Here is a 72,089-nt window from a genome sequence, read left to right on the forward strand (position 1 = left end):
GAGACCACAAGAACTGGATAGGTAGCCTCTGTTCCAAGTCCAAGTTTAAACTACTCTGAAAACATCTGGTTTAGCTTGACTCTTGCAGGTGGGAATGTCATTCCTAGTATTTTGTGAGGCTGCTAACGTCAAGTTTGAAATAATTTTAATGTTAGAAACACAAATAAACAACTCGTAGACTTTAATGCAGTATAAGCCACTCCAGTGCCTCCCATCTAGGTCAGTTTGTCAAGGGCACAATTATCAGAGCCATTCCCAGGGTGAATTTAATCATGGGACAAAAAACAACTGCAAACTCCATCTTTACAGGGACGAAGGCATCAGATTCGACACCGTGTCTGTTATGTAGCAATAGCGACAGCAGGGTCCAAAAGCTATTTTCCAAATGCTATTCCAGGGTTGCCTGCCCTTGGTATTGTTGTGTTCACCAAGTCAGCTGGATTTCAAGGGTGCTTGCCCTTTCTTACGGTCATAGTCTCCTGTGACTCGGCTAGACCTGAATGTGGGTCTCGGTGACCACAGAAAACAAAAAGTGATGCCTCTCTTGTGGTCATCACTCAGGCATGGGTTTATCCATGCATGTGCAGGAGAGCTGGCAGGGAAGGGGACAACCCTAAAACTTTCTCACATCAGCAGTGCTGCCTGGGTAGAAACCAGAAGTGTGATACAACTAAGATCAGCCACTTGCACCGGCTCTTCCAACAGGCCTGTGTGTTTCAAAGACTGCTCTTTGCCGATTTTGGATTTCTTATTTAGACGTCTTTCTTCCTCTGCCCCAAATTTTCTTAAGCAATCTAGAATATGTTCATTATTGTATCACATGCATCACCTGTAGTTGTAAAATGCTGGTAAAACACTGCAACAGGGACTGAAAAGGCTGCAGGAGAATGTCACTTAGAATTACAAATGAGTTGGACTGGGATGAGCTTCACGTATAACTGTTTTATCTCACTTCCCCCTCTCACGCTGTGAAGTTAATAGAGAGAAACCTGAGTTGCAGAGCTGGCTCCAGACAACATCTCCAAAATTCAGCTAGCTGGAAGCAGGGCTTTTGCCTCAGTTTTTGAACAGCTGATATAAATCAGTAGACATCCACTTATTTCAAAACTTCTGCTATTGGTTTATGCCAGCTGAACTCTGGCCCATTTTGTGTCTTGCCATCCCTCATCACAGTAGGTGGCAAGCGCACGAGGCACACACTTTTCTGTCGTAGCCACCCCCAAAAATGGGCCCAGTCCTTAAGGCAATCATGTGACTTTAGGCAATGTTTTTGGAATAGGAATTCATTTGGGAGAGGGAAATCATTCAATAAAAAGGGTGGGTGCACAGATAAAACTTCTCTCTGTTTGGGAGCAAGGTCCTTAGAAGCACGTCTCAGCCTAGCAGCCAGGACCATGACACTTATTCCATAAAAGCTGCCTAAATATTTCTGACTTCTGCTCAGCATTGTTACATTAAGGCTTATGAAAAATTAAGGAGATCTTTTAATTCTTGTTTTTAAATGACATGGAAAAGAGAATTACATTTTCTGACAATGGCAGAAGACTGATAAACGTGATTCAGTCTTTCCATTGAGTTGAAGAGTATTAACTGTTACAGTCACTTACTCAGCAAGGATTCCCTGTTACTTGAAAATATGTTGTATGTATTCAGTTTTCTGCACTTTTGAACAGTCGATTAGTTAAACCTTTTTTTCTTTTTTTCATGATCAGAGATACTGCCTTGTAATTTGCTCTGTTACTTCTGAGTAAAACAACTAGATTTTGGATATAGCTTGAACAATTCCCTGCAAAATCTTTCAAACGATGGAAACATATTTTCCACATAATTACCTTAGACATTTTCAGTTACAAGGTATTATTTTAACTGCAAGAGATCATATAGGAAATTAGTCACAGAGCAGAGTACTGAATGCATCATTATTTCCTAAATTTGTCTAGGAAAGAGTTTCCTTGTCCTGCTAGATTATATGATACTGCAGGCTATTTTTCTATCCCAAATCAGAATGAAAAGGCAAATACTTTTGTATATGAAGAACCCAAAATACATTCTGACCAGAGTCTGACCATTACTTTTAGTATAAATTCACATTTCAAAGTGAAAAGTTATTAGGGTCCAGAAAATAAACTTTTACTTAGGAAAACTTCAAAACAAAACTGTTGAAAGAATTGGAATCATAAGAAAAATAATAATAGTAGTTTCGAGATTCACAAATGTCTGGGTTTTCCTATTGGCAGCTTTGATTTTAATTGCCAGGCTTTTACCAATTGGCTGAAAAGTTTCCTGCAAAACATACACTTGATGCCTACTCTTGCATCAGTGATCTTTCCCCCTATTCCCATGATTATCCAGCCTCATGTTTCAGTTACAAAACTAATACAACTCTTTTTTCCCAGTTCTTTAGCAATACAAGCCCACTTTCCAAGTGATGTGTTGGATGCTTCAGTCATGTAACTCACACACTGATCTGGGCTGCTTGCACAAAGCGTGGCTGTGCAGGGACTTGCTCACTGAATGCATTTTAAGAGCATTTGCCATGAAGATGAAGGATTTGTAGTTCATTCATGAGGCAGCTGGTTTCAGTCTTTATTTCGATCACTTGTATTCATGTTAAAAACTCATCTCTTCTGTTGGACTTTCTTTATTTAATTAATTATTTTTTACATAGTCTATGCATATGTATATGTATTCATCATCTTCCATTTTCCCTGGCACAAAGCCAGTGCTAAAAGTTATCATACATTTTCTCTAAGCTCATAATAATCTTACTTAATGGTTATATTAACCCATATAAATATAAAGAATAAAAGAATTATTCCTCCCAGAATTTAGCAAAAAGGCCTAACTAAATAAAACATTTTCTGCAAAAATTGCATCTAACCCACACACCTAGCTGCAGATGTCTAGTTTCATAAGTCATCTGTTTTTCTAGTAATTTAACAATTCAGCATGGAGGGAGTTTCTCCGTTAGATGAATCCTCTGAGGTAAACGTGATATGAAAAGCAAAAAAAGGTAGATTATTTTTTGCAGAGCTGTAGCCTTGCAAGTGTTGGGCTCTTGTAGAGGAAACTCTACAGCGCTACAAAAAGAAGGTTACAGTCCTTTGTGGGGCTAGCTACACTTGTTTCAACAGATCTGCCCCAGGGATCTGCTTGGCTCACGAGTTATGCTTTCCTTGCAGATAGCATGAACCCTGCAGTTATTTTTGTCATCAATTCAGGTCATACCGGCACAAGATTTCAGCCTCATGAGAGAAGAGGAAAGGTTGCTGCTGAGCTGGAGACCCTTTTCAAGAAGTTACTAATTGGGTGGAAGGATCCATTGCTTTCAGGCAAGGTAGTGCTCTCCCAGGAAACAGCAAGGGTCTGGGCCTACAAATGCACTTTTTTCTCTCAAAAAGTCATTATTCACTGGTCTAATCACATTAAAATCAAGCCTGATGGAGGCTTTCACTTTAGAGTTCAAATTTTACCTTCGCTTCCCGCAGAAGATGTGTCGCCAAGTCCAGTCAGTCCATCTGGAAGCCTCAGTGTGTATCTCTGCCTCATCCATGCAGGGGAGCCACTGCAGGGACTGACCGATCATGACTTGTTTTAGGATTATCTAGATTATCAGAATCAAATGACTTTTAGTTGATTTATTGCCTACTTGAATCAATAGCTTCACTTACCACCCTGTACTGAAAGATCTGGGCACCTAAACAGTGTAAGTCACACTAGCCCACCTGCTAGCAGGGAGGTGGAGGGTAGCCAAAGCAGCCAGTAAGGAACATCAAGAAGAGATAAGTGCTCAGTCCCTAGCCCAGATAGAGTCAAGGATGAAAAAAACATGGCTGTTTCCAAGTGTGTTCCAAAGCAGGGCTTCTTTCCTGGGATCAGATACCTAAAGCACCCAAGTCTTTTCTTGCTAAAATTGAGGGGGAGAAGTATTGTCCGTATTTGCAGTAGCCAAGTACTTTGGAGTGCTCATCTGAGAAGTGACATATGAAGATGAAAACTCCACCTTTTGGTTGGTTGAAGTGGAGAAGGGAAAGTAGGTATTCAGCCTCCCAGGTCTTCCACACTGCTAGTTTAGTCACCAGGCAATAATTATTCTGAGCGAGGGTTTTCCCTGCATCCCTTGGATTCCTTGGATCCCTTGTTCTCCTTTGTACAAGTAATTGGATATTCTCTAGCCCAGCGAAGCCCACTCAACTCTTCTGTGTAAGTGACCTCACATAGTCTGTAATGCAAGTAAAAAGCTTACAAAAGACGGCAGCTTGCTTATGTTATGTTAATAATGAGGTATTTTACTATGGATTAAGAGGCACAAGGTAATCCAGCTGCAAATATGCTCCTGGGGAGTTAAAATCACAAAGTAGGTGACAAAGCCACACTAGTGCCATGTTGGGAACACCACTGTTTTGCATGCTGTGGGCTGGAGAAGCTGATGCCTCTTAATAATGAGTGAATTTTTTGGCCAAGGGGAGAAGAGTGCTCTATTTCCACCCTGAGAAGATCGAAGTGTTAAATCTCTCTGTTTCAAATGAAGAAACCAGGTCCATTGTGAGGAGATGGCTATAGTTCAAACCACTGTGAAGAAGTAATATCTGAGCCTAGAATAAGCAAATAGCAAGTTACAGAGTTCTTAAATTAGGTGTTTCAGTTTGAGTAGCCTTAGTGAACTTCATCCTAGAATACTTAAAGAATTGGCTGCAGCAATCTCAGAAGCATTAGCAGTTACTAAGAAGTAGTGGAGGACACACAAGGTACTGGAAGGCTAGAAAATGTCACACAATTTTTAAAAAACAAAGGGAAAGGATACATTATTTGGTTTAACTTACTTAAGTATCTAGGAAATACTGGAAATAATGAGCAGACATGTTTTTGCGGGATGAGTTGAATAACAAACAGTACAGACTCATCAGGAGCACAACAATCTAATTTCCCTCCACAGAATGGTAATAAACTTTTTGGACTGTGTAGTAACAGTAGGTACAGAAACTTATATCTTGACTGCAGCAAGACTTTTGTCACTGTGCTATGCACCAAGCAAGGGGCTACGAAAGCATAGCCTTGAGAGTATGTGGAAGCTGTTGAGATAAATCTTCCAAGAGACATAATTTTTCACTTTTCCATGGGAAGAATGAATGAAGAGGGGTTGCATGGGACTGTGACCCGGCCAGGCTCTATTCAGTGCTGTTGTAAGCAAGCTGGATGGTGGATAAAACAGAGTTACTCCATTTGTAGATGACATGATAATTAGAAAGACCATACATATGCTGGAGGCAGGAGTAAAATTCAAAAGGATATAGTGTAACTGGAGAAATGGTCTAAAATAGGATAACTCTATATGACAGCAATAAGCACAAGTACCAGTTTCTACACTTAGGTGGAAAAACAAGTTCATGGGGGGAACAATTGGCTAGATAGCTGATCTACAGGGGAAAAAAGAGGAGTTACAATGAATTGGAAACTGAACGTGCTTGCTGAAAAAATGTCAATGTCACACTGGGGGCTATAAACTTGAGTAGAGCCTAAAAGTGATGTGATATGATCCTTCAATTCCATTCAGGTTTGAAAGGCCTTTGCTGGAGTCCAGTCTACAGTTTTGCTCCAAGGAGGATGTGGACCTACAGGAGAGTGTTCAGAAAGCAGCAGCTTGAATGTCCTGAAAGGAATGGGTCTTTTTTTACTTCCTGAGTGGAAGAAGGTGCTTCCAAGACAAATATCCATGGCAAAGGTGTGAGTGGGGGGGGGGCGGTCCAGAGCCTCTTTAACTTTAAGTCTTCAGACAAATATCTGCTAGGAATTATGTAGTTTGTATAGTTTGTTTCTGACATGGAGTAGAAGAGTAGAATATATGATTTTTTGGGGTCCCTTGAAGAGGACCTTTAGATTTTACCATGATCTTACGATTAAGCTTACTCCATGTAAAACTAAGGTCTGTGTTAACAGAGAGGCCAGTGGGACTGCTTGACCACAATGTTGAATGTTATGTTTAATTATTAATACCAAACAAGAAAAGAATAGGAACTCTGACTTCTCCTGGTGATGTGACTGATTTTACTGAAGAAGCTAGCAGAATTAGAAGCAGCTACATGTCTGCACTTCCCCGGTGGAGGAGATGCAGGTACACAGAGAACTAGTCAATTCGCTCATCAGGCCCCATTGACCAAACAAGGTTGGTTCTGCCGCATATAGTTCAAATTTACAGGAATGGCAGCAAACTAAAATATCAACTGATTTTAATAGCACAGCTCAGTGATTTGAAGAATGTATCCCAACTGGTAGAGGTAGACAGCCATTTCAGCCATGTGCAATCTGCAAAGTTCATCATGAACTTATGGACGTTCATCACTTCCAGAAACAATCAGCAAGGATTGGTGCATATGGAAAGCCATTTATGAAGATTACACAAATCCATCAAACAGAACCTAGACTTTAAAAGTATTTGTTCGCTGTTCAGGATAAGTGAAGAGACATGGGCTGTATGTAACCTGGAGGGAGGCACTGAGGGGAATGAACACAGGAGGAGGGATTTTTTACAGTCACCAATTTAGCAACACTAAGCAGGACCATTAGAAGAGATAGGCTAACTTTCTATATATTATAATTGTGTGTATGGTGTTGTTTTTAACCTGTTAACCCTGTATAAAATCTAATAACATGCTTGACTGAAGAAATAGTCTTTATTTGAAGGTATTAAGAGATGGAAACCCCACCACTTCTTTTGTAATTTTCTCTAATGGTTTAACATTCTCCAGCCTGGAGAGGGATAAAACCCAACCCAACCCAACTGAGCCCAACTAAAAACTACCTCCCTTCCCCCCATTCTGCATTATATCCAGTCTGAATTTTTGTGGATTTAATTTTCAGCTCTTCTTTAGTTTCTCAGTAGATTAGAGAGTCCTTGAGTGACCAACTTTTTTTTTTTTTTCCAAAGTGTTGATAAATTATTCTGTTTTTCTCCTTGATAAGTAAACAGACAAATTCTTACTGGCAAACCTAATCCCAGTCTTTCTGGTGGCTCTTTTTTGTATTCTCTCCAAGTTCTTGACACCTTCTTAAAACTACAGTTACCAGAAGTGGATATGATGCTGTAGTATCTTTCTCCCAGTGCTGAATACAAAAGTTAATTTACCTCTCAACTCCTACTCACTGATTGCCTATTTATTCAGCCATGAACTGCAGAGGGATGAAGTGACCTCTTGCATCATGAGTCTGGTTCCCTGCTATTTGAATTGCCTAACCATTTATAAGAACTAGAACCGCTGCACTGAGTCTAGCCAAAAGTCCATGAAGGCCAGTACCACATCTCTGACAGTAGCTAGCCACAGCGACTTAAGGAAAAACGGAACAAACCTACAATGATCTTTTTTCCCAGTATATTTCACAGTTTTCAGCAGTTTGCTATTTAAAGACTTCTTAAATAGAAAGCTGCACCTTTGTGTTTAATAATTCTTGATAGTTTTTTTTCCATGAATTTATCTAACCTGATACTTGCTAGTCCTTGGACTGTGAAAAATCATTCACCGTTTGTCTTCTCCATACTGTTCATGACATTTTATTTCTCTATCATAGATCCCTTTAGGTTTCTCTTTTCCAAGAAGGATACTCCTAGTCTGTCTCACTCTATAGAAGTCATTGCCTGATTTTGCACATTGTTGTCATTTCTGACATACTTTTCTCTTTCTACTCTTTTATTTTGGAAATGGGGAAAAAGCACTGTACATAGGATCCAAGATGCAAGTTCTATTTTCAATTTGTTTGACCTGGTAAGAGAGCTCTGCAAAAGGACTCAGCACCAAGACTCGGTTACCTAAATTAGGTATTTAAATTGACTGGCCAGATTTCCAGGACTGTTGAGTACCCACTGCCTTCCACTGAGGTAGTGGAAACTGTGGTTTGCTTCTCTGAATATCTGAACCCTGCTGTGGACATTGAGCACTTTGGAACTAACCTTTATAATATAAATATATCTTGGAAACAGCATGTTTGCCTGAACAGCAACAGAATGAAAAAATTCCTCTAACTCTCTCACATTTTTTAATGCTGAGGTTAAATATGCAATCATGAGTAGGCAGGAAGAGGGTGTGCAAACTCTCTGCAACTGTATCATTTCATCATTTTTATGAGCAGTGGGGATTATTTTTTTGCAAAGAACACTATGCATTATAAAAACATCTGATTTTTTGAAACACATTTCCTGGCGTCTTAGACTTCAGCAATATTTCTTCTTCTCTTCTTGTGTTTTAAAGTTTTTTTAGAGTTTTTTTTTTTCACAAACAATTTCTTGGGGAAATTATGACTAATTAGATCTAACTTAGGCTACATTTATATTGTCCTATGGAAGAAATGTTTATCTTTTACAACAACAGTTGGAATGCTGAACTGCTTTGCTAATGCTGGTGTATTCCCTTGTAGCAGATAGGGGCACAGTTTTAGGGTTTTTTAAACAGAAGGCTTTTTATTGGTACAACCCTTACTCTTTGCCACGGATCGTAACTTCACTGAAAAGCCCAAATGAAAAAAAAGGAACAAGTAATGAAGCAAAATTCATGAATTCGAGCACACCTGCCTCTTGTACTGGAAAAGTCCCACAGAAAAGTAATAGTATTGTTCTCCTCTATCATCAACCTGTCCCCTTTCATAAGCACTACACTTTTTTTTCTGAACATAATTAAAAAAGGAGAGCTAGTGTCCTGGGAATTTGTATGCTTCATTTACTAGCACCTGGTGTACTTCTTCCTCTCTCTTGCTTTTTCTCCCACCAAACATACATAGTAGATTATATAACACTGAAAAGGCAAGAAAGTCCACATGACTGCTTCTTTCTACAGAAACATGGCAATGTGGTTTTACTGCATTAAGAAATGCAGTCCTCCTTTGTCCTGCATTGGAGTTCTTCAAATATGAAAAAAACATCTGGTGATTGAAGTAAATGGCAATGTTGACTTTTTTGGCCTACAAAGGGTAACTAGGGACCTGCATTTCAGGGATTTCAGATCCTGAAGCAGTAGAGGAAGGTGGAGGTTGCTGACAGTGTTCTGACTAATAAATACCAAGTCTCTTTGGTGATCTCTACCAGAGCTTTCTCATAGCAAGAAAACTCTTCACCCTAAGGATGAAAAATGAAAGGTTGTCACTATTCCCAGGACTGCTTAGAGCAGGTTCTGCACACCTTGGTTTCTGGAGTAGAAATCATCTTTGCCAACCTTAGCAGTGCTCTGTTGGCCAAAGGGATTTCACCAAAGAGAATCTGTCTCAGTATCTTGCTACTTAAATTATGCCTACACAAGGACTTGTTATCAGAAGCAGAGCATTGCACAGAGTTAGCTGAAAACGTGTTTCTTGTCTAATTGCTGTTTAAAGCCTACAGCACAAGCCAGTGAAGATAAAGCCTATATTATGTAGTGGACATTTTAAAATTGCACTTTGTCCCCACTACAATAGAATACCTGCCTGAAGGACGGTCCTGCTAAATTATACAGTCATCTAATTCTGAGAGCTGTGCTTTGAATTTCCCTTCATAAGCAATAGTGTTTGAATAAAAGAGAATTTTCCTATCAGGACACAAGACACAGCATCATAGGTGCTGCCCAGAAAAATGAACGCTGTCTTGGGAATCGAGAGGCAGGAGCTATGGCCTCAGCCCTGCTCTTGGGTTCCTGACAAAACCTGAGAAAGTGATTACACTGCCTTATTTTTTAAAAATAAGGATAATTGCTCATCTCTAGAGCTGTAAATCTGGATCCATCTTAATGTCCGCCTTCTCACCTTCAGCGGCTGCAGATGTCCCCCTGTGCTCACACACTTCGCGCTGGCCTGTCTTCCCTCTCCTTGAGCAGCAGCGATGCCAGAGGAGATAATTGTGGCCTCAGACAAGGCAGCCTTTGCCTGGCATCACCTCAGAGCATGCCGATGCCATGCGTCCTTCTCAACCTGCACCTGCGGTGGCTTGGCTTGCACCCTCAGTCAACTACCTTAACATCTAACACTGCAAAGTACTGTAGAAGAGGCAGGTCTATGTTATCGTCATGGTCGGCAGCACCTTTGGTAAAGAAGTTATCATCTGAACAGTAGCTCTCAGAGCAACTGCCAAAGAAATTTTGGGGAAAAGCCTATATGCAAGAGCTAGCAGCCAGTCCCTCTGAAGCCGCTCCTGGGAGCCCAGCTGACCTGTGGTGGCCAGAAGCCCACTGGGAGCTGGCTGCGGGCAGGGGAGGGATCCCCCGGCTTTGGATCGGCCGCAGGTAAAGACATTACCGGCTTTAGTTTTGCTAAGCCTGGAGGAAAGTGAGAGCTGGCACTGAGAAGGTGTTAGGAAAAGCGGACAAGCTTCACACATCCTCAAATCTGCTGGACAAGGGCAGTAACATAAGGGTGTGACTGCAACCCTTGGGTCTGTTGTCTTTTGTTATTCTGGGCATGAAAAGTGGGTGAAAATTGTCTATCCATGGATTTGCCTTACAAAATCTGAGTTCCCTTCTCACCCTAGATACTGTTCAGTGCGATGGGGTGGGACGAGATGGGATGGGACAGGACGGAGATGAAGCAGAAAAACACAGTATCCTACTTACATGAAGTTAAATATTATGTGTTGATTAAGGAGAAATTATTAGATTCAGTTTCAATTTACCCGAGTCCAAAGAGACCAGTTTTGTGGTTTATCTCACTTACTGTCCCTTTTCCAAATGAAGATTGGAATTTCCCTGCGCTATCTCAGTGGAGCTGAACTGAGGAAACCTGCAGAAGATGCAGAGTGAAAAGTAGACTGGGTTTATTTTTATGCCATGCCTATTTTCAGATGTTTCAGATACTGAGGCAGGTAGAGCAAAGAAAGAGGTGTGAGATGAAGGTGTTAGTGTTACTACCTCATGTCTAACACAGGTTCTGCTATGCGAGGAGCTTATGGAGACCCAAATGACCTGTGAGGAAAGCAGAAGGGTGGTGGGAGAGAATGAGTAAGCCATGGTGGTTAATGATTTCCAGAGTGATGAGCGGTACCTGTGAAACCCATTTTTGGGTGTGGGTTTACAGTTTACTCCTCTGTTTGCTGAGGTAGAAATCTTTTTATTTCTTAATCAGAAGATATTACATTAAAAGAGGAGAAACTAATGAGGCTGGTGAGGTAGCTGGCAGTGAGAAGAGCCGTTTACTCTTACAAGGGTGCCTCCTCCTTCTAAATGATATATCTGATTTTAATTTCAGGGACTTGGGGACAAACATCCTACCTTACTGAAGTGAAAGCAAATTTTGCCCTGGGCTTCACCAACGCTGCAAATTTACCCTGATCCTTCTGTAGGCCAGCGAAACACACCCTGGGCACACAGTGAAGCAGTTGCACTGCGTGAGCCCACACCAGTAGTGCAGCAGCGCTCTGGCCCCCGGCAAGGGCTGACCTCTGAGCAAGCACCACGTTGCAGCCGCTCAGGGAGTCGCTGCACCACGGAACCCACATCAGGGTCAGCACAGAGGTGCAGAAGTGCGTCATATATAAAAGCCTTCTGTTCATTTTGAGGACCCGGGGGTGAATCTGCAACCCTCCTCACAGCTTGGGCCAAATCCAGAGCCCTCCCTGCAGCAGCTGGTCCCAGCGCTGGGTATTTCTCACAGCGAGCAGCTCAGCAGGTTCTGGCTGTGGTCAGAACGGCCCCACGTCCCCCTGAACAGAATTACTCCTATTGTTTGATGCAACATAAAAGTCACTTTTTATATTGTGTCACAGAATCTAACTTTGCATAGTACAAATAAATCGGCAATGGCACCTTATCTGATGCTAGTGCACTGCACTTCACATTCGGTGTTGCAAAACAGCCTGGCTGGGCTGTGACCATTTGCTTTTGTCAGACCTCCTGACTCAAGAAGAAATGGAAATAAGCTCACAGATTACTTAGTAATGAATAATAGTCCAGATGTTGTTAACCCCATCTTCTGTTGGACATCAGCAGAGGCAGTTGATGGGTGCAGCTATCATATATCTTTACTCTCAAAGGAAAAAAATAAAAGTTGGCTCTTGTCCTAAAAGGGGAAAAAAAAAGGAATCACATGAGTGACTTTACTAAAAGAGGCTCAAGAAATGTTCCCCCTTCAAATTAATCTTACTGAAATCTTAAAAATCAGAGAGGTGCCACAGGGTGTTAGGTTAGCAAGCCAGAAGCATTTGCTGTGAATTTCAACTCACCACAACTCAAGCCAAAAAACATCTCCGAGCAAGCAGATTTGTATTCTTAAGAGATTTATAACATGGGTGAAATGGTTATGTGTAACTTTTTTCTATGGAAAAAAAAAAAAAAAGAAAAGATTGCAGCTGCAATCAACCCAGAGATACTGAAGCAACAAAATGGAGCAAGAACTGCAGGAGAGAGGAGTTCTGTCAGAGCCCGAATGTGCTGTTGGAAAATGCCCAGTGAAGATACCCACATTCCTTCACAGAGAAAGGACAGATGCTGGTTAGGACTGGCAACCCACACCAGCCAAGTGGCTGGTTGTATTTTAAATTGTTATTATTTTTTCATTAAATAAACCAACTAAATGTCTCACCTCACTGAATAGCCATAAGAAACATTTAATTTATCATACAGCATGATAGTTCACCAATACAAACCCTGGTCAAGATAATCAATCAGCCAACACAGACACGCAATCCAAGTAGGAGAAAGGGACAAAGAAATACCTCCATACCTCCATCTACCTGCTGTTTTCTCCCCAGATGCCTGGGAAATTTGGTAGACCTTACCAGCATTCTGGGTTATGAATTCCAAGCAAACTCAAAAATCGGTTCCTCACATCAAAAACGTCCCATCAGCAGTTCCTTTGTTCTTCTCTTCCTGGAAGGCTGGGGCAGAGAGTGGCAGAGGCTGAAAAAAAGATGCAAGAATGTTCATGACAATTCTTAAATTGGAAAAGAAAATTATTATACTGCAGGAACCTGCCCCGCCCCCCCCCCCCCCCCCCCCGATTATAGTGGAAATAAGGTGCAGGAAAAATCTCAAACTTATTGGACCACCCAGCAAGTACCAAACGCAGTGCTTTCCTTCAAATGCTTCCTGGCTGCTATCCTGGATAGACGTGCCACAGGCAGCAGACTGAGACTCTAGCAGACGCTCTCCACCCTGCCTTCACGGTCAGCAGCTGATAACCAGCCAGACCCGATCTGACTCACATTGCAGCAGAGGCAATCGGAGGGTAACATTAAAGAGCCGCTTCACCTAGGGGAGCACAGCTATTTGAGTACGCAGAACTTTTTGTTACCTCCGCAGTGTAACCACAGAGAAGCATCTCTCATCCTACAGAGCAGGAGTCTCCCGCAGAAAGGAAAGAAAGTCTTTAACACCAGGAGACAAATATATGTTTATTCCATCGTGCCCAGAAGCAGAATTTCAGATATAATGGTTCCTCGCTTTGCTTTCTCCTGCGCTATCAGCAGCTGCCAGGCGCATAACGCATGCCTAGCTCCGAGGCAGCTATGCTGGCCTTCCGCACCTGAGCAAAAGCCATCCGAAGGCTGGATTTTTCCAGAGCACTAAGTCCTGGCTTGCTTCTGCTCTCACTGACGTCATCAGCATCATTGCCCTCCGTCTGAGGAAAGATGGATAAAATGATAGAAGCACCTGAAAACTCCGTTTAGAATCACCCTCTTGCCTACATTTAGAGGTCATTGTAAACACGTTCAATCCATATCTGTTGTTAAGATAGGTATGTTTTTCTTCTCTTCCTCACATTCTCTTTTCTATCAGCTATTGCCTGCATTAGGTGTAAAAAAAGACAAATATTTTTGAAACATTTATTCCTTTCCCCCTCTTTCATTGATTCGAACTCTAGGAAACAGGGTTATGAATTTTATTGAAAGAATGGAGACCAACATCATGGCTCCCTATATTATATATATAATAGAGTATTATAGTAGCGTATAGTACAATATATGCTATGTAGTGCATTACCACATTGTAGTTTAGATAGTATATGATAGATACTATAACACATTGTGTGTGTATATATAGCATATATAGAATGTATATATGCACTACCTGTATACATGCACATACATATATAATGCATATTTATATATAGAATACAAGAGTGCCTATTATATATACAATATATAATAAAGTATATATGATTAAAATGTGGCATTTATGTGCCACAGTATTTATGTGCACAGTATTCATGTGCAAGTTGCTCTGTGATGAACAATTAATGAGGCCGTATGGATTTATGTGGTATATCTTTCTGTGCACTTCCACCACAGTAACCTGAGATTACCTATGACTTCATACTTCTGCAATATATGCAGTTTTCTTCCATGCCACCTATTTTCCCATGCCTCTCTGTCTAATGGATTTTGGTTAGAGAAGCTGAAGTATGAGCTGTATCGGTTCCAATGCTGACTGGCCGGTCAATGTATGTGTCCTGACTGGCCAGCTGGCAGACCAAACCAAGTAGATAATTACTACTCTCACACTGCAGCTTCTTGTTTAGTCCTTAAACTGGGCTCACCTCCATTACCAAGCCACTGACTCCACCAAGTTTGTAGAAATGTAATTTTGCTTGAATCTTCTGTCCTTCAGTCAAATTTGGTTGGAGTTAACCAATAGTTGGCAGGAGGAATGACAGACACATATACAAACAAATGGAGAGAGGGACGGAATGCATATGACCCACTTTCTTAGGAGACAATGAAGGGATTAATATTCTTAGGCACTTCAGAGTTACGTGTCTAGTCTAAATTACTTGCCTTGGTCACTTCTACACTCTGTGAAGAAGACAGGCGTATCCAGCAGGCATTTGACCCAGTTTAGGATATGCAGAGGAGCATTTCTTGGATAAAATATTTACAGAACTATATAGCATGTGGGCATCTAGTGACTGAGGAAGGCTGTCTGTTGGTTTATCGCACCCGTTAGTTGAAGCAGAAGCTGGGCTCTTCAGCGACCCTGGCAACCAGCCCCCTGGAAGCAGGACACTCCTGAGGAGGAGCCGCAGCCAGATCTATCTGTCATTGTGCAGTTACACCCAGACCCGTGTTTCTACAGATGCATCCTCTTCTTACAGCCTGAATTTTATTCAGGAAGAAAATAATGACAACTTTGGACAAGTTTTTCATCCCTGGCAAAATTACCAGAGACGAGACAGTGCTGCTGGGTATACAAAAGACGTGGCAGGCTTATTGCACAGGCAGCCCTGCTCACCTGCCCATGGCACATTCGCTGCAGTTACGTGTAGAGGACAAGCGTAACTGGTCTGACACAGCCTGGGCACGTCAGGCTTTCTGTGTGTGCATCACACATTTCTCCGTCTGGGGAATCCCAAGGGAAACCCGTGTTACAGTTAGAAGTGTTACTGGAAAATGGTAAAAAGAGTATTTTTCAAATAGTGGTTTCAAAATGTGCAAAGTGTCACTGGAATAAAGTAAGACGGCACAGAGAATAGCATAGGTGCGGAGCATGAAAGAATTACTGGGTTTTCAAATATATAACTGAGCAAAGGCTTATTAGGAGAGTGCTGTAAGCTTCAGCAGGAAAGGGTGAAGTGTACAGACACACTCAGATCACACAAGACTTACCATTTTCAATACTAAAATCATGACCAGTCACAGCTAGTCTCTATGACTGTAAAGACAAGTTCTGAAAGCAATAGTTCTGATGTAATTTTCTTTTACATCCTGAAATACTGTATTTATGTTCCTTAATTTGGAGTGGTGCTAAATTTGGAAGTGTTCTAGAGCACTTATGAAGGTGATGCAAAATCTCCATATCCTCAATAAAGAGAAATGTAATCTATGACTGAGAAGCAAACAAGATGTAATCCCTAAAGACAAAATTAGCCCAGCTCTAGTTTCAGGAAGCCTCCCTCTTAAGTGGAGAGACAGAGAATTTCCTTCAGGCTGTGGTTCAGATTTTGATTCTTGCTCTAAGTTGCCATCTAGAAAAACTCTTGGCTGACTGATGACCTGAGGAACTATTCCCATCCCTTGGGCCTGTCTCAGCCCCCAGATTCCTGGAGTTGTTCTTTAGTACAAGCAAAAAGTATAAGCATGTCCACTGTTTCCATCACTGCTAGACTCTCCGCAAAACAGCAGCGGAGTCCTTCAACTCCCTCAAAACCTCACCTTTGTGGTGGTACCTGCAGTCTGCAGCGCAAGCGGACTAGGAAGGCCCACCTTTTGCTGTCCCTTATAATCTTCCCAGATGTATACTGTATTCACCTGTTGCCTCTCCCTGCAGACTAGGAGGTCCTTATAGCAGGAGCAACCTTTATTGTTCCTTAGTTGCATGTCCTGTAATTAGCATGATGGTTGTATCGTGCTGCAATCCTTGACTGTAGCTACAAGGAAATGCCTCAAAACGCAGGTCTAGCTCTAGGCAGAAGCTCACTTTGCCTAGGGACTCTCAGGAGAGAGAAACAAGCTGTAGCCAAGCCTACTTCACCCATGACAAAGCCTTAAAAGCAGGTTAGCAGCTGCTGCTGAAAGAGGGGCAGCAATGTGTGTGGTGGCAGCCTCCCCCATCAGCCGTGTTCTCTGCTGCCATCGACTGTGGTCTCCCCGTGTACCAGAAGCAGCAAGCTCAGCTCTTGAGGAGTCTTTCCTGGTTCTTCACCACATTGGTCTTTTGTCCATACCTCACTTTATTTTTCCTGGCAGAAGTTTCCTTGGCCTTCACAAAGAGAAACTGTGTTCTTGCTGGGCTGCCTGAGGAGCCTTGAACTGGCACCATCTTTAGACATAGAAATATCTATGAATAAATTACCAATTTTGAGGCTTGCTCAGTTCCTGTTCAGTCATTGCGCATTGAACTTCAATGCATTTTAGCTCATCTTAGGTGGGAGTATTCAGCAAAGGTGGTGGCTAAACACCAGTCTTTCTCAATTCCCTCCAAAGCACACATGGAATAAAATTGCAGACATATCTAATGCTATATTTGTTAGAGGTAGAAAAATAGAAGGCTATCTGTACAACCATGTCTAATACTTCGGTCAAGCTGTATTCATTATATACACAATTATTTTTCTACGCATGAATCAAAACAGAGGTTTTTTTCCTTGCTATCAATAAAGGACATTGTCTTATTTATGCAGGTGCAAAGAGTTCTGTGTGGGTACCCTGTCCTAGGTGAATGCAGACTCTTACTTGGAAGCCATTTGAAAAATACCACTGATTTGTTTTGATTTTTTTGCCAGCAAGGATTGGTCACGGGGTCAACATATGGGACTGATTTAGGGCATTATGCAAATGAGCACCCTCTGCCACTGCTTACTTGCTCTCTCCCAAACCAGCAGCAAAATATTCCAGCCGTCAAAGCACCAGTCATTTTGGTAGAAGATACATCTTAATCCGCAGACTGTGAGTTACGCTTTGATGATTTATCCAGACTAGCTGCTTCTCTATTCCCTGAAATCTTCCCCATGTTGTTATTTAAAAAGTATGGAAATACATATAGCATACAAAAATGTGAGCATGCATTTGTCTGCTTACATTTGTGTGTTTGTGCTGGTGGTGGAAGTTTAGTATTATGGATGATCTCACATTGCAAAATTCATCTCTGCGTATATGTTTTGCTAATGCTCTGGAGTGTTCAGATCAGTGTTCTGGCAAGGTCAGTGGCTGGGATTAAAATGTTCTAAATTGTTAAAATGGATGTGATTTAAAAATACCTCCTCCCTTCTAGCAGTTTGTAAAATATTCCCCAAATGCTGGAGAAAAGGCAGAAGCAGGAATGTAAATTTTCAGCAATTATATAACCTGTTGTTCACTAGAGCCACAGTAAGGTCTCCTCCCGAATACTGAGCCCTTCAGCAGAAATGCTGTCTGGAAGGAATCTGCCCTTTCTGGAGATCTCATGCTGCTTTATGCTTACAGCAGAGGAAAAAACGATTTGACAAATTGCAGGTCACAGCAAAATCAATGGAAGAGTGTAGTAAAGATTTAATTCAGGTACTTCCCACAAAAAGCTAATAGTTATAGAATAACAACATCTTTCTCAGAAAGTGATGTTGAGTAGCATTGAGAAACCCAAGGAGAAATTGAAATCTGCTACTGTCTACCGGTGGAGTGAAACTTGGCCAAACTTTACAAGAAAACTAGAGCAGCTGGACTTGGTTAGGGCCACAGCAGACAGGTCAGATATCTGTGTTGGGGTTTCCTTGTCTGTATGCAGACGCATGCACAAATGTACAAAAACATGCAAACTATGCGCATACTGTATGCGTACCGTGAACAACAAAAAAAGTCTACTGGAGGAGTTAATAACCTAGACAACTAATGTAGCTGCAGTACCTCACTTTCAGATATCTCAAGTTAGAAGAGATGAATCCCACCCAAAATTACTTTGTTTTTATCAATACCCTTCCCTGATCAATTGTACTGGTGCTTATCATTTCTAGGCTGTGTTCTGTGCTTCTGCAGGTGATGTGTTTCTATATTTTCTATGGTCTTAAGAAGACTCTTCTTTAAAAGGTAGCCTTTAGAAATATGTTTTCATAGAGAAGATGTAAGGTCAGACAAAGAGTACCAGAATTTACAAGGACCAGAATTTACAAGGACCAGAATTCACCGTATTGCCAAGGAAGGTAGCAAACTGGGAACCTCACTGTGTCAGTCATTCCACCACTACCTAACCTTGCAAAGAGGGTAATGAGAGTCCAGTATCTTAATTTTGGGTGCCAGACACTTGGTTTGGGGTATCACCACAAGCCTGGGCATTGGCACAGCCAATGGTGCTGCTTCACAGAACAGCCTCAGCTTCCCTTTGGGAGTTTGGCGGCAGATGCCAGAGCAAGTACTCACATGAGGACATGTCCAAGACCTCTTGGACATCATCTGTTTCCTACAGTGCCATTCTCATCTCCTTCAGTCCCTGTCCACCACCCCAGCACACATGTAGAGGATCTCTAGAGTGAATTGCCTGATCTAGCTCACAGGCCTCCTGTCAAGCCACATACTTACAAGTAGATGAACTGTTTCCACAGCTTTACAGATGCTTAAAAACAGATCTTCAAATCTTAAAGGACAGTGAGAAGCTGCATGTTTTGTTGCTCAGCTTCCACCACAGAAAAAGAATAATGTGCACAGAAAAAAGCCAACACATTGCTTAGTTTACAAACTTTCACCATGGGATAGGGCAGCTATGGGCACGCACTTAATTTATGTTCTCCCCCACAATGACTGAACACACAGGGGACAGGAAACTCAGCACTGATTGATGTGAAAACTTACAGCATGTAAAACAACCCACTAAAAACTCTCCTTCCCTAAATCAGCTAATGTGAGCCTCTCCCAAACGTGCAAGAGAGTAATCAGCTTCTTAATAACTTTATTTGAGCCATGGGACAAAGAGATAGATGATTATTATCTACCTTGTTTCATTTATATGGTACCCAATAGTGTGCTCCATCCTATCCCTAAAAATCACTGGGAATACTGTTACATAGCTTTTTCTCATATAGGTCTTTGCTCATTAGTTTCTCTCCTTCCACCATCAGCTCTAACCAATAAATCTCTCCTGCTCTTTCTCTCTTTCTGTTTGAAGCTTTATCACTACCTGATTATATTCAGGTTAATTTGCAGACATACTGGACATGTACATGGAGGAAAAGAAGGTGGAAAGTCATGGTGGCAACCCATGAAGGCAAGGTGTGGAAGCTTTGCTGCTGGTTCCTGAATGAGACAGCAGCAAAAGAAGCCTTTGCTCAGACAGAGATGTGTCCAGGACCTCTTGGATATCATTCTCTTTCGAGTCATGCCCTGCCAGGTGATTTCTCACAGGAGGTTTCATTTCCTGCTTGCAGAGGTGCTTGAAGAGGGAGATTTTCTTCAGGCAAAAACAATGGTCCAAATGAAACCTGTCTTGGAAAACGGTATAATAATTCCATAAAACAAAAAAGTTGGTGGGCATCCTGAGAAAGGATTTCTTTCACAGTGCTCCAGGATTTGTGCATGAATAGGTTGCTAAAGGTTAACTACGCTCCAGGACTGGTCTTTCCTTAACAGCCATCTGCATTTCTACCATAATTAACTAAGATGTCAGGAGTTTAAGAGAACAGCCTAAATGTCCAAACACTTCTTACAAAAACAACTTGTGCAGACCAAAGCTGTCCAGTAACTGACACTTCCGTTAAGATTAAAAAACAAATAAGGCGCTCCCATTGAACGGTGGTATCAAATAGGCTTGTATGTTTGGCTATGCATGTACTGTGGGACCTGGGAGTGCATCCCAGATCCAAATTTGGAGCATCTCCGTGGGACCATGGACATGTCTGTCCTCTCCTCCCTCTCTCCTGCGAAACTGGCAGTCAGGCTGCCGCAAAGCCCCACTCCCTAGATGTGGCTGTTGAGTGCTTGTCAGGGAATTAAAGGATGGCAGTTGTGTGGGATGTGGGGCACATGCCCTCCTCTTCTAGGAACACAGCTCTAATTATAGAGCTAGATTTTTTGTCTTATTTCATTATTCAGGTATTTCATTAAGAGTAATTTGCTTAGCACTGGTAGAGTAGCTCCAAAGTAAAACACGTAACTGAGAGCAGAATTTAGGATCAGGATTTAATATAGAGGAACAGCAACACTGTAACTTACTGCATTTATGGATGTAATTCTCTGAGACCACATTCGTTCCTGTATAACTCTGTTCAAATTGATAGAATTACACTGGGGATTAATTCACTCCTTAAATTTAACCGCATTGAAAATAATTATAATGTCCCACGACTATAATATTTTCATTTTCCAGGGGGAGAAATTTGCCAATATGTAATATGGTCTCACGTACCTGATCGCACATTACCTCCAAAGCCGTGAGCCTGCAAGAATGGTAAAGCTGAAGAGGTCATGCTGTTTGGGTTGGAAAAGGGCCAGCTGCATCACTGGCTGAACGTCTAGGCTGCCTTCGAAATGGATACACAAAAATGATATTGAAATGGTACGACATACGTCGATTACTAAATCTCAAAACTTCTTTGTTGTTGTTTCAGCAAAATTCTTTGTGGGAAGAAAGGGGGGCCCAGTCCTGAGGGCCATGGCAGCTGCAATCCCTGCTGACCTCACTGGGAGTTGGAAGTGCAGCACTGGGAGCTAAAGGGTTTGTACTGGTCACATTGGTCTGGTATGCACTTGGAAAAGTTTCTTTAGAACCAGTAGAAACGTAGACATATAAAACTCACACAAACTTGGTCCTAATAGAGGTCTTTAAGACTGCACACTGTATTCATTTTCCGAATTCATGGTCTTTCTGTTATCTAGGATGATCAGTAATTCTCTGAAAGATAAAAGTAGAAAATGCTAAGCTCCTGAGGAAAGGATAGACCTATATCCCTTTATTTCTATCAGTCAGCACTTCACAAGTATTTTTACTGAAATATAACAGGACACACAAATATTTTAAAGAGGTGGAAAAAATTTCCAGTCCCTCAAATGTTCTTACAATATTTTAGTTTGTTTTTTTCACAACACCTCTTATAATATTTTAGTTTGGTTTTCAACAACAGCTGGAAGTTCATAATTTCTTACTTCAAAATACACTTTTGGAAACCAAAGCTTTTCAGGTTTTTAAGTCAGAAGTTTTGTTTTCCAGAGTTTGATAACCTGCTCTGCCCCGATGCTATCTTTAAAAAAGTTGGGACATTGAAGCCAGTTTGTTTCAATCATTTGAGGGGAATATAAGATGGTACAAAGAAAAGAAATAAAAATAAAAGTTTCTCATGAATTTGCTTTCCCTTTCAAAAAGAACTTTTTTATTTTAAAAGTTACAATTTTAAAATCAGTTTTGCAAGAAGTCACTGGGACTATCCAGGGAATAATCAGTATTGATAAGCAGGGATTCTGTTGAAACAGATGATTTTAACCTGGGCTTCAAATGGTTATGGGTATTTTTAATACCTAGTATGCAGTGCTAAAAATCTTGTCTCCTGGATTTTTGTACTGACTCTTGTGATCTGCTAAAACATCCTGGCTGTCTTTCTTATATACTGTTTATATGCTACCTCTTTACCTCACAGATTTGCTCTCCAGCCAGGTGCCACCACCAGTTTAAGCAAGGTTTGACTTTGTGGTACAAATAGCTCTTGGAGCATGTAGATCTAAATGTCATCACATTGCAGGATTTTAGCACAGGGTGATGATATTCTGTTTTGACACAGTGTCATCACGCTGCATCCCAGTAGGAAGATGTTTTGACACAAAGTGCTGACAAAACATCAAAATGTTAACAATTGCTCTTTAATATTCATGTGTTCTGTGATGCCTGGAGCATACTAACTGATAATAGCAAGACAGAGGGCCAGTAAAGATTGCTGTTAAATACATTTATTTAATTTTTATACTAACAAGTTCCTACTGAATATTCCTCCCCTGGTTAAGGTGAACACATGTCCTCCATAAGGACTACCAAACAGGATGCTACCAACCTAGCATCTTAATCTACAGAAAAGGGAAAAAAAAAAACCCAGAAATCCACCTTCCCCCCCCCCCCCCCCCCCTTATTTCTAAGTTCTTTTTTCTGTTTTTACAATGCACAAAGAAAATGAAACTAATGGTCAGAAATAGATGAGTGGAAGAAGCATGATCTTAATACGAGACACTGGAAGTAACATTTGGTAGAAACTATTATAACTGCCTACATGCAAGAGAACGGGCCTGTATAAGAAGAGGATTGAGTCTTCTAAGAAACATCTCAAGATTTTTGGGTGTGAGGCACAGTGAGGGGAGGAAAGATTTCAAGCTGAACAGAGTCAGCAAGGAGCCAGCCTGCTTGGGATTCCAGTTAGCTGGTCTGCCCAGAAACCCACAGCTCAGCATCCCAGACGTGCAAACAGCCAAGCCAACAAGAAAACTGCAAGGAGTTTGCACCCTAGAGCTGGAAGCAGCAACTCTATCAATTAGCTGACCTGAGGCAGAAGCCCTCACGTAAGTTTCTCAATATGCTTCACAGAAAGGATGCAGGCAGCAGTTTTACTGAGCTCTGTTTTTACTGAACCTGAACCCGGGTTTAACCTGAATACTAGCCTTGTGCAACGCACGGGGCAGAAGCCACAGACTGAGGCTCTCCACCAGTCAGGCTGAGAGGAACAGCAGCTTGATACTGGGTCGAAGGCAGAATTGGTGCAGTCAGATGTTCTTCCCACTGTCCAGCCTGTTCCCACACAGCACTGGCACGAAAAGCTGCACGACAGCCACATTATTCATGACATGCCATGATGGTCATTTTATTTTCATCAATCAGCTAAAGTGCATTAATTTTTTTTAGCCACCCCAAACTATTTATTTTAAGGCAATGCTAATAAACCAGTAAAATAATTATTTTACCATATAGAATGATTAGCACATAGCATGACACTTATCTGGCATATTTAAGATGAACCACTCTGGAACTATGGACAGTTTTGACAATTTGAGACCTGTAGTTGTTTTCCAGTCTTGAGCTACCCTTCTCTTTATGACTCTATATCTGATATTACAGTGTTTACCAGAAAGAAGGTGACATATTGAGAAATGACAAATAGCTCTGGAGAAATTTTCAAGCCACAGGTAAGCCTAAATACTACAGATTAGCATAAACATAAAATTATCCCTTATCATCTGTAAGTACGCAATATTATGCATGCAAATCTGTTCTGCTTTGTGAATAGAGCTATTTATTTTTTTGGATCTATCAAATGATTAAAAGTTACTTACTTGCATAAATGTGTGTGCAGAATCAGACCCTTAATAAAACATGTGTCTGGACATGTTACTCTTTGCTCATGAATTTTCACTAGCTGCAACAGTATAGGCTTGCTATTGTTATAGCATTGAATTACTTGCACTAATGTTCATGAAACTTAAATTTCATCTCTTTCTTTAAAAGGTGAGAGCCAAGGAGAGGCTCACATGTTCTCATGGTCTGAAACAAACAGTATTTTATTCGAAAGGATTATCATTAATGTAAAAATTTGGTCCTGAGCCCATTTCTCCAAGGATTAGTCTCTCCAAAGTTTCTGGCACATGTTTAAGTTACATTTGAATATAATGAATGACTGTCATGAAGAATGGCCATAACCAGCAGCCTGTGCTGAATGTGTCCTGCACTGTTATAGGCTGAACCCTGTAACAGGTCAGCACCTTCATTTCTTATTGACTTCACTTGGAGCCAAGGTGCTTAGAAAAAAACCTGACTGGATGATGACAATTCCATTTTGTGCAACTTTCAAGGTTTAACATTTGTTTTGGTTTCATGTTGAACTGTCTATTATTGTACTGAAACCTGAACTGTTCAGCTAGGATCCCAAGTGGCATTTCTTGATTTACTTCCACATCACCTTGAATCTAGTAAAAAACTGAAATTAGCTTTCCCAAATGAATGCAGTAGAATGGAAGACGTTCTCTCTTTTTCCTGAAAAAAAAAACAAAACCAAACCACCCAAACCCCTTGCAGCTCGAAACTTCAAAGGAGAAAAACGAACCCGAGGGCTTTGGCCAAGTAATTTGTAGGTGCGAACCTCAGCAGTTCCTGGGCTCCAGGTCCCTGGGTGCCGCACAGTCTTTGTATCGCTGCTGCCCAAAGCAAAGGCCCTTGGGCAATGCCCACTTACACCCACACAGCCAAGGGGCATGGCTGGTGTGTGTGTCCATCGGCCTGGGGTTTCCACTCCAGGCAGCGTGGGCAGGAGCGTGCGCTGCCGCCTTGCCCGGTGGGCACTGCTGTTCACTCCGCTGTGACAGCGTACATGCACTTTTAATACAATTCCAAGTTGTTTCTAAAGGAAATCTGTAGTTAACAGCTGATGGGGCTTTTATAAAAATGGATGTAAGTGGTAAACACGTGCTTTAGTGCTGGGATCCTTAGCAGATGGATATAATTACAGTGCACCATTAATTTACAGAGCCGTGTAGGAGAGTTGCAGGCTCTCTCTCTTTCTCCATTCCTTCATGCTTCTTGACGCAGCCAAGCACCCCGGCCTGCCTGTGCACGCCATACAGAGTCATCCGCATATGCCCAGCAAGGCTGACGCGCGTATCACACATGTGCCGGCCATCTGTACGGTGCACGTGCGGGAGGTTCAGCCAGCCGCCGCGTTTCTGCCCGTGATTTCCCGGACAAAGGAACGGGAGTTGTATCTACACGCACTCCCACCACGCCGAGGGTGTGTGACCACACACTTGGCCAGCGTGCCGGGGGCTGAGTGCGGCCCCCAGAGCGCGGCTGACTTCAGCCGCGGGTCTGCCTCTTTGCTGTGGGGTTTTCTCCTTTCATTTCTAGTCATTCTGTCAGTGCCTGCATTGATCTCCATTTGACTTACCTTTCAAAGCCCGGGCAGACTGGGAAGCGATTGCCCTCTGCAACTGCAACCATGTGAAAGGTCTCCGAGCAAATCCTCTCACTTACTCAATTATCCCTTCACTGAAGTGATTTGCACCGCCGCGGGCGGGGAGACCTGAACTCCCAGTGCACCACGCTCATTTGTCAGGTGAAATGAGGCAAAGAAAGCAAGGTCAGTGAGTGTCCATGCTGCTTACAAGCTGCAGAGCCCTCAAGCCTGTCATTGCCCAGATTACTTAAAAACTTATTCCCTTCCCAGCATACGATCCCCTTTATCCGTAGCTGCTCTCCACTCACGGGCAAGAGGAAGCTTGTTAGCCCTTGTCACCACGTCCAAGAGAGCGATGGGCACTACGGACAAAAGCCGCGCCAGAGGAGGTAGTACCCATGCTAGTGAAACAGGCTTTCTTCAGTCTTGGAGCATTGGCTGAGAAGCTCCTTATCCCCCTGATATGTTCTGGTGGAAATCACTATTGGCAAGTAGACAAATCAGGAACGGGCAGATGGAAAGTGATCGCTTAAAGATTGTTTTGCTTTTTGGTCCTTGGACAAGTAATGCCAATAAAACTACATTACTCAGCAAGCTTCAGTGAACAATTTTAGCCTGGTTTCTTGTGGAAGGGAATTTCTTATGGCCATACTAGCTATCTGTTTTCCTCTCTTGCTCCTAATAATTCTCATTTCTACCAAGATCCAGAGAAAAGTAGGGATCTTTAAGAGAAAAATTTCATTCCTGGAAGTTTTGTGAAGACAGGTGTCGCTACAGAAAAAAGAAAACCTGTAAGTGTGTCAGCTAAATCTGGCCTAGATCTCTAGGACAGCAAACTTCAGTACTTTTGATGTCATACCAATGACTTGTCACTCTTACAGTCAATTTTAATAAACAGACTGGGTCTAGCTCTATTTTGACAGGCAACATTTGTGTAGCCTCTGAAGCCAGTAAGTTAACGAGCACAGGAAAATTTGTGTTCAACAGGAAAATTTGGTGAAGGATTTTATACTACCTGAATATGTATTTTTAAAGCCTAAACACCATCTTTGAGCATTACTCTAATTCTGATTAACCCTAGCATTACTGTGATTTGCTCAGATGCATTTTCATGCCTACAGGAGATACTCACATCACCCCATCTAACAGAGTAGATGGTTCTGGGATCATGGGCTGTCACTGTTCTTCTTCATGATCAAAGCAGAGCTCTGTTTGTAGGACTTTGGTGGAGAATGTATCATGCTATCTATGTTAAATCAGTTATGATGAGATACAGATAAGTATAGGTATATGCACATACAGGCAAACACACACACATACTCACAGCAGTTTCAGATTGCAGCATCCTCCCAGCTGTTTCTGCTCCTGGTTTACACCAGGATTTTACAGGCAGTCCACCTAGGAGCCCTAGCATCACACCAACTGCTTACTGGTGCACGCACAAAGACTATCAGGGTTGTGGTTTCATGTTTGCTGTCTGCATAGTCACCAGTTCTGATTACAAGGGTGCATTCTGTCAGAAAATGGTGCATTTTTTTCTTCTACACCACGGTAAATCAGGGGAGAGCTCTAGTGCTGCTGAGAAGTTACAGCTGAGTTTGGGATTTACTGGAGACCTATAATGTTGCGCTGCAAGTCAATAGGAGGTTGGCATGCTCTGTGCAACTAACTTTTCTGTTACTGCCAAAGGGCAAGTTACCTTCTTCTTATGTCTAGTTCTTCTGTGATCTATACAGGAAAAAAAAAAAATTTAGAAATTTACTACACTGTTTTAAACGACATTTTTCTTAGTTTGGAGTGTGATGGCAGCACATGGAGTGAGAGCCTAGTTTTTTTCTCTGATGGGCAGCTCAAAACACAGGTATTTTGGAGACAAATCACTCAGCCAGCTTGTAAGCCACTTTGAGTAGGCCCTGCTGCTGAGGAGGCCAGGTCAGCTTTGAGAACTGATGTTTAAAACTTCACCACAGAGCTATGGCGCAGCTTTCAAGGACTGAGAAAACCAGGACTTGTACAGGCTGTGAGGACTCTTCAGCCAGCTCGGTGCCCACTTGTGGTCAAAGACTTGTGAAAGACCAGTGAGGGACTAACGGGGAGGAGAATACATGTGCGTTCAGCCAGTCTGAGAAGCCTAGATGCCTCTCCTGGAGGTAATCTTGACATTCACTTGACAAATTATTGATACTTGGCTATTGAATGGTAATTCTCAAATTATTCATTCCATTATTTGTGTCTAGATTTGGCATTTGAGGCTATCATGCAAAGAGATTTCATCAGCTTTCAGGATCATAAAAACCATGATTATAATGATACAGACCAAGTCTGGCTATTCCTCTTTTCCTGTACTTTAAAGGGACACCAGTAGGTCTGCTTGTCCTGACATCAAACCTACCAGATTTCTTTTGATTTAAACACAAATGCTATTTTCTGCCTCTTATGCATCCTTAGGAACAGGCAGGATACTCTGGCCTTGATTCCATTGCTCTAGTTCACATCTACATCTGCAAGGTGGGCAAAGTACAAGAATAACTGAATATATATATGCTTCTTTCACAGAAAAACTTGGGCCAGTGGTAAGCATGTTCCCCAGCTGAGAAGATGAGTGAGATATGAGGGATGAGGGAATCTTATTGCTACAGTGTGAAGATGGGAAATGTGTCTGCGCAGCAGCTGTTTCAGAAGTGATATAGCTTTTTTCTTCTTCTTTTTTTTTTAAACCTAAACCGGACATTTACTTCACAGGAATTTGGGGGCTTCATCCATATAATAGGGTTCCTTTAACAGGAATTGTATTTTACTACCTTTTGTTTTCTTGTCTCTGAACTAGTCTTTTCCTTGCAGGGCCAGCATAAAAGCAGTAACTATACTTATGTGGACTCTTTCATGGAGAGCTGGCCAAGCAACTGGCATTGCAGAAGGCATCCCTAAGAACAGCTCTTGAAAAGGCTCTTGGAGCCACCTCCCCACCCCTCCTCAACGAACAATGAAAACATTGCTAATTATCCTCCATTTCTCCAATTTCCTGCTTGCATCAAGTGTGTGAAGCCCACAGTTTAAAGATCCTGTGTTGTTTGTGTAGCATTCCCGGGGCCAGATTTTCACCCTGTGCCACCGGCTGCATTACGGATTGGCAAAGAAAAGGTCTGACCTCTGCTGATGGTCCCCAGGGCCACGGTGAGTTTAGCTGCGTCTCTGGAGAGGCACGACTCCTCTGCAGTTCACACATCTCTCTGCTGGCTGGTGAGGAAAGGGACAGTATCACAGGGCTTGAAGTTTTTACTTTGAATGCTGCTGCTTGTCACAGGTAGTATCAGATGAGAGAAAATGAAATGCGAGCTGTAGGATGGTTCACTTCAGGATAGCACCCTAAGGCAGCCGAAATCGCTGGGAATCCGACTTCTTCCTGGTGAGCTCTTTCAGATCAGCTTTGCTCCTGTTGGAATAGTCGTGTGTAACTGCAATGTAAGGAACAGGATAAGAAAGCAGGGGAAATGCATTCAGTGCCTTGCTCCATGACCCTGAGTCCATCACCTTTTATCTGTGTCCCATCCCTTTTCTCTTCTATTTAATGGTAAGTACTTCACAGCTGGGACTACCTCCTACCATGTGAACACTCGGTGCATGGTGAGGTGCTGATCTCAGAAACTGTCTAATGGCACAGGTAAAATAATCCAGAGCAAAAGTTTCAGTTTCCTCTTGAAACCGTACATTTTGGTGATGATGAAAATATGGCAAAGGCTAAGGTTGCACACAGTCACGCTGAAACAAAAGCAGATATTCAAAGACCAAACAGATAACTTCCTTTCCCTTGCTGTAGAGCTGTTGGATTCTCTTCTTCTCATACACAGAGAGTTTTTAGAGGGGTTTCATTGCAGCTGAGCTTTTTTCTCCTTTACTATAGACTGGATCTACTTCTCTCTTTATTAAAGTACAATTCCAAAGGCTGTTAGTAGGGATGAAACAAGGCTCCAAACTAGAAAGAAAAACAGTCATGATCTGCATTTTCTGAGCTGGCAGGCTGTGGAAAAAACATGTATTTTTTTATGCATAAGGCAAATAGAAGATCTTGCTTTAAGAAGCGCTAGGGTTTTGATAGAAATCTTAGAGTCCTAGAGCACTCGCCCTGTCGAGTGCTAAATATCTTTGATGAATATGGAGTGCAATGTGGTACGCAGATGACAAAGGCGGCGCTTAGAAAGTACAAAACAAAACAAAAAATCCTAACCCTTGGACAGTGAGATTAAGCAGATAGGATGATACTACACAGAACTCCGAAGACGCTACATGTGCGGACATGCACTAAATCACAGCCTTTTGTAAAGTCATGCAGGCTGCCATTTCAGATCTATCATCAGCTCTGGTGAACGTGATGGACTGTCTGGTGAGTGGGTGCAGTGCCACGCTAACAGACGGGTATGAACGTAAACAGGCAGGAGACTGCACGGGAGCTTCAGGATGGGCCCACTCAGGTCGCAGGTGAGACAGGAACAGAGAAACTTTCATGTTGTGTCTATGGTTTCTACCCCTTGGCATCAGCACATGTGATTTGCTTGCTTCTCTGGGGCTGGATCGCTACTAAAGAGTTATAAACCAGCTCTTGTGTGTGCAGAAGGTGGGGTCTTTAAAATCCAACTACTGTCAGAGCTTCAGGAAAGAAAGCGGAATGAATGGAGAGACAAAAGTGGGCACGGAATCTCTTCTCTTCTTGTTTCATCAACGCAAACCCCCTCCGGAGTCCGCAGAGGTCTGGGTGCCTTCAGTCAGCCCAGTGCTGTCTGCACTGAGCAGGTATGGAGGATGCTTCTTCCGCAGAGAAGTCGACTTGCAGGCAAACCCCGCTGACGAACAGGGCCTTCTGTGTGGTCACAGTGTGACCAAGTGATTTTCCTTTAGTGGGTAGAGATTGTTCTAGTGGCTTTGGCGTCTCAAATTGAAAGCAACTTGCTTGAGCAGCAATCTGTTTGTTTAATCATTTGCCACACAGTATGCATAGCTGTCAGATGACAAAAATCCGTCTTACTCTGTCAGCCAAAACTGCTTTTTTGCAAATAACTATTTTTTATCTTGCTTAATCTTTGCAGAATTAAGTCCCCCTTGATATAAGATCTTTCTCTTTCTCAGGGTTCCTCAGATGAAATACACTGCAGCTTTACTGTTGAGTTTGTTCTTGTCTATCATTTATATTATTTTTGTTTCAAGGCACCAGGTCAAACTCTGTCCTCACTCACTCTCGTGCAACCACAGAGACTTCAGTGTGGCTGCAATCGAGGATGGAATCTGACCCATTGTGTTTGTTTTTAATCGGAATATGCATGACTTAATGTTGCCTTCTCCTTTATTTTAATCTCCCAGGGCAGTCTGAAGAATCAGATGTTGAATGTCAAGAGATTTCTCCCCCAGTGAAATATTCTAAATATGTCAGGAAAAATGTTTTGTCAATTCCAGCTTGTTGATTCACCCCAGCCAGCTGGCTGGGCAGGCTCAACCACTACACGCTGCCATACAAACTGGGAGGTCGGAGCTGGGCGCATGAAGGCAGGATGGTGGGGCCATGTGCTGGAGCGGATTGGATAGATTCCACGTATTGTAGTAGATGATGTGTTTGGTCTTCTGAGGGAAGGGGAGGTTGCACGCCAGCTGTCGCTCAGGACTTCATTTAACTGACTGAAGTAGAGAGAAGTTGGAGTTAAGGCTTATCCCGTCTTTTCACCATCCTTGACTAGATTCTGCCCTGCCCTTTCTACCAAAGGCATCAGAGTCGTGGTGCACCTCTGAAGCTAGCGGAGCTGGAGACTCTGCCTTGCCAATCTCCAGATCTATTAATACTCACTGAAGGGTTCCACACAGACAAGAAGCATCCTTGATCAAAATGAGCACTTCAGAAATTGCCTTTTGTGAAGATCTGATATATTTTTTAGCATTCTTGAAAATAAAAAGGACAATTGACTTTTTACATGGCTTACCATTAGAATTAAGGATAAATTGGCCTTTTTCTTTCCTTTACAAACCCGATCCAGATCCTGCAAATAATCTGGAAAGTTGTCATTTATCTCTGACGCACCAAGAAATTTCCCCCAAAAGGTGGATTTTCATTTTGTAGATCATGCGTATTACAATAGCAAAGGAAAGATGGCAATGGTGGCCACCATTGTGGCCATGTTAAGAACGTCCCCTTGGTTGGGGACGGCTTGGATAGAAACACAGTTTGAGAAACGACTAGTTTTTTGTTCACATGTGACTGTGTGGAAGAGGAGTATTGTGCTACTGGTGCCATGGGAGGGCACTGAGGTGTTTAACAAATCAGAAGAAAAGTGTGTGTCAAACCAACAAAAACAATCGTCTTCTGGAGGTGCAAGTTCTTCCCTTCGAAACCATGAATTTGTGAGCAGAAGCCTTCCGTGTTAATGAGATTTTTAATACTAGAGGATGTTTTATGAAAGTAAGGCATGACTGTTTCATTGAGGGTTACATTTTCATAGCACTTCAAGTGCTTAAATCTGCATATTGCCCTTGCCTTGGATCATAGCCCTAAAGACCAAAACAATACTATAGGTTCCTTAGTGCAAAATGAGGAGGGAAAACAACCAAAGCAAAGGAGCAGACACAGAAAGCAATACACAAAGAGACAAACGATACAAAGCAGAAACAGTCTTAGACATCAGAGGTCAACCCACAAAATACTGTGAGGGGTGAACATGTAAAAAAGAAAATTCTTCCAAGGAAAGTAGTCACAAAATGGTTTCTGAGAAAGCTGCAGGGCTCCCTCATATGGGCTCCTCATGCAACATGTACCCCTTGCTCTCCTGCATTTGGCTGTGGCACACAAATGACACAGAATAAGAAAGCAGTCATGAACCACCTTTTTTGTTGGGACCTGTTTATTGATAGAAATTTTAATTCAACTCTAATTTTAATGCAGACTTATTGTAGAAATTGAGAGGGTTCATTATAACTGAAAATATATGTAGCAAAAAAAAAGAGCACAACTTTGTTTTGACCTTACTTTGCTGACTGTTACTTCACTTAACAAGGGATACACCAAAATGCCTTACAGAATTAGAATCTACGAGGCAAACACATGGTCAGAATAACAGAAAAAGAGAGAGAGGGATACACTGAACCACGGATGTTGTCAGAAGTGAAACATGTTTCTTATTGCTAACCTATCCCATTTGCCACAATGTTCTATGTCCAGGAAAATAAACTTCAGTCAATATAATCAATGTTTTGATGTTTCCTCCTAAAATGTACACCCTGCCTTGTAGATCATTAATGGAAAGAAGTTTTAACAGCACCTGTTCTAGGCCATTGGAATAAATGTTGTATTTTGCGTATGCTTCTAAAAATCGCAGTGCAATATTAGCCCAATTAATTTCAGTGGTTCAAAAGCTACACCACCTGCCTTCTCACTGGATAACTGTTGCAGATTCTCAACTGCCCTCAAGTGGTCCCTGCTGATTTATGCTCAGGGTTATCACTGTCAGTGTGAACACTGTCAAAGACCTGAAAAGAATAAATGCTTTGATTCAGCATAGGAAACAATAGTGAGCAAACGGGGTGCTTAAGTTAGGCGTATTGATAAGTGTGATGTGATGTTCAAAAGTAAGCACCCTCCAGGAAGATCCTTATTTCTGCAAGCAAATAAGTTATATGGCTCATCCTCAGTGTAAATGAGAGACCTCTTCCAGCTCTTTCCTTTCACATCCGCACGACGATTTTTATATGGCTCGACATGTTGCCAGTTTCCCCTAATCTGACCTAAGCTTGCTATGTCCTAGTCTGTACTTTTTGTGTGAGACTTATACCAGTCTCATCCAAGACTAACCTCCCAAAGTCCATGTCAAAGCTAGGCATGGACTGTCAGAAAGACTCCGAAAGGCGAGTCCCCTCCGGGTGCCCAGGGCTTGGAGCACATCCCAACGGCAGGCCCTGCCCCTAGTCACTTCTCGCTGGCTGGCCTTTACTCAGGAAAGCTTCAGTCCTCGGGACTGAAACAAAACATCCTTGAGGAACTTATGAATAAGTCCATTTGCTTCCTGCCTCAAACACTTCTAAAACATTAACCTGAAGCGTAAACGTTTCTGCCTTTCATTTCCTTGGGGATGACAGGAGAGAGAGACTGAGACTGATTGCAAAAGCTGTAGTGCTTGTCTGAAGTTTTTAGCTTGACTCTGGTCAGGCCCCAGGTGACCAGCTAATGAAAATAATTCAAACTTTACCAAAACAAGAGCCATTTATAATGTGGAAATTCTAGACAGACAGCTCCACAAAACCCTGGGAACAAACAGGGAGATAAATCTTTGCAAGAAAAAACACCCTTACCTCACTACTCACAAGGTCAATTCTAAATAACATCGTGGGGCACAGCCCCCACATGTGGCAGAAATTTAGTTAGTATTAGCTTTTTAAATACATCCATACCTGTGCGCTTATTCCCCTGGAGTCATGAGGTATGAGGAAACATTTGGCTTCAGAAATATTAGAAAGGCTCTTGAAACACATGCCTTTTAAATAGATGGACTTTGGGATTATTCTTAAGAAGAGTTCCTATAACTGCAAATGAAGGAAGAAGAAATGAACCGTGGAAAACGGGTATAAAAGCCCTGATTTCAAATAAACACAACACAGCCGTGAAACAAGACACGGAAAAATACGAGGAACACGCGTGAAGGAGGAAATCAGCTGGGGCTCTCCAGTAACAAAACTGGAAGCTTTCAGTTGTCAAAAACCTCCCAGAAAGAAGGGAAAGGAGGATGCCTTCCGTGCCGCGGCACACAGGCTGCGCAAGCCTGGAGCAAGCCAGCACCAGGGAAGCACAGCTGGAGGGAACGCGTGTCAGGGAGCCGCAGCATCCCCAGGAGAGCGTGCCTTGGGTTTCCTTGGCCCCAGGCGGCGGAGCCCAGCCCTGCCCTCCATCCCGTGCCCCAGCCCCTGCGCTCGGAGGAGCTCCCCGTCGGCAGAGCCAGGCCATGGGACGGGCTTGGCGTTGGCAGGGACCTCCCAGCCAAAAAGTCTGCAGTTATGAGGGAAGTAGACGTCAACTCTTGCAGGCTCGGGACCGTCCCCGGGGCGTGCCTGAAGACCAGGCAATGGGGGGCAACTGGGAATCAGTCCCCAAACTGTTCTGTGAGACCATCCCAGCCGCTGCACAAAATGGTGTGAAGGCTCTTCTCTCCAGTTAAGTCTACTTAAAAGCCTTATTTAAGTTTTTATAATGTAGGGATTTCAACTACATTAGAACGAAGTGCTTTTAACGTGAGTTTTGAAAATAAAGAGTCTTTAGATGTACATACTACGGAGCTGATAATCCTTGCTTTATATTAACTTCATGTACATAAAAAAATATATAAAACATTTCTATGTGTATATATATGTGTTTTCATCTTGCCATTTATTAATACTTGTTTTTTAATAGCTGTATTCTGAGCATTTGCCAAGAAGTCTGCAGACACCCAAACTGCATTTCTACTTCCTGTGGAAAAACAATAATTGGAAAATTGGCTTTTTAGCAATTACTGCCTTCTGAGGCATCTTAGATGTGTCCTAATAAAAAAAAGCTTGTAAAACTTATTAAATGAGTTACATTGAATCATATCCTAATCCCACATACTAAACTAAATAATTTTATCTCAGTGTTTAGTTCCAACGAAAAAGAGTATTTCCCATGCTTGCTGCTTTATAGGGTTAGAGTTGAGCAAAAGTCCTCCCTTACTATGTATCTGTTATCTGGCTGAACAGCATGTGTTGTACTGTAGGACACTGTATTAAAGTTATGGAGAGGAGCATTTTAAAGGTATTTATTATTTCTGAAATAATTGAAAGAGAAAAATATTATATGGAGTCTCAAAATATCCATATTAAAGAATACCCTCAGGATATGGTTGCTTCCCTCAAGTTCTCACTGCAAGAAGAAAATTATTTCTGAAAGTGATGGAGAATTCTCAGTGTGGTTAAAATTCCTAAATGCTGATTGCTACATCACGTCGTGTGGTGATGTACAAAAGTAGAACAGTGCATTACTGCCTACCCCATCACTTGAAAACAGTTTTCAAAACATGTATGAAATTACTGATGGAAGTCAGATCTATGCTTTTGTTTCCAGGTGTCCAACATTATTTTGATGAGACTCATTTCAGTACATTACTGAAACTGTCATGAATTAGCAAAATGAAATGAAAATAGAAGTAAAACCCTTGAGAGTGTCTAACAGTGTAATTCTGCTGCTTTCTAGCTTCCCTGAGCACAGCTGTCAAGAAGACATCACAAGCATAGGAATTCAGGAAAAACACTCAAAGGCTTTTGGTGTCTGTGCCTGAGGGAAGAAATGTGTTAAACTAAAAAAAAAAAATTGTTAAACTGGCCAAAAGAGTTTGGAGAAAATTTTGTCAGTCTGTCACTTTTTCAGTATAAGAGGTCTCATGTCTAAATTGCAAGATAACACATTATACTTTCGTTCTTTACTTAGTACCAATCATCTTGGGCTGTATAATTTTTGTGATGAAAATTTGTATGAACTATAAAAAAAGAAAAAATTATCCATGAAGACTTATAGTTGAATACGTACTTCTAGGCCCCAAACTGGAAAATGATGGCAGAATCAGCATCATAAGTTGCAGCGTTCACTAGCAGTGCCTACTAACAGACCTTCAGGTTTCGGGTGTGAACTCCCATGACCCCAGCTTTGTACCCCCCAAACTGGCATCCTTGACAGGATTTTCCTGCAGGCAAAGGTGCTGGCGCTGCAGTGATGGGGGGTGGGGGTTACATCCTTCCCTTCCCTCCAGGAAGATGTCCACCAGCTCAGGACCTCTCTGGGAGGCTGGTGGGAGCTGTTGCCTCTCCAAGGGAAGCCCCTGCCCTGGGGCGACCACGTCCTCTCCCACATGGCTACAGCTGCCACCCGTGGCTAAGTGGGTGACCCCACAGCTTCCCTGAAAAAACGTGTAGGTAATCTTCATGGTCTGAGTGGGGCAAAGTGAAGGGAAACACCCTTTTTCTGCTAGTCTACAAGCACTTCAGTCTTACCCAAAACATGTCTCCAGGGAAGCTTGGAGAGCCCTTCCTCACCCATCCCTGACAGTGGCTCCAGATGCCTCCAGGGTATCCCATTACAAGCTTATCAGGTCCTTTTGACAAGCAGATTGTCAGCTTTGCAATGATGAGCTGAAGTCATCTGAAAACATTATGCTCTAACTTCGTGTTATTTTCTGAACAACCCTGCTACAGAAGTAAATCAACAGAGGCTAGAGTGAGTCTTCCAGTGACACAACAATTTGATAACTAGCTCAACAATTGTACAAAGAATTAACATTCCCTTAAAGAGTGTCTCCATACCCTTGAGACCCATTAGCCTGGTATCCAAATTACAAGAAGATCACACAATAGCAAGAAAAGGAAAAATTTGTGTCTGTTCGTCTACTCTATTTATATCTTTTTCCTAATAAATCTCTTGAGAAAGAAGAAACATTTGCAGGGAAATTTTTATGGACAAGCTAAAGGATAACAATTATTTTTTAAATGACTTGTGAATAATTTCCAGAAAACCAGCCTTTTTACAGACAAGTTGTTGAAAGAAGAAGGGGGCCAGATAGATAGGAACTGCATAAAGCATTCAATTCATCAGGACTGAGTCACTCAGTTGCAGTCTGAAGTGAAAATTAAGGTACAGAAAGATATATTCAAATAACATTTAATGTTTGGCTTCATTTCAGATGAACAAGCATGCTGCAGTTGAGTCAAGCTGAAAGTTTTCCCTGTTCCCATGCACTGTAGGTTTTAAAGAATGAGCGCCTTGGCATTTTGTATAGGTCAAGCTAAGTGGTATCATAGGTTAAGTTCTGGCATTCAATCTAAACGCCCTCATGTTTGGGCTTTACAGCCAAGTTTTGAACATTACTTGAAAAATTGTTTACATCTGAACAAGGAGTGATTGCTGCACAAGCCCCCTCCAAGAGTCTTCCCCTCTCTTCTCTGCTTTCCTGAGTCAGAGAAATGCCATTCCAAAGCAGCAAGAAAACCATTAGGCATTCTCTGCACTTGGAAGGGATGCTGACTTCTTAAGAAGTTTGGGCTGAAATGTTGCATGTCATGAAATATTTTGATTAAAAAAATTAGTTACTGGTAGAGCAGTTAGACTGACATATGCGGACTGACTGGGAAATAGGGTCCTCGCTGTTCATTGTGAAATCCATCTTCTAAGGTTTTTTCTTTAACTGTTGTAGCAAAGGCTTATCATTCTTATTAACTCTGTGTGACTCAGAGTTTGCATTAATCACCTCCTAGGAAAGCAACTGCTTTCAGTCGCGTGGGTTGTGTGTCTCAGCTTTCCCTGCTCAGTGTGCTCGGGTAGTCTCCAGCGTTGTTTATGTTTGCCACAGCTTAATCACTTAGGAGATCTCCAGTAGTGATATTGTTCAGACCAAGATGATCCAATCTCATCAGCTAGGCATTTATATACAGTGCCTTGGTTTTGGAATTTAATGCAGGCTTCAATTGAACAAGACCGAGGAAAACTCTTCAAGAGAAAGTTAACAAGCAGAAAGCATAAACTGAACCGAGTCAGATTTCGTGAGTAACACTAGATGTAGCGGGTGTGCACAAAAACTTTCTTCTGGCTTTAGAGATTTCAAAGCCTTTCAAGATATCCCCTATTCTTATAAGGAACAATTCTGCTACTTGCCGATATTCCCTCCCAGCACCGCGAGGAACAGTCTACACACTCTCGCTGCTTGAGCAAACAAAAGACTTCCCTGACTGAGCCACGCTACAAGACCTGGCGTTAACATGTTTAATCCCTTACTTGCTTTTCAGCTGGGATAGAGAATCTGCCCTCATCACTGCCATCAGCAGATGTATCTCGTGTGTACTCAGAGTGCGGGGCTGAATCCTGTTTGTGCCACTCGTATAAAACAAACCGGAGCTCTGATGGGGACAAGGGGCATATGGGCACATATACTCTATCGGTACCTCTTTCTCTCCCACTTCATCTCTCTGGAGGGCTGGGCAACTAGTTTTGGTTGTTCACCAGCAATTAGCGGGGGGAAAAAGAATCTCTGGTCAAACCAAAAGTGAAACTTTTTCATGCCAGTAAGACAAGGAAATTTAATTTCTAAATAAGCCAAAGATATTTGAATTAGATTTCAGGCACTCTTGAGGAAAAGGAGAAGGAATACAGAAATAAGAGGTTAGAAGATCTCAGCACTGCTCATTAAGAGAAGAATGATCCGCTGATAATCTAAGGCCCACTGGTTAAAGCACTTGTCTGCAATACTGGAAACACGTGTTCCTCCCACCACCTGCCCAGAAGCAGGAATGTAACCTACTGGAGTGAGCATCCTCACCACCAGGCTGTAGGGCCCCTGTCACTTTATACCTATGGCCAAAGAACATTTTTTCTCCCTTTGGAAGCTGTTCAAATATATGAAAGCTAAAGCAACTCTATTTCTAAATGAGCACTACCACAGACAGGCTTACTGTGTTTTGCATTCATCCATTTTCTAAATTCATCTTTGTTTTCCAGAACATCCTTGGGCAGACAAGCCATTAATACCATATTTAAGATCTTTCTAATTTCTCCCTTTTTAATCAACTGGTATAGAAACCTATTGCTCTTTCATATTTCTAAAATATCTGATAAATTAGAATGTTCTACTTTAATCACAACTGCATCGCACATGCATTGGTAATCTTTTGCCTCAGCTACTCCAACCTCTGCCATTTTGACCTTTGCATCTCATCGTGCTTCCCTCTGGTGTATACATAATGCTGCTAAATCCAATTTACTCTCATACAAATCAAGCCCTTGTCAATTCTTGTTTTCAAACACCTCCAGCAGATTCTGGCAAATTCCTATGTCACATGTGAGTTTCTTATCAAAAACTTCTTCACGTTTTCTGATTCTCAGGCCGATGCAATACCTGACTCATCCATACTTAAACATTCCTTTTGTTTTCTTTTCTGGCTTTGCTATTTTTCCTATAAAAGCCTTGTCTTTTTGCTTTTTCTTTCGGGTTAAATGTCTACATTTTCTTCATTCCAGCCCTTCCTTCCAAAGAGTTTCTCGCAGTAAGCCCTTCACCAGTGTTCAGCCAAAGCTTTCACTGTCTGATAGACTTAGACTACATTATCTATGTTTTATAGACAAACACTAAATACATTGTAAGCACCAGTAAATTATACTTACCAATCTGCTTGTGGAAAATAAGCTTGAGAGGAGTCAGCCTAAACTACACCTTTGACATTTATGATGAAAAAAACAGAAATAAAATTTTCACCTCAGCCACAGGAACGGCATCAGAGATGACTAGAGAGAGGGACCGCGTGTGCGTGTCTTTCTGGCTCAAAGTCTGATCTTTCCCCATTTCAGTCAATGGAAGCTTCACCATTAGCCTCAATGTGCCCAAGACCAAGCCTGTAAAGGGGCTACAGCAAAGACAAATTGAGCTCTCAGATCCTGAAAGCCAGCAATGCAAAATACAAAGCAGGATCCAGGTACATAAGTTCAAATAAAGAGCTTAAGTATGCAGGGAGCTTCCTCTAGCAAAATGTGAAACATCTAATTCCTAAAGCAGAAATTATTGTTCCTGAGTTGAACTAGTTAAAAAAATACTGTTTCTATAGCAGTATTGATTCCTCTGGAAGTTTGCAAATAATAGTTTGAATACATTTGTCTGGATAAAATTATGTGCTATCAGTTCCTAAAAATCCCACCAACTATAGATTATGAACAGCCTTGCTTAGCTTGTAAACCCAGTAAGTTTTACTTGATTTAGACCAGCTTAGTTGTCTTCCTTCCAGCCTCACTTGTTCTTTCAGGCCCCATTGAAATGAATGAGTTTCTGCTATTTACAAGAGAGGAGAAGGAGTTAACGTACATAATTGTGGTTCCTACTTCAGTATGTCTCGGTGCCAAATCAGTTCCCAAGGTAGTTTGAGCTACGAAGGAGCCTTGAACCTTGCCTGCAGCTGCCCTTTGGAGAAGGCTGCCAAAGTAAGGCTGGCTGCAGGCACTGTAAATGCTGTCCTGCACAGCCAAGGCTTGGAGAGGAGAAGGCAACTCAGAGATTGTCCCTTGGCAAATCCCCAGCATCTGTAAAGGATGGCATGGCTTGTTTACACACACAGGAGAACATAAAGGAACTGCAACAATGCACAGGAAAGACAGGAGGTCATAAAAATATAGGAGGGGACATGGCAGCAGGTGGAAAAGAAGTACATTGTTTTTCCACCGAAGGTGCAAGATGAACTAATCTGGTGGAATGGTTGAGATGCGATAGGACTGACACTAGGGCTCAGGTTTTCAGAAGAGCATCTATATACTCTCACATCTAATACTCAGTTGCCCAGAAGAGGATATTGCACAATGCCATTGCACATCCAGTCCTGGGGAAGACTGGTTCAGGTCAAACATGCCACTGGAAACATTTTTAAATGGGTCTAAATATTTCTATATAGGTTTTATACATTATTGATCATGGTTTCTTGAATATTTTTATAAGAGTTTTTGCGATGTTGACAGTGGCTCTTTGAGTGTTTTCATATCTGCTTTGAGTGCATTTGATGGGAAATACTGAAACATATAGAGACCTCATTTAAACATAACCCACTCCTTGGAAAGAGGAAGATGTGGCCTGCATTGAGGTTAATGAACTGGCAGAGAAATCGCTACGACCAAGTTTTAACCCATTTATTTTTTAGTGAAGATTATGCCCCTAAAGGCTGACTATGGAGAAATTCCCACATCTCCCATTAAAATGTTCCCACCTACTGCTTTTCAACAGAAAGAATGCCAGAAAGGCCTTTTAGGCCAAAGAGTTCAGTCATGTTATTTCTACCATCCCAACTAAAAATGCCTCCTTGCACTATTGCAGCTAGAAATATTGCCACATTATTTGTTGTTGAGCTTCTTCCAATAGAAATACCACAAGAATGCCTTTTCTTTGGGGTGTTTAGACTATGAAATTCTTACAAATTTTATATATCAACATAGCTCAAATTGGTACCGAGTATTTTTCTTTTTTAACATTAGCAGTGTTTTGCAGCATGTCCTCCCTTTCCATTTTGAGAACACATCATCAGATTAGAGTTCCTGCTGGGAAGAAACTGTCACCAGAATTCTTACTTGGTAAAAGATGAAGAAAATATAAATTATCAAAAAATTTATACAACCTCATCTTTGCTTTAAAAGTAAGTAAAGATCCTATCTTTCCTAGAGCTGGTGTATTTAAGCAAGATAGACAGTCAAATGGATATCTTTCTGGATGATTTATTTGAATACATAGTTATATAGGTCTTGCAAATTCTGTTACCACAGTGGGGACTGGTAGGAAAGTCACTTCCATTTTTTAATAGCTTCATTTAGGATCTCTTCTAATTCAGAAATATTTGGTTATGTGAATGAACAGATGTGTCCTTCATGTCTCTTTTTCAGTGTACTTCTTTGAAAGATCCGAAGGCTGGCTTGAAAGGTCAAAGCTGGGAATGAAAACCTCTGAAATTCTGTTTCTTTGGTGACACAGCTGTTGGAGAGCAATTGAATCAAAAGGGAGGTGTCCTCTCTACATCCATCATCACTTTCAAAAGGTCCTCTGCAAAAAAATGACCTTGGAGGCTCCAAAATTTGGAGGGGAGCTAGCTAAAGTGAGAAAGCTTACAAACAAATATACAGAGAGTCACCCTGTGAGAATTCAAGCCCGCAGCAATTTCTGTGGGCAAGATGCATATCAAGGTTGTGTCACCTTGTGTGTATTGTCAGCATGCACTCTCAGAGGCTCTCTCAGAGGTAAGGCTTGCCAAAAGTTGGTTGGAGGAGCAATATTGATAGTTTGTGATGAAGCTGGATGCTGGATTCCCTCCAGTTTGGGAAAGTTTTGGTTCAGTTGGGAAGCATCTGCCTTACGCTGCTTACCACTGGCTCCCCACCTTCCCAGCATTGTGTTCAAATCTAAATCCTGAATGAATATTATGGCTTGAAGCCTCCTCTAGGTAGCAAAGGTGATAACTATCATTGCTTTGACTTCTAGGGGTGAAAAAACTGACCCATAAAGATGAAGAAACAATTTCTGTAGTTCATTAAATACATTTCCATTTTGTGTCCAACACTACAAAAGCTCATCTTAGCACCGTCTTTGGTTTCTTTTCAGTTCCCTTGAGTTGCTCACTCAAATAACGCAGTTCTGCAGCATCTCAGGACAGCAGCCCAGGAAGGCTGAGGCTCACGAGGGAACTGTCAGGCTTGGTAACTGCACCACAGGTTTCCAGAGAATGATGTTTCAACAGACTTCAGAAGAAGAGGGATGACTGCTACCACTCTCAGCATTTGAAGACAGTTCCCAGGCTGAGCACCAGAATGGGCTCTGGGTTGGTACCGAGAAATGCGGACGTCACGCAGAGCCTCTCTCTCCTCTGACTCACGCTGCTTTTATAGTGGCGTGGCCCCGCTGAGCAGCCAGCACGTCGGCGTGGACATAGAGGACATTGGAAATGGGCCCGCAGAGTAACCACAGAAGCAAGCAACATCTAGGTAGGCCCCTTTGCTCCAGCCTAAAATGTGGTGGTTGGTTCCCCCCCCCCCCCCCAAACTATTTGGCACTCCCCCGAGCTGTTGAGTAACTGGGTTAGAATTTTTTGTTTGTTTGCTTTAAACAAAATAGGATTGTTATTGTGCAATAGCATTGTTCTGGGATGCAGACAGCTTTAGCAGGCTGTCTGCAGCTTTGTATTTATAAAGTATCTGTGCTTTTAAAACAAAGGTCAGTGGTCATGCTATCAGGTCATTCCTGTATCTGTGTCACTGTGGGATCAGAGCCTGCTGATAATTGGGCCACCGACTCCCCCACGCTCCCACAAGCAGCTTCGGTGCAGCCATCTGCAGGGCTGCAGGGTTCCTGCAGGTGAGCTGGAGTCCTCCCACCCTGCCCCAGCCACCCTGCAGATCAAGGTTCTCTTTCCCAGGTGTTCCCTGTCCAGACAGGCAGCGGAGCTTGATTTAGTGCCGCTAGTAATCAGCACCTTGAGATGAATTAAAAGCAGGACTGTAAATCTTGACATGCTCTTTCATCCGTGACTTTTTGGTTCTTAACATCAAAATAGATTGACATTCCTCTACCACATGGCAGGGTTGGGTCTTGTTTTACTGAGAAATTGAAGACTGCAGCCACTGTGCTCATGCTGTAACGATATAGCGTGTGGGAAGAGGCTGAGTGACGTGTTGAATAGAGTACTGGCTTTGTTCCTCTGGGATCCAGGTTTTCAGTCGAATCTCAAGTCCTGTGTTAAATGAGTAGTCTCTGCTCCACTCCTGGGGGAACAGCAGTCTGTGTTAGAAAACCGCGGTGCACAATTCAGCAGACTCAGTAGCTGAAAGCCAGGAACCAGATTCTCAGAGAAAGTTAAATGTCTTCTTCCTCCGGGACAGAGGATCCCTTCTGCTCCTCCGGGCTCAGGTCAGAAGCTGCCTGATGGGCATCTTGTCCATGGCGAAGCCAAGGACACTACTGCCAGAGCTAGCCTTAACCACAAAACGTGGAGACAAGCCTCTGACTGATGCTGTCTTGTAACAGTAATGTAATTCTCCAGCGTGAATCTGCTAAAACTCCTCCTAGGCAGCACTGATGGTATTAGTCACAAAGGAAATGAGGAATCCTTTGGTCCAAAAAAGCCTTTATACTGTCCCCCTTAAAAGCTGTTGGCCATGCAAGCCCTGGAGTGGCTTGTACTCTTGAGTTCAGCTAAAAAAAATCCCAGACAGATACAGCTGTAGTGCCCTGTGAATTTCAAACAGATCTTGTTTTTACGAAGGGAAATTATCCCATAACTGGTAACAGAATCTGGTGATCAATTTGTCTATTCGTTTTAATTGGACAGAATTCCAGGAAAAAGACTTTGGAGCCACACGTCTGCCCAGGACCCTGACACCAACATGAGCTTTATGATGAGACTACGAATGATCGAGTGACCTAGATGAAAAGAGAGAGGAGTCTCAAGACTGGATACTGGAGCCAAGCTCCTGGGAAGAGCAACCGTCTTCAGCATAGCGTGCTAGTTGGAGGCTACCTCAGCCCACAACACTAACCCTTCAAGATACAATCACCCAGTATGGCATGGAAATTATGGAACAGAATAATAAGCAGGGAAATGGTAAGACAAAAGCTTTCATTAACAGGTGAGATGAATAGTAAAAAGGCTGTTTGGATCATATGAGCTGTATCCAATGCTCACTGATGCTGATGTAGTATTACAAACATGGAAAGATTTTTGTTGATTTAAGAACCGCTAAGGAATGGTCCATAGTCTGATCTTGCTCTTTAACTATGAAGTATTCCACCAATGTCAATAGAATTACTCAGCCTTTATGAAAATCTGAATCTAGCCCAATGTTGTACGGATGCCGACGTTTCAGCACATTATTCTTAACAGTAAGCCAGATCCCACAACACACGGTGTCTGCTGATCAGTGGGAAGCCAGGCTCTACCATTTGCTCTTCTGGGAAAAGGCTGTAAGAAACAAGAGGCACACACACAATGCAAGGGCTGCAGCAGGAATACAGAGGTTCGTGTGCATGCTACAAGGCAGTGCTATGCAGAGATCAGGGTGGACAAAGAGTAGCGAGATTATACTGCGCAAGGGTGGCGATGGTGTTCTGACACGGCGACCCAGCTTCCAGGCCCAAGTCAGTGTCTCTGCTGCCCTGGGTAGATGTGCCGGTTTGTCTGGAGGCTCCTTGCGCAGGAATCCTTACACAGCCCTGGGCTGCCTCATACAGACATACCTGAGAAGGCTCTGTTTCTGTGAGGGGAAGATAAACGAAAGGTGTGCTTACATTGAAACAGCTGTGAGTCTGGGTGACTTGATAAGAGCTGCACGGAGCCAACTGTGTACCAAACAGTTGTATAAAATTCTGTGGTGTACCAGAAGGCAGCGGTCTCCTCTTTCCTTGCAATCAATGAGACATGCCAGACAATAGCATCTCTGGCACCATCATATCCATTCTCTCCTTCTTTCCTTCAGCTTCTCCTTTCCCATCTCTCTCTCTGATGACCTGCCTTGAAGCTTCACTGCAGTCCTCCAGGTCTCACCACTCAACAACACCAGCACCCTGCCACCTGAAATGACTGCGCTCAAAGCTGTAATTCCCTATTATTCTTCATTGTATACATTAGAGAGAACTGTCCCAATTAATAATGCTTTAGATTAAAACTTATCTGGGCTTTCAGCCACTTAAGAGTTGTCAAGCGTTGTACTTACAGTCATAAGTAAGTCATAAGTAAGGCCAAGCTGGAGTGTGAACAATTGCTTTTTTTCTCCAGAACACTCATTCATTATTAATCTCTCAGCTAAAAGTGTGATGACTGGAGTGTTACTTCAGGGAGACTGATAAGAGTGCTATGCCGTAGGGTAGGGGGGGCAGTATCTTAGAGCTATTTGTTTTAGATAAGCAATTAGGCCAACGTTACCAAGCTTGTGTGGAGGAAAAAAAAAAAAAAAAGGCATTTAATTCAGATCCTTACTTAGGCACTTCAGTGGATTAGCAGGAACATGAAGGCTAATTTAGTTGTAGGCTCCTCTGTGTATGTGACCAGGTTTGGAAATGTTTGACTTCATTTTCCATAAGATAAACCAAACTGAAAATTACCTAATACTAAATATATAGGAAAGAAGAGAAACTGTTTTGGAAACAGGGTGATGTAACAGAGCAAATGTACGTAGTTATCAGCTGCTGCTGAAGAAGGTGCACACCTGCAGCATCCTGGAAATCATATCAGCAGTGCTTGAACAAAAAGCCAGAGAGTCCTGTGTTTAAGATAATAATTACAGGGAAAACTGGATGGGCAGCATGCTGTGGTCCTAATTGCATCTAAATACAAAGCTGAATGTTTTAAAGCCGGTCTTTAAATCAAAGCATATTCCCCTTTCATTACTGGACCTTCAAGGCAGAGTGAATTCATAGCAAATTCTAAGGCTTTAAAGTCCTTTCCCATACATTAAATCATCAAAGCCTTTTCTGCATGTATTTTGGACTGGCTTATGGCCAATTGGGGGAGACTTGACCATTTTCACTCTCTCTGCTTTGTGTTCCCATAGCAAAAGAAAGCATCTTGGGTAGGAACCAATCTACTTACTGACTGTTAAATCCACACTACTTGTGTTTGTCTGAGCAGTGGAGAACACAAATCCCCATTATCTCAGGACTGAGATCCCTTTTAAGACTCAAATCACCACTGACAGGCAGAACCAGAGACAAGCTCTGTCCCTACACTTAGCAATCTAAGCCCAAACTACCAGAAAATCCAGGCCTCACCAAAAAAACCTTTCCTTAAATAACTACCTCTCTCCCCCAAAGAAAAACACCTCTGAACTTCATCTTGCATTTCCACAGATCTCCTAGCATGGGAAAAGAGGTGGGAATTCCACAGCCGACAGTCTCCTCATGGAGATGGACCACCATGAAGGTGCCTCACTGATCTCTCCACGGCAAACATTGCAGCCGCCGTGGCACCAACACCTTACCTCAAGCAAGGGGACGCAAGACACTCTTTATCAGGTGGGAAAGGACAAAGTTTGCATCCTTCCGATTCCCACAGGCAGGCTTGGAGGAGGATGAAGCCCTCATATCGTATACTGAAAAGCGGGGTTCTCCTATTTCTGTGTGTGATGCATTCATTACATACATACTGCTCTGCCAAGCTGCCTTTAACGTGACATTTGTCTGGCACTACATGCCATCCAGAAAACTAGGTGGATGGTCTTTAACTGAACAGGAAAAGCTGCTAGGCAGAAAAAAAGAACAAATTCTGCGAAGAAAACATAAAGCAGCTGCCTACAAGGCAAATACAAAAGTTTAACAAGTGATACAGGTTTTGTATCAGTTGCAGTTTTATATAAACTCCAAGTGTAGCCCTTATGTAGTGCTCACAGTAGAAGCTTACACAATGTCGTAGGCAACTGAGTTGTGCCTGGCTTATTGTATAAAATTTTGCAGCTGCAAGTTGCTTTCTACTGCCTCAACATAAGTGAAGGACAATTATTTCTATCAACAGCAGCCTCGATAGGAAAAGAGAAATCCATCTGGTTTCTGAAGCAAAACAGGAGTAACTAATGGCAGACGCTCCAGCCTAGGGAGAAAATAATTTTTTACCACCTTCCACATCCTTAGTATTGGTGGTCCAATCTCCACTAGACCCTGATTCAGCTGCAATGAGTAAAAGAACAACAGACAACTGGCACGTATTACATACAGAAAATACAGCAATCCATGACTTTAGGAATCAAATTGCAGCAAGATGACATTGCAAGCACAGGGTTAAACACCTGCTGCAAATTGTCCTGCCCTCCTAATTACTGAACTAAAATGGAGCACTGAGGAATCCAAAGGTATTGACTGCAAGTGACTAACAGCAGGCAGGGTTTTTTCTTTACCTCTGTGTCTAGCCAAAGCCATCCTTTAGCACTGGAGAGAAAACCACCCATCTTACAAAAAAGTTCCAGGATGTTCCAGGTTTTGTTGGAGTCAAAGTGAATGGGAAACTTTGTGATAGCTGAAAAATGACAGAGGTAAAGGATACCCTTTGGATATAGCCAATTCCCCCAAGCTAAGGCACAGGTAGGGGATCTCAGATGTTCTTTCTTTGCATTAGGCAGATAAGCCTTAACATGGGCCTGCCCCATCCTCCTGGATCTCCTAGGCACAGCCCACAGAGCCAGTTTCTCCTTATTCCCTTTGTTAAAAGGGTTTTTGCCCAGACTGTGCAATTGTCCATAGGCTGCGTTCTGCAGTCCAAGCTTCTGGCAAAAATAATTCATGGAGAGCTAACAGCAGAGATATCTAGGATGTAGCAGAAGGACACATGACAGGGTGGATTCATCAATGAATTTTTTCCTCATCTTTTTACCAGCTCTGTCCTTAGGAAACAATAGGGCCCTATTGCACTCAGTGGCAAAACTTGCACTACTTTTAGTCACTTGAACCCAGACAGTCTTTGTGTTCACAGCTGAAGAAAAGAGACCGTACCCAGCTGCTCAGCGAGGGAATAGCGTGCGTGGAAGAGAAGGAAAAGCAAAAGGGAAAGCACCATGTGCCTGTTGGCCTCCCCCTCCTCCCACCTCGCCTCTCGTGCATCCCCCAAGGTCAGGCACAATCTGTCCCTTTGTATCCAGGAAAGAAATAGGACGCAAAGTGTTAGGAATTTCCTAAAACTGTCTCGAATCATGTGCTGTTTAAGTAACTGTCATTTCGCTGCCTGGTTCATTGACACTTGGGTCTTAAATGGTGCTTGTGGAGGAGTAATATTTTCAGCTCTGAAGGGGTAAAGAAAACAGTCTTACAAAACCAAAGCCTTTGAACAGTGATACGCCGAGGAGGAATATGTTGATATGCTTATTTCATGTAAAGCCTGCATTCTCTTTGCATGAAATCAACAAGACGTTAAAATAAGTATTTCACCAAAGTGTAGCATGTAGGAGAAGTCTATTTTCATAGAAGGAAAAAAAGTTAGAACAGATGGTTGAAAGAAAAATTAGTTTAAAGACATCAGAAACAGCTGAATAAACTTTCAGTAGTCCAAGAGAAAAAGAGACTCAATCTTCTGGTTTATTCTTATTTTCCTATTTACATTCTTTAAAGGCACTGGAAATGGCGTTCAACTTTTCTAGTACCTTGGCCTTTTTCATTTATTAAGGTTTTTGGGTATGGATCATAATGTTTAAGGTCATGGGGAAGAACACTGTTAAAACAGCATTAGATCTAGTGTTGCTCTCCTTACGTTAATTTTAAAGTCATAAACTAACAGGCACTCAAGACTTTAGAGCTGTTATTAGTCCACACCTCATGAGCACACCATAACAGAGATGGGATTAAAAATCAGGTTCATCTATTAAAAATAAATAAATAAATAAATAAATAAATTCTCACTCATGACTTTCCTTTGACGGGTTCTGCTGTATGTTGTAGCATGCAAATGTATGGCTGTGGGAGAGCTCATTGCCAGCTTCCCTTGATATGTGCAGTGCCCGTGGAAGAAACTTTGCTCAGGTTGATGAACTGCCTGAGGAATTAGGCACTGTTTGGAATTTTTTCTGGTCTAACACCACCTTTTAGATTTAAATAGTGAAGAAGGAGGGTGCTGAAAACAGCCTTTTACATGTTAAATGATAATTTCTGCTTCCAGGTATGCCAGAGACATTAGACAAGCAGCCCTTTTTAATGATACTAGATCCTATCTGTATCAGTCCTGATCTGGATTAAGAACTAAAGAGAGTGTTGGAATAAGACATAGTCTAAAAAGTTATTAGAAATGAGGCAGACCTAAAATTAGATATCGTTATTATTTTTTTTCTGTGAGGAAAACTTTTTTAAATCTCAATTTGCATGTGAATCCTTAATAATTATATCTATGTAGTAAAATACTAAATGTTTTTTCTGATACATACAGTGAATTATCTAATGCTGGGTCAGGAAATTGAAGAATATTTTTTATAAATAATGTATATATTAAATTTGATTGAATGTAAGGCAGCAGTTTGGTAATCCTAAAGTAATTTTATGATTGAAGAGGTCTGAGTCCCAGAGATACTGGGACTGTTTTCAGTAACAGCAATGAAACAGAATACTCTTTATTATAACAAAATTATTATTATTTTCAAACAAAATTATCCTCATGATAAAATATATGTAACAGGTAGCTAGAAACAAATCTTGGTTCTCTCATGTCAAATAGCAGGCATAATAGTAGACAGAAATAGTTTGGTCTGAAAGTGTTAAGATTGTTGGCATATGTGAGTAGGTTGAGTCTTGCTGCCACTCAAGAACACCAAGTTATAGACAAAACAATATTTTTTTTTTATCCTTAGATTTAAAATGAGAAAATGTAAGGTAAAATTTTCATTTCTCATACAAGTCCTCAGGTTTTCCTGGTGGCAGAGCAATATAGCTCCAGGATAAAAACTATAATAAAGTTGTATTTAATGACTGAGGCCGGAAACATGTTCTTCCTACCTTTTTATGAGAAGTTGTCTTTTCCACCAAAACAAAGATTGCTAGAAAAAAATCTTATTTTTTTAATTAATATATAAACTCCTCTATAGGTAACTAAAAATCAAAGCAAACCCAAGGAAAATCAATAACCTACAGTAACACCTGAGCAAACAATAAAATATGGTTAATTTTTTTGTTGTTCTTTCACCAGGATGTCAAATTATTTCCAACTGAAATTTAACAAAACTAATTTATTCAGCATTTCCTATGAAAGCTAGTTATGTCGTGTCATATCTAATTTTGATCTTTCATGAAAAAATGTGAACATTTTGAGCAGCTTTATTTTTAGCCTATAACATGAGTATATTTTGTCTACTTCCCTTCATAATTCCTAAGAAAGCACACTTATCTTGACTATGGTTTTAGCCTACTAATTTTTAGACCAGTATAGGACCTTTTTCTGTTCAATAATAAAATGGAGCCAAAGCTGCTTTTATAACCTGTGTTTAAGAAGAAAGATAAGTCATTTCATAATAAACTTGTTTTACGATTAATCTAATCTGGTTCCAGTGGGTAAATGAGATTCAGAGTCGTGTCCTTCCAGGACAGCTTCCAGGACAGGACCCTCAAGGAAGATAAATTTAATTTACTTGTAGAGCAGGACAAGGAGAGTTGAAAGACCAGAGGGGAAACCAGCTGGTAGCAGAACATGATCTAAAGAGTTCCTTCTGCAGAAGACTTTGAAAATATGATTCTTATGAGAAAGATTTGAACTTTTATCAATGAGTTTAACCAATCCATTGGTATACACACATGAAAAGGCACAATCCAGCTCCTCCTGAATTTTTTTTGTACACTTCGGATGAGGGTCAAATGAACCTGGATGAGGCTTATTGCACCTGTACTTCCCCATGTTTACTTCAATTTACCGTTATGTCATGCATGCTGTTTGAACTGTCTGAACCAGGCCTATATCTTATGTGAAACATTCAAACCACTTGAGTATTGCTACTATAAAGTAACAACAAAACATCTAGTAGGCCATATCTATGTCTTTATCATACTGACATTTTTAAAGACATAGTTTATCAGCTTCTTCTTAATGACTAGGTAAAGAAATTCCCAACTTTCAAGTATGCAGAATGGTCAAATAAGGCACTAGATCATATTCAGTTTTCCTTTTATTTGTCACAGGTAAAGTTTCATTGTGTTTCTTGATGGTTTTGAAGTTTTTTGAGCAAACTGCTTTGTGAAAATTGTCTCTTTCCATTTTTATCACACACGTGTCATGTCAGAAAAGTGCTTTCTGCATCTGCTGTTTAATTAAAACTGTCTTCTACCAACAGCATAAAACTGGAGCTTATGCTGCTAGCCACAACTAGGAGATGGCTTAGGTGAACATGGATTCACTGTCCAGTTCAGTTAATATCTCCTCTGAAGTCAAGGGGAGGTCATCCACAATTACAGTTAATGTTGTAGCAAACCTCTAACATCTGGTTTAACAAAACTTTAAATGTGTCTCTCTTTGAACTCCAGATTTAGTTGTGCTTCCTTGCTGACTGGATACGTCCCCATGATGTGTGAAGAGTCCACCTCTAGACTGAATAACATCCAGAAACCTCTGGAAGAGCTCATGGCAAATCAAGGCACTGCAGCTCAGGTCTCTGTATTGTCCTCATCCCTGAGATCTGGGCCCACCATCCAACAGCCGGTCTTTGGAGCTCCGATCTGACTTTTTGCAGACACTCACAGCTAACACAAATGATTACCTTGACAGGTAATCTTCTCTCCAACGAACTCTTGCACTTAGCTGAAATACCTTCTTTTCTGAAGCAAATTAATTATGAGGGCAAAGCACGCAAATCAGCAAATCTTGTTAGATCTGTTATCCTGTGCCACTAGTGCGGGGAATTTCACCGCAGACACAGATGAAATTAAGTAACAAAGGCAAAAGTGATAAAAAGGAGTTCTTGCCTCACATTCACATACACAGCAAGTTCATAATTTCCAACAGGATTCATGAACTGTTATAAATGGATTCTTCATGTCAACACAGGCATTTGCAAATGTATTGCTGAACTGGGGCTCACGGGAGATTGGTGAGCAGCAGGGCCTGATTCTTCCATAAATTTTAATGCTGACCATGAAACTAAATTTCGTTTCTGAAAAGAAGAGTCAGCTATGCTTTGATAGTGTGCTGTGAGACCCTGCTACAAAAATTAAGTGGTCAAAGGCAGGAAAAGAATTGCCAACACTTGTGATTTTATTAGGAGAGAGATCACTTTTTCTTAAAACCCTAGCTCCTGAAGTCATATGATTACAGGAAACTGTCACGTTTCATTCTTTCAGAAGAAATAGTTTCTACCTTTTGTGGTTGTGAAGAAAAGTTGAAAATATAAATCCAATAGACAGGGCCACCAGACGACAAAAAGACACCAGCTTTATTGGTATTTTAAGGAACGTGATGGTTTATGAAGGCCTGAAGTTGGGAACACTGAAATAATGTTATTCAAACAAAGGCGGCAGTGAATAATGATGTGAAAGTAAAATCTAAAGAGTCAGAGTGCTTTCCCTATCATACTAAAGAGAGGAAATAGCATGTATAGTGAAACTCCCCAGCTTCAAAGCTCATCCTAGAGTAGTTGTTTTAAAAAAAAAATCTTTATTTTTGGAGAATGGAGCACGTACTATGTCAGATGAGAACTGCTAATACACTAATGGAAAGATAAAGCAATGCTTTAGGCCTACATGTTGGAACTTTACTTTTCCTGTTTCTCCAGATAAAAACGGGAGAGATATGTTAAATAATATGAAGCCAAGCTATTGCAGAATTTGCAGAAACTGCTTCCTGTGAAGAATTAAGGTTTAATTAGCTAAAAAGGAAGTGTACAGAGGGATGATAACTGAGAGTTGGTCACCCTGTCTCTCTGATGAGATTATCCTCTGTACCTCTGAACTTTATTATCCAAACAACAAGTCCATGGCGTGATTTGGTGCCTCCAATAATCTTGTGCTAGTTTTTACTCATGTTGTCTGTCAGGAGGCCCTGAGTTGTTTGCAGAACAGCTCTAGATATGAAGAACAATTGACTGCATTAACTGTGTGTGCAGAAACATTATTATAGACATCAAAACATAGACACTGGGTCCTGATCCAAAGTCCATTGAAATCAACAAATAACTTTCAGTATTTCGAATCAAGATCTTTGATCACTTTTGCTTAGTTATTTTTGTGCCTTTGTTTTAAAATTGGTTTTCCTGATCACCCCAGGAAGTGCAGTCCTAGGTCACCTAAAATGGATGGGAGTGTGAAAACAGGATCAGATATAACCGACCACTGAAGCACCATGTGCAAAGTCAGCAACGCGCTCCTTCAAATACATGCATCGCCAGGATACAGGCAGAGCTAAGGAGAGGCAATAGGTTGCCCGTCTGGGCCCATTGCTATAATCCTCCCTTGCTTCCTCCTGGCCTCATGCGCTTTCTGGCTGTGACCTGACCTTGCTCTCTGGCTGAGGAAGATGTCACCAATACAACTTTCTGCAGGGCTCCAGGCACTGACCTGTAACTACCCACGTCCCAACAGTTGGGCTCCGCTGCCTGTTCTAAGTGATGAGAGTGGTTGTGTCCCACCTACCACTTGGCGAGCCCCTCTTTCCCATGCAAAATGGGGTGGTAAATGCCACTGTTAAGGTCTCAGGGTGCTCCACGACCTGTTCTGCAAACAGAAAGTGATCCTGCCTGGAACAAAGCTGCAGTCTCAGGCCCATGGAAAAAGCTCACTCTATAAAAAAGTCTTAAAAGCCAAGAATTATCCCTCTTCACTGCCATAGGCTTGGTATAGGCAGGTACTTATCTGGGCTCCCAAAACAGTGACACTGCATTTTTTAGGGAAGCTATTTAGTGTGACAACGTGTCAACATTAGTTCAGGTATCCTGAGGCATTCAGAGCTGTGGGGAAGGAAAGCATATAAAAACCTCCATAAGCTGGTGTGGACAAAAGGAAAGAACAAAATGAGACGATAAAGGGATTAAAGGATGATACAGGATGAGATGTAAGAGTCATTGAGAGATGTGGATCAAAAGCAGCTGTAGGGATCTTACTCTCATTTGTCCTTTAGCAACAGTTTAGGAACATCGCTGACTGAGGGACCCCACTGTGCTAAAGTATTGCACAAACTCATTGTAATTTTTACAGGCATGCTCTGCCCTGAACCGTTTCTAATCTCAGTTGGTGAGCAAGGGCACAAAGGCACAGAGAAAGGAAGCAGCTTGCCCAAAGTAGGTTAGTAGCAGAAATAAAGATAGGATCCAGATCTCCTGCAGCCAAACTGGATGCATCCCATGGAGAAAAGTGTAATCTGCCTCCCAAGCCCATGGGGAAGCTTCCAGGCAGAAAAATCTGTTCAAATAAAAAAGCAAGGAAAAGGAGAAAGTGTGGGCTTGAGGGTCCTAACTGGCATACATAGGAGGAACATCCCGCCTGTCTGTAACTTTGTCCCAGTGGAAAGCTCCAAGGAAATAAAGAAGTACAGTTCATTTAATCAAAAACCAAGACTCTGTAGCTGCAGCACTCAGAGCTGCAGCCCATTCTCTCTTCAGAGAAAGAAAAAGCACGGCAAAGACAGCACAGACCTCTCACAAGTGTATTATACATTGAGGACGGAAAGAGGGTAAGTATGTTATTCTAAGCTTTAGTGGTTTGGGGGAAATTCTGAACTAGAACATTTCTTTTTAGCTAAAATAGCACAGATTCATTTCTTCAGATATTTAAGTCTGGGTTTCTTGCTGTTTGACTTCAGCTTCTGTTCCAAGCTGTTTCTGATCCTCATCTTTTAGCTATTTAGAGATTGGAGAGACTGAAAAATGGCTCCTGTCCATTGAAATTTCTACATGGCTGTGAAAAACCACAGTTTTAAAAAAGTGGCCTAACTATTATCAAGCCAAGGTGCCATATAAATAAGCAAATCACGTACTTCCATTGTGTTGCACGCTGCCATTAAGAGGAGCGTGGTAATCTCCTTTAATCTCCACAAAGAAATTGTTAGCAATAATGTAAGCATGGCATGAAATAAAAAACTTTCAAAAAGAAAGCAAGATTGTCAGTGTAGCTGAGTGTCGTGGTTTTGTGTCAATGTCAAAGGTTTCAAAGCCAAGGAATGGAATTAAGAAGGAAAATCTAAGACAACGGGGAAACATTATGCAGCATAACACTACTGCTATATTTTAATGCAACGATCTGTTTCTTCTACAGGGAGAACATTACTTTTTTCCTCCAGAAATCTGAAAGCATTCTGCTTAAAAGAGACAGAGCACCTCTGTGAATGAAGTATGATAGTATTCCTGCGTCACCCCTAAAAGAAGGTGAGCTGAAGTACAGGGGCACTGAAGATTAGGCTCTGCTACCTGCACCTCTGGTCTGAGTTAAAGGAAATAATCATATTCATCATCTTTGGAAACTAGATTCTGAATAAAGGTTCTCAAAAGTGAATGCAAAAGCCATGCTTTTGAAACGAAGCGGTTACTTCTCAAAATTCGGTCTTCCTATTGCGCATGATGTATTAATGTCAGAGAGGGTCACAACCCAGACATATAGGCCTCTTGCTTCCAGTGCTAGCCACTCAGGTAGGACATTTTGCCTACAGGCAAGCATGCTTGGTTTTTCTCAGATTAATTCCATTTCTTATTCTCTTTGCACACAGATGTTCATCACATGCGCACTTCTGTAGCAGCTCAGAGAGAAACTTTCTTTACTTCGCATATAAATATGTTGGATTTTGGATATTTTATGGTAGTTACGGCCCCCCTTAATGAGAAAAACACTGCCAAAACTCTAAAATCATGAATGACACATGTTACACTGTCAAACCAATTAAGGCAGGGAAGTTGCATGTGCTTTGGTTTCCAGCACTGGATAGGATCATCTGTAAACTGATGTGTTCCCAGTGCAGGTTAGCTCATTATCAGCAGAGCTCTGGAAGGTAACTTCTAATGATGAATTCCTTAGCCTCCAAATTGCTCTGGAGGTTTATCTGCACAAGATCTTTTTCAGGCACATGTGAAGGGGATCATTAGTCTGGTCATTAAATCACAGGACAGAGTCTGGCAGCACGGATTCTGGTCTCAACTCTGCTGCTGAGCTGCTTTGCTGAATGCGAGCTAGTCTCAATTTTTCCAAATGTCTGCTCAGATTAGGAGATTAGCCTCTATTTTCAAAACCGGCTGAGGCAAAATCCACAAAGAGAGTTGAACCAGGCAAGAGAGCAAAAATGAGACAGTGTGTGTCCACAAACACCAAGCTTGCACTTTGCACTGACTGCTGCCCACGCACACCCACACCCCACGTTGGTGTAAGCCACCGTGGCTGTGCAAAGACCTCACCTATCCCCAACACACCGCCCCGGTGTTCCTCCTGTCTTCCCTGTGTTGATCGGAGCCTCGGTACAGCTCTGAGGTGGACAGCTTCAATACTCAAGTAAAGTTCACAAGGCAGTGAAAAGGTGTGGTGAATTGCTGAAGGAAATGACCGTGGCTAAACCCAACCTTTTTTTCTTTTCTGGCAATCATAGTTTTAATGCAGATCAATTCACTGCTCTGGATCACCATACAGCATCACAGATGCTTGTGTCGGCACCAGGAGGTGATGGGACAGAGGTGTGAGCAAGATGCTAGAGGTGGACAACAGTGTACCAGTAGCAGTACTAGTTTATGCTGATCTAAAGTACATGTGAAACTAACAGCTTTAATTTTTTTTTTCTTTCTGCTTATGGAGGTGTTCAGAAGAACAGCATTCTGTACAGTCATTCTGAAGGAAAGATGACTGGATGATGATGATTATTGTCATTTTTTAAATGGCTTAATTTCCTTTCACTTTGCAACACAAACATTCTCTCTAGGGATTTAATGCTTAAGCGTTTAAGCACCAAATCTGTTGATAAGACCTATGCTTGAAAGTTCACATTCAAAAGCATTACACTTTGTATTGCTGAATCCATTTATCCATTTATAAAATATGACTGACATTTATCTACATGGAATTTATCTCTACTCTCCCTGCCCAGTTGCCTGGAAAAAGCAAAGAGAAGGCTGCCTGCTGATAACACATCACATATTTTTTACATTAGGACCTATGCATCTGGGATAGGGTTTTTGGAGTTCACAGCTCAGACTCACTCTGAGGCTGACCTGAACATATTCCCCTGGATCAGCCCCTGAAAATGCTGGCTGGGTATGAATGGAACAGACGTTTTAACGGATGCAAGATCCAACTTTCATTAATAAAGTTCAAGGATCAATTAATGCAGGGGGTGTCCCTGCCTCTGCTTTTTGATTATACCCACAGGCCTCACAAAGGCCTATAATTTGCAGCAAAAAAATATATGAAAGCAGAGAGGGACAGAGATGTTGTGAGGGGCGGGTATCGCTTCCCTAGCAAGGTCTGGACCTGAGGCCGAATTTCCTATAGCTTCAGTCTCCAACACTGCTTGATTACACTCGCCACATCTTTTGGGAAGGGGAACTTTGCAGGGATGTTTCTTAGAAGGATGTCACCCCACTCCTAGGTGCCCCGTGGGGTGCACAGCTCTGGGGGGAAGCCAGACACGGTGCGCAAGGCAAGGGACCCTCGGGGGTGGCTTGCCGGGAGCTGCTGGCAGTGGGTCTCTGCAAGGGACACCTTCCCTCTGAAACGGGTGCTGTCCTGAATACCTCCTTAGCTCCAGAGTTTCCTGGCCAAAAATCCCTACTCATTTCAGTGGCAAACCCATAGTGAAACCACTTAAAAGAAGCCTGCGGAGCTTGCCCTCCCCTCTGTCCCCAGCGAGCTCCCAAAGGGTGGGCCTGAAAATTCCTCAGACAGAAGTATTTTGTTATTGCTAGCCGCCACATTGAGGGATACAGTAAGGACAGGCTCTGTCCCTGTGTCAGATCATAATGTATGCCAGAGAAGGTAAGGTCTCCCACCACCCAGTGCAGGTGCGTACTCTGCTTGCTCCTGCAGAACGGTTTCTGCCGGCACAGTCGTAACTCTCCCCAAGCGACGTGTCAGAAAAAGTCCCTTCAGCATATTCTGGGGTGGATTTATAGAATGCCTTTAATTGCCTCTCTTTGTGGAGCATATCCACACTGTGTCTCAAGAGGCAGCTGGGTCACCACAAGATCCCTTCCACCCTCCTGCTTCCCTCCTGCTGCAGCTGCATCCCATCCTGGTGGGCCCACCTACAGGGGAATTGCGGGAAGAACTTTATTTCTTTTCCTCTCAGATAGGGTTTTCTCCCTTTTTTAGTTTGAGTGAGGCTAATCCAGAGCCTAGCAACTCAAGACCTCAGTCATATAGTTAAACTCTTACAGAAGTATTCACACCATCTTTGCTGGGCTGTTCTAAGACTTAACATAGGTGACACTCAAGGGACTAAGCTGGAGGTCTCAAGTAACCTAAGGTGTGAATTAACCCCTATGGGATGGGGTTTGTGAATATGGTAGAAACTGTATTAACTTCTTTTTTAATTTAAGTCCACCGTGGCTGGTCTCGATTAGTATGAAACAGGGTTAGCTATACTGGCAAAGCTTCTGAGGAGCCCACCCCTCCACATTTCTTATGCAACAGGCAATATTTTTTATAGCCAACAGTTAGGTCAAATATTACCTGTGAGTAAAGGATACTAAACCAGAGTCCCTTACCACCTTCTAGACTGGAAGTGGTAACAGAGAGTGCTCTGGACTCCTCACAAGTACCTTTGCTAAAAGAGCGTGCTGAGTACTGAAGCATGAGCTAGATGGACAACCTGAAGCAAAGCGATGCTTGTAAGCATGTGGCTCGCGTCTCACCCCAAGTGCATAGTGCAGCTACACATGAGCTGCCTACAAGCCTCAGAGCACAGGAACTCTCACACTAACAAAGCCACAGAACAAAAGCCATGTCTGAAGCTGCCGCTGCTTCCCCAGCGACAGTTACCCAGTGTGTCAAACCTCTTGGCGTGCAAATGAGACACAAACCACTCACAACAGGGCTGTTTTGCACACCTTCAGTGCTGAGAGCAGCGTGCCCTCAGCTAGTGATGAGGATGCAGCAAAATCAGTTCATTACCAGACTGTATTGTACTCACAGGAGGCACGAGGATTGACAAGTGACAAGCTCCACACGATGATGTGCACCAAGTGCCAGCTCTGGGCCCCCATCCAAAGTGGCTTTTCTCAAGGAAAAGTACAGCACATCCAGTATCACCTCACTGGCTACATTTGCTCCCTTTTCCTCCTCACAATATTTCAGAGATCTTCAGGGCCGCAGCTGCGGAGAAGTCTTGCCTTTTTGGCAAGCGTACAGGATGGCCGAGCATATCAAATGAGCTTTCTAAGCTTAATTGATAATGACAACAAGTCTAAGGCAATCACATATAAAATTCTCTCTTCTCTCAGATGTTGCTGGATGAGTGCTGGCACAGCCGCCTTCCCTCACAAACATTTCAGATACTGTTTCTTACTTTTTGGCTAGAGCTTTCAGTAAGACTTGGAAAAAGACCAAGATTTATTATGGGTCTGGGTTACTTTTTTTTTTTCTACTTTTTTATCCTTATTCTCCTCAGACAAAACACTGCTTGATTCACTTAAAAAAAATCATCCTCTAACCCTGTTCTCACTTTCAGTTCTCACTGAGGGTTTGGGGTGAGGTCAGGAATGCTCCGAAGTGGCACCTTTGCAGACAGCATGTTAATGACACAGAGGTCAGATTCATTTCACTTACACCTTGGCTAATGGACTTTTTACAGAGTACATACACATACACACACAGCTTTCTGTGCCTCCATAAATAAAATCTCCTCCGAGCACAAGATTGTACCTTTATGGGACTTTTATGAATTGACATTGTTAGTGAACTTCACGTAAGTACATGTCAACGTTGTGTCTGGGTCAGCGTGCTACAGCTAGGAGCTGGGATTGAAGGCTTCCAAACATCAGGGACGTTCATCGGTGGGGTCCTGAAGCAGGCACTCTGCAGACAGTGGAAGCGCACGGGGTGGGAGGGTTTGGTGGGGAGCTGGAATACGGTCTTGACCCAAACCCAAATACTTTAAAGTCTGAATGGGTGTTTGGATCCAAAGTTTTGGTTTAGCCCGTTACTGAAACGTGAAAGCTATCCATGGAAGAGAGATCTGATGCTGAACTTTCCTTGCACGTGTGGAGTGTCCCGAACTGTGGCTTGGTTCAGGTCCATGCCTAGGTGAAACATCTCAGCTTCACAGTGACCTACACTTTGTGGTTCAAACAGCTTTCCCCTCCAGCCTCTTCCCAGTGTGGTTTGAACTGCTGCAATCTCTGTTTCTTCTCTCCCAGCCATACCAGTACTACCTAACAATATAACCAAACATGCCCCTTGTATCTCCCCTGAGTCCCAAGAGGAAATTCTTACCTAAAGGCTTAGGTGGGCAGTGATGATATACCTACCAAACATGACCACCTTGCAACAAGATGCCCACACTAGCTGCAGCCCAGCCAGCCCACCCTTCACTAGTGAGGAACCGGTGGCTGTAATGGCCATCAGCCTGGGCTATACAATAACCAAGACCCTCAGGGGGTGTGGGTGTCAAAACCATGTCACTGCAGCTTTGCTCATTAAGCATACATGTCTCAGGAATGCAGAGGAAAACACGGGAAAGAACAGATTTTGAAAGGTGATCCAAGAGCAGATTTATGGTCACCCTTCCAGCTTTTTACCTTTCACAGAGTAATAAACATACTTACCACACAAAAGGGAAAAAAACCGAAATGGGATTTAAGTTGTTCATTTGGAAAGAAACTGGAAACCTAATCTCAGCTCTCTCTTTCTCTCATGTGCTCCCCTAAGCATGACCATTTTATCTGCAAGAGCAGTTTGTTGAAAACCCCCATGCATCATCCATGCCTGTGTCTCTTCTATTCAGAGATAAAGAAGAATAAAATGTCGATGACCCTCTCTTCTCCTCAATTCCCTGGTTTCCCTGTCAGAACCAACAGCTAGGGCTGAGACGCCATCCCAAATCATCAACTGTTTAGCTCAGCTGAAAACTGCCCATAGCTTTCCACTGCAACGTATCACTCATTGCCTGACCCACTAAAAATAGGTTGTATTTTTTTGCTCCACTGAAACCTGTACAAAAGAGCCAAAGCCTTGACAAATCTGCAGCAGAAGAGCTATGGCTTTTTATGACCATGACCTTAAGTGACCATGTTAATTTACTGTTCTTCCTGGCTCCGTGCCAAATCCCACTTGCATGATCCACACAGTGAGTCCAAGTTGTCCAAAGCAGACAAGAGGGATTGCAGTTTGCTGCTGTGTAATTAGGCTCGGTAAATGACAGCACTCTTCAGCAGTAAACCTAGTGCTGTTAGGGCTGAAGCAGGAGTGAGGAGTCATGGGAACAGGAGAGAAAAGAAAAGAAGAGGAAAGAAGGAAAGGCACACAGAAAATGGCTCCATAGGTGCAGAACTTCTCTCCCTTGGATTGAGAGCAACAAGCAAAGCAGGGACGTTTGATCAGCATTACTCAGGTGCACATCTACTTTTTCCCCTTCTTTTCTGGCCAATGCATTTTGGTGCATGAGCACAGATGTCATGGCTGGCTGCAGGCCAGGAACATGTCCTAGGTGGCCTTGGTTCTCGTCTCAGCCGTGGAGGCTGGGAGGCAAGACCTGAAAGGACTGTGAAAGCATGGGGACAGCAAGGCAGCGTAGCTGACCCCATGGGAGGACATAAGGTTTTTCTACTGTCAAGGAATTGGGTAGAATAGCCTGCTCCTCCAGTCTCCTGGGCCAAAGATGGATGTCCTGTCCATGCACAGTGGATTGTGTATCCATTGCCCAGCCCCGATGCAGGGAGTAGGTGCCATTGCTTCCTAAGAGTAGCAGGGAGGGATTGTGCTCTACGCATCAACAGCAAGATGTTGGGTCCAAAGACCCAACAAGTCTTTGGAAAGGAGAAGCGCACGTTAGCTGTGCCTTTTAAATACAGTGGCCTGGAGGCTGCACACTGAACTTGAAGGGGACAGGCATTACACTTACGTGCCTACACGTGCTCTTTTTTCTGCCAGGTTGACTGCGGTGTGAGTTGTGTGCAGCACCCGACCTCCATCTGGTTAGCAAGAAGGATCCACCGATATTTCCAGTCAGGAAAAGTCTGAAGAGGATTAGGTTTCGGAGTCAACTCTTTGGCCTGACCAGCCTACTTGGAACTACTGGAAAACAGACCAGACAGTGGAAAATATAAATGTGTTTAAAATGACTGTTACGCAAAAATGGAAACATGGCAATTTTATTTTACATTTACATGTAAACGAAGCTTATTTGTAATAAACTAAGCATGTGCAACTTGCCCTAGATACCACACGTCCTAGAGAAAGGGCAGGAGACAATCGTACTGGGCAGTAAAGTGGCAAGCTGAGGTCCCCAGGCCTGCGTATTTCCCTCCTGCGGCTCATCTGTGCAAGCCATGCTTGCTTTCTTTCTTTCCTTTACACCCCGATTTTCCCCTCTCACATCTGCTCTCCTTTTCCCATTTTCTAGCTCCTTATGTAACACCTGTGCTGGAAAAAATAATGTTCCGACCTTTCCGCAGCTCCAAAAGGAATTATTTAATCAAAATATTGTAAAAATTGTTAATGTAAACAGGAAGAGAAGTTTTTAATTAGACATAGGAGAAAAAGCAGATTAGCCCCAGGATATCTTGTGTGGAGATCATCGGGCCATTACGGCAGCTATTTTCCTGATGTCTGCGTGGACTGAAGCCAGCTACTTTTTGCTCCTGCTGAAGAATCAGGTTAATCAAAATGATGACAGCCAAATGGACAGAGAGCAGGATTCATCCAGGCCTCTTTGTCTAAAATCCAGATGGAATGAGAAAGTTAAAGCACAGACAGCATGTCCGGGATGGCCAGGCCCTCATGTGACAAGCCCTGTCTAAAAATCGTTCCCATTAATTTGCAACTGTCAATCACCTCAGCATTCTGCTCTGAAACAATGGCTGGCCCCGGATCACAGATTCTCCCCATCTCCTCGCACCAGCACAGTGGAGAATTAGGAATTTTTTTTTCTTCTTGATTAGTAAAGAGTTCTTGGTGCTGTGCAACTGGCTTGGTGCAAGAAAATAGGCTGCTTGAAGGCCAAGGGACACTTTACACAGTCCTGCTCCCCCCACCCCCTAATAAAGAACTAAAACAATTTAATGGATTACATTTAGTGGCTGTGTTTGGTCTGTGTGTGAATAACAAATTTTTCAGCTTGGCACCCAAATAAAAAAAAAAAAAGGGAGAGGGAGGGTGGAAGTTGGTTTGAAGTGAAGTTAAAAGCAAGGGAAACAAAAGCCAAGATTCACCACCCCACTGGAGAAGAAGACGACAGAGGCATCTCTGTTTCACCCAATAGCTCATGGGTGGCTGCTCTCGCCCAGGATGACCTTACCCGCAGAAGGGCTCAACATGGGGTTCCAGTTGCTGCTTCAGTAATTATAAGGAGAAGCATCACCAGGAGAAACTGAGAACATCTTTCCTCAACTGTCTATAACCCGCTGCTTTCTGCACTTTCTTGGAATGGGGTGGTAGCTGAGTTCAAAGTCAAACAAGTAAGGGAGGGATGAAACATGGTCTCATTCTGGTTTTGGAAAGTGCCCTGACTGAAGATATAGGGCAGATAGGAGATGACAGCAAGTTCTTCTGCAGTTTTTGTGTCTTGATCATCTGTATTCCCTGGGAGAAAATAGTGCAGAAAATTTGACCCAAGTTCCTAAATGGCTTTAGGGTGACTAAAAATATATATTTGAAGGCACATTTACTATTATCAACAAAAATAATCTCTTGTTCTCTTGCTCATATAAATTTCATGACAATTAAATTGATTTTGATTTCCTATGCAGAGAATTGACATTTCTTTTTTGCAGTCCACATTACCAGTGTACTGAATCTAATGCAAGACTCAAGCACATTTTTGAAATCAAATCACATTCATTTAAGATATGCAGAAACCTAAAGAAAAGGGTACAGGAGGAATTTTGAAAAATCAGAAGACATTATTTGAAATAGCAGCTTTTTTTTTTTTTTAAGATACTTAGTATAGTATTTTAAAAGAAAGAAAAGTCAAAGCAAACATTTCAAATTGACTTCAAATGAGGTTTTTTAGTTTTTTCAAAAAGTTCTAAGAGTTTCTATTTCATTTCCACCTGAACTGAGGATCTTTCTCCAGTTGTTCAATCCAGCAATCAAACTGAAAACCCTTATTCTTCCCCGCTCTTAATATAACACAAAATAATTTGTCTCCTGAGATTGCTTTCCTGAGTATATTACTCCTCTATCCGGGTGACCCAGCCTGAAGACATAAAGCCAGAGTCAGTAGCCATTTCACTTCCAGACTTCGGCTGAGTCATTGCCCTGCACATGCTTTGTTCTTTCTGTTTGCCTGTCTAAAGAAACATACACACAATATCTAACACATGTATGATACAGGGATGACATCATATGCTATTTTAAGGAGTCATGCAGTCAAGATTGTCTATCATATGCCACATGAAACTTGTCTAACTTGTAGAGACTTTACTCATGAAGTTTGTTGTCATAGGAAGGGGAAGAAACTGTTAGTTACGTGAGATTTAATACAAAATGTCACTCTCTCACAACCAATCTTTTGTTAAGAGTAAGAGAAAAAAAAGGGAAATAAAACAGATGAAAAAGAAGGACGAGGGGGTTGAAAAATTACATTACTTCGCTCCTGGGGAATGGAGCTTTTGAAAATGAATGCAGTCATTAACCATCTGGCTTAGTAAATAGTTAGCAAAAAGTTCCTCTGAAAGGGTTGGCTTTACATTCGTAACTGCAGTTTATTGGTCCATTGGCACTAGCATGCCTAAACATAAGGGAAAGTCAATACTGTATCATAGCATCGCCTAGCTAACACCTGGAATATATTCTCTGGAGTGAAAACAGCAGGGAACTGACCAGAAATAACCTCTCTCATATTATTCCTTCAATTAGACCAAAACAAGTTTCCCTTTGAAAACTTAATAATAAACACTGCAGGTCATTCACTTGTTTGGAGCCCCTTTGGGAAAGCTGAGCAGATGGGTCCCCTTATCTAGCCCCCTCGCTGTCACAGAGACAACAGCCGCAAATCAGGACAGATATTGATTTTAATTGGAACCAACAGCATCTACATACCGTCTTAATATCCACATCTTCCTGGAAAAAAATACATCTTTTTAAAAGATTGGTTTGTTTTGTCCTGTCAGGTTGATTAGACAGAATGAGGTAATTCTTTGCAAGATGAACAATTATGCCATTTTTCAGGTTCACTGCTTAAGTAGATACACACAGCAAATCCCCAGGCAAACCCAAGGTCCATTTCAGAGCCTTTGTACATACAAGGAGCACAGATTAAAACATTGTTCGTCCAAACTGAGGCAGTTATATTCTCATTATCAAACAGATTTGAGGTGTCGTCAGGGTCTCTTCAGTGGTTTTCACTGAGGCGTAAGTATTCCTTAGCCGTGGAGAGAACTAACAACACAAAGTGAACATCTACTTAAAATCAAATTATCTGGGACATTTTCAGCACCCCCAGGGTAAAAGCAGTTCTCCTCAAAATTCTTGTAAATCCATCAAGCCTGCTGTTCCCTGAAGAACCTCAGATGCATTGCTATTTGCCTTTAACAGACGCAAGGAAGATCTCTCCCCCTGCCCTGCCCCCCTCCCCTGCAAATCTCTTTCCCATACGGCACGTTAATTCCCGCGAGGGAGTTGAGATGAACAGGTGCCATGGTTCTTGACTTAATTGCTGCGAAAAGTAGAGCACTAATAACGAGCTGTTCACTAGAGGCAGTTTCCATCCTGGCAAAGGAGCCCTGCCAATCTGGGGGGTGTCAGCCAGGCAGTGGCACCGTCAGCCGGCCGGCTGCCGAGACTGCATGGCCGGGCAGATTGCCGTCTCGGCAGCAGGCCAGCCCAAGTAGACCTTGCAGGGTTCTCGTTGTCATCGGCGTTAGCGTTGTCCTTCTGAAGCGGTGGGCAACGTCACCCTCCTTCCCCCTGGGAACCGTAAGAAATGGCTTTATCGCTAAGGGAGTCATCCCAGGGGACCTCTACGGACCCTGCAACAAAACAAGTGGTAGCAGGCAAAAGGACCGGACCCCTACCCACGCGCATCGCTATGGAGGCCTTAACGGGGAGAGAATTAGACTGGGGAACGATTAGGCATTGCATTAGGAGGCTGGGGCGCGAATGGAGGGATCACGCAGGGCTTTCATTACTCCCTTCACCGTGGGGCAAAGGACTGTCACAACACAGGCTGGAGGTAAAGTCAAGTCTGCTTCTACCCTGTCTCTGCATACTCCACGCACCGATGGCCACATCTGGGCCTTTTTTGGGTATACGCCCCGGGGAAAGGCATTCACAGGGAGCCCAGACACCGACACCTCTACGGTACATATTCCCCAGCTCCCGGAGCTGTACTGCAGAAGAAGGAGGGCGCATGCTGCACCTCCCCAAAGGAGAGTGCTCCCTCCCATGTGCCAGGCAGCTCCAGGAGAAATTCTTCCTCCATGAGAAGCATCCTCACTTGGCAGCATAATAGCCTCTCAAGGGAAATGGTATAACCCATGGCTTGAATCGTTTAAAACTAGATTGTAGCAAGTGCCAGCAGATGTAGGGGAGATAACAATCATGCGGGGGGAGGGGGGAAGGACCACTGTCCATCTCTGACATTTGTGCTTCCGTGATTGATGAAATCCCCAGCAACAGCTGCCCTTTTGGCTGAGACTCAACAAATCTAAGGGTTATTAGAGCTTTTCGCAGGGCTGAAGGGGAATGCAGAGATGCAGTGGGTCTCTTGCATATTGCAGTTTGTGTAGCACACTCAGATCACTTGTCCCCTTCACTACCTGATGTGCCTTTTAATTTCCCCTTGTGCCACTCATCTCCAATCCAGACTGCCCTCTGAGCTTGGCAAGCTTTGTTTCTTCAAGTGCATGCTTACCCTGCATGCAGGTTTTCCCAAGCTCTCACTGCTTCTGTTAAAAGGCCCCCTGGAGATAAACTACAAGACTAACACTAATTACCATAATAATTTGTTAGAGCATTGCTTTGATCTTTTCTCACCTACCAAGTCAATCCTGTTCTACTCCATCTCCAAAAGTGTTAGATGTGATTACATAACTAATTAACACAAGAGATTGAATTTTAAAGAATGTATGACAGTAATTCAGATAAAAGTTTTGATCTCTTGATAAACAAGGAAGTGGGCAAACTTATCACTTCCCAGGAGACTCAGAGCAGGCCAGTTATTGCCAGAAATCTGATGTGTAACACGAATGGCTTAGAACGGCACTACTAAGCCAGCAAGTTGTACTGTTCCCCCAACACTGCCTGCAGAAAAGACCATTACTTTTTTAAAACTTGCAAACTTGAAATAGTCATATTTTATCCTTATATATGAAGCATGAATTCTCTTTGATCAGGAAAACCCCAAACTTTTTCAGAGGTTTTATCTCCTTTCAGGATCAATTTCAGTTTGATTTCTAGCTCAGAATAAGACAGTTTCGAGTGTTTTCAGATTCCTTGGTGTGTCATCACTATTTCATTTCGTAAGATGCCTGGCAAGTTACACAGATGAGCTCTCACTGGTTTTTTTTTTGAATAAATAAGAAAGAGAAGAGAGGGAGAGAGGATCACATATCACAATTTATAACTAGGTCAATTTACACAATTCCTTCTAAAACATGTTAGCTAGGATTTAGGAATCAGAATCAGAGCCCATTGTATTTATGCACTGGTGTTAGAGATGTTGACATCAAATCACGATAGGTAAAAATGGAACAGGAAACCAGATGAGTGTCTGGGAGCATCAAGAACTACATAACTGGGATTATTAAAGCAGTAAGAGTCCCTGCATGACTGCTTCGTGTTGTCACCTGCAGTACCTTCGATGTCAGAAGCTTTTGTTGGATGTTAGAAGCCTGTGAGAAGCTATTGACCCAGCATAATTAAAGGACAGTGCTATTACTAAGAATTTTTTTTTTTTTGCAGTCATGGTTCCTACTAGGCTGCGGAGAATTTTTCAGGGTAGATATAGCTGGTATTCGACGGTTGGGAAAACAGTGTTAAAAAAGAGCTATGACCACTACATTCAACTCACTGTATTATACTATGACACTTGACATGCAACATTAAAATATTGCTCCAGCAAATAAATAGTTCCTGAAACAGCTGTGTATTCCATACAGCCAGAGATGAGGGTGCCCGCACAAAGGGTGTACCGTGCAGGTCTGCTTTCTTATCGGTTCTAGCACATTTTTTACACTGCTTAGTGTAAAGGAGTGGTCTGTGTCGCTGTGGTTGCTAGCAAGGTACACTTCTCAGAGTTTAAAACCTTCAGTAGGGATTTGGCATGGTTCACATGCCCAACTGAGACATGCACGGGGTCGGTTTTCAGTGGGAGCTAGAGCTCACAAATGCCGCTGAGGGAGGGAAGGGGGCCTGTGGATGAGGGAGGGGGGTTAGAAAACATGTGTCTCCAGCAAATATTTGCAATTGTCTTCTGGTTTTGTTTCCTGCCCTCTCTCTTTCTATCTCTACCTCTTCTCTTGTCTCCCCTTCTTTCCTCTCCCTTCCCAAAAGCAGTGCATGTGTGTGCTTGACACAAATGGACAGGTTTGATTTTGATGACGGCCCTGGACTATGAAATGAAGGAATTCACACAGAAAGATTCTAAATAGATTTCAAATATGCCTGTTACAACCCCTTCCTTTTATACCAAAAAAAAGGAGAGGGAAAGAAAAAAAAAAGAGAGAAAAGCCTAGCTTTTTGACAGAAGAAATATTTTATGTTTCTGTCATCAGAGATACATAATTAAGACCTGAAAATTTTTGCAAGCTTCTCTCCTCATCCTTAGTACCAGCCTTAGCACGGCATGCTACTTCAGGAGCTTCTTGTATGACAAATTGCATAGGAGCAGAGCAATTTATCATCAGATCTGACTCATGACCAGTACATACATCCAAATGGCCAAGTCTACAGATCATTTCAGGGCTCACTAATGTTACAGCATTCAGCCTGCAGAGTGTGATTTATTAATCTGAGGTTTGTTTAAATAAAAAGACTTCGCAAAATGCCATGTGCAGACAGATCTCTTCGCATATGGACTCGACTGTATGGTAACGTGCACGGCTGAGAAAGAATTCTTACCCATTTGGCAAGCTGATGTATTTTCTCCTGTTGCTCCTTTAACAATGAAAAGTACCAATATAAAACTATTGCCTATTTAAGGCACACAAATTTACATTTCATCATCAGTGGCATAATATTTCTTATATATACTTTTGCAGGCGAATGGCCAGGTCATTTCCTAGTACTTCAGTTCAGTTACTGGCTTACAAAATAGTACAGCATCACTGATATAAAAAAGCATATACCACTTATTAATGATATACTTGAGTTTAGATAGAGTCCTGAGACAAAGGATAGACAGCCTGTGTGTGGGCAACTTCATTACCACTGCTTGCACCAAATTTGAATTTGACCTCCTGATCTTTGCAAGGCTATAATGCAATTTAATTCAGTCACTTCAGATTTCATTTGAGGTACCTTTCACTGGGAAAAGAATTTAGTTTCATGTGTGCTTGAGTTAAAGCTGCCAGGAGAAAGTCAGGCAAATGTTCCTCTCATTTATTCCAGTTCAACTTTAACAGAACCCATCGACATAAGCAAGAGGAGAATTTTGTTCATTGTCTCCCCATACGACTGTGTGTATCTCATTCTTAATGACTGGAATCAGAAGGAAACTGAGCAAAAGTACAGAAAATTGGTCCCTTGGGTCATTTTTAATGACCTACAAAAATAAAGGCTCTGTTAGCTCTTTCTCAATTCTAACCTGATTGATGCTTTTGGAGGAAGAAAGGTGAACCTAATCTATTGCACACAATCTGAGGTGAACGCTGAGATAATGATGATACACAAGAAACTGTGCTCCCTGTTAGAGAGGCCTTTTTCTCAGTAATCTTTTTCCTCATTGGCTTCATTACAACTGCCAAAACATGGCTATCATTTGAGAAGTGAATGAAAAAAGTCCTCCTCATCCTACAAATATTTTTTCCTTTGTCTGGCTACTTTGGCACATTAGGGAGTTCATTTGCAGGCAGGGCCAAATCCCAATTTCCCTGTGAAGGAGAAAGTTGACATCAGTGAATGTTTAGTGAGAGAAATGACTGCAGATTTGATCTTCTTGTAAATCCTGCAGCATTACAGAGCAGCAGTCCCTGTAAAATCAACTCAGCATTACCTTACCAGCTAAGTGCTAACTCCAAAGCTTATTGTAGGATGTTGTGACCCATATGGTCCAGTTCATCTGAGCTTGTCTTTATCTCTGTTCTTTCTAAAGGCTGCCTGCATGATCAAGGAAGAGACACAGGTGGAGATTTAGACCCCTCTCTGAATTTAGGTATTTGTTAGGATCTAAGTCACCCTTCTAGCTTTGATCTTCTATGATTGGTGGGGAAAAGGGAGATTCAGTGGGTAGCTCAAAGTATCCATGCCCTCCTCATCCTCTGGAGGCACTTACTTCCAGTTGTTGTAAGCTGAAGTAACAGATATTTATCAGCCTGCCAAGTTAGTAAGACTTAAGCGCCTGTGGGTAAGCAGGCTACTTGACAGCACAGAGGGTCCTGATCTCAGGCCTGTTCTTCCCTTTGCAGTATGATATGAATGATTAAAAGCCTTCCAGAGGCTTTCTGCTCTATCAGTTGTATTCTCCTGGTTATCTTTGGAGAGCCTAAAGATGCTTTTTCAAGTGTTTTGTGCTCTTTCTTGCCTTTACAAATGCAGGCTCTATCCTATCTCTGGTGGTTAGTGCCATTTCTGAGGGGAATGCAGAATCTTCTCCCATGCACTCTGGCATGTATTTGAATGTGCAGAAGGACCAGACTCTTTCATACTTCAGTCCCTGAAGCCCGAGATTTAATTAATCATCTAATTCTTAGTGTGAGATTTAATTAATCATCTAATTCTTAGTTCAGATGAGTAAAAATGCCATGAGTGTTCATTTAGTCATGTTACCTTCTGGCATATTTCCTTCTTCTACCATTCTTCTATCATTTGGAGTGATATAGAAATGCAGAAAATAATTCTCTGCATTTTATTACAGAGAATTATTTACTCGATCAGAGACTTGAAAATTTGCTTCCTGGTAACATACACTTTTATGCTTTTTAAAAAAAAATAATGAGACTTTTAAATGTAATTATTTTATCCTGAAGGAGAAATCTATATGAAAGTAGGATATTGTGTAGGTCTGTGTGTGTGGTTATGGGTAATTCATTAAAAACACATTCTTCATCCTGCCTGCCCCTGGAAATGTGAAAGGTTAGCCTTTTTAGACTTGCCACCTGTGAGATGAGGGATCACTAGTTCCTTCTTCCTCCCAAGGACCCACAGTGCTCATTCTTGCTATAATGAAGAAGTTGATTGATGGATGTCACCCTCCATGCTGTTGACGTCCTTATCTCCCCCTGCTTTATGCAACAGGCATGACCTCCTTCAGCCAGATGGTTTCTGAGTGCTGCATCCACTGCTCACCTCCACCACCCCCTCAGCACGCTCACCTTCAGCACACATGCCCATTGGCAGCAACCTATATGTCTGTCTGTCAGTGGCTCTGTAATGAGACCAATTTATTAGGTTACATAATCCTACCTCTTTAGGGAAGGGGGGAAAAAACTGCACGGCACACTGGAAGAAATCTATCCTGGCTTCTAATTCTCAGGACTGTGGGAGGTAATTTCTTTTTAGTCCAGGAAAAAAAAAAAAAAGTAGAGGTAGGCTGGCATGTTTGAAATTAGTTCACTTCAGGGCAATCTT

Source organism: Aquila chrysaetos, chromosome 2 (assembly GCF_900496995.4).
Source record: "Aquila chrysaetos chrysaetos chromosome 2, bAquChr1.4, whole genome shotgun sequence".
Lineage (NCBI taxonomy): Eukaryota > Metazoa > Chordata > Aves > Accipitriformes > Accipitridae > Aquila > Aquila chrysaetos.